The sequence below is a fragment of the Copadichromis virginalis genome, linkage group LG13 (genome assembly GCF_057382275.1).
Source record: "Copadichromis virginalis isolate Kocher_CV1m ecotype Utaka linkage group LG13, C_Virginalis_male_GT1.1, whole genome shotgun sequence".
NCBI lineage: Eukaryota > Metazoa > Chordata > Actinopteri > Cichliformes > Cichlidae > Copadichromis > Copadichromis virginalis.
Window position 1 is genome coordinate 31,412,752 of NC_140630.1, and position 72,089 is coordinate 31,484,840.

General features: G+C 41.8%; 1 protein-coding gene across 2 annotated transcripts; it reads right to left on the reverse strand.

Moving 5' to 3' along the window:
* Positions 1-8,780: 8,780 nt before the first annotated feature.
* LOC146695967 (uncharacterized) lies at positions 8,781-52,579 on the reverse strand. Of its 2 annotated transcripts, XM_085478468.1 has the most exons (4): positions 51,868-52,579; positions 50,040-51,105; positions 14,251-14,308; positions 8,781-10,291 (listed from the first exon to the last, which is right to left on the reverse strand). In XM_085478468.1, the coding sequence occupies exons 1-4, from the start codon at positions 52,090-52,092 to the stop codon at positions 10,270-10,272; spliced, it is 1,371 nt and encodes a 456-aa protein (XP_085334594.1). In that variant the 5' UTR covers positions 52,093-52,579; the 3' UTR covers positions 8,781-10,269. The 2 variants fall into 2 exon arrangements, with proteins under 2 accessions (XP_085334594.1, XP_085334595.1); XM_085478469.1 differs by lacking the exon at positions 8,781-10,291 and having other exon boundaries at positions 50,029-51,105.
* Between the last annotated feature and the right edge of the window lie 19,510 nt (positions 52,580-72,089).

Below are 72,089 nucleotides of genomic sequence, written 5' to 3' on the forward strand. Positions count from 1 at the left end.
ACACTTTAAAGCAAACTTTAGTTAACACGGTTCACTTACAGAAAATCTCAAGTAGAGACCCCGCAAATGGAAACACTTGTGGTTTTCCTCTTTATTTAGTGCTCCTATTTTGGGAATTCTTTATTTTGAATAGTTCAGGGAATCATTAATTCATGTGTTAATAAGATGCCTCTTATTGAAACCGCACAACTCCTTCAACAGCTACTGGAGACAAAAGAGGAAACCAAAATACAATGGGCCGCTACTACAGTCGTTAGCCAACCATTGGTTTCATGACTGAATGTCATTGACTTAAATGTGGGTGGGACTGCAAGAGGAGTCTTGAGTTCATATAAAAGGAGACTCATGTCCAGGTATCCCTCATGGATTTGGAAACACAGACAACACAGGATATTCCAAAAGAACTTCCGGACTCACTGGTAAGGAAGAGCATTCATTACAAGTCTGTATTATTGGTCCAACTCATGCAAGAACTTGTCTCTTGAATTCAGTAAGTGCATTTGCTTGGACCAGTTGTACGCAACAACTGCTACAAATTCTACCTGAGCCTGCATGTTACGTCTATCAAATTGAGTTCTATGTTTCATATCAAGATCACTTTGAATGGAGACACTGATGGTGGTTGTTTTCCTAAGTGCACCCACTCAAAGTGACCTTACATGTGAGTTTACAGCAATTAGACACTTTGAAGCAAACTTTAGTTAACACGGTTCACTTACAGAACATCTCAAGTAGAGACCCTTCAAATGGAAACACTTGTGGTTTTCCTCTTTACTTAGTGCTCCTATTTTGGGAATTCTTTCTTTTGAATAGTTCAGGGAATCATTAATTTAGGTGTTAATAAGATTCCTCTGATTGAAACTGCACAAATCCTTCCAACAGCTACTGGAGACAAAAGATGACAACAAAATACAGTGGGGTGCTACGACAGTCGTTAGCCAACCATTAGTCTCATGACTGAATCTCGTTGATTTAAATGTGGGACTGCAAGAGGACTCTTGAGTTCATATAAAAGGAGACTCATGTCCAGGTATCCCTCATGGATTTGGAAACACAGACAACACAGGATATTCCAAAAGAACTTCGGGACTCACTGGTAAGGAAGAGCATTCATTACAAGTCTGTATTATTGGTCCAACTCATGCAAGAACTTGTCTCTTGAATTCAGTAAGTGCATTTGCTTGGACCAGTTGTACACAACAACTGCTACAAATTCTACCTGATTGCATCTAAAAAATTGAGTTCTATGTTTCATATCAAGATCACTTTGAATGGAGACACTGATGGTGGTTGTTTTCCTAAGTGCACCCACTCAAAGTGACCTTGCATATGAGTTTACAGCAATTAGACACTTTAAAGCAAACTTTAGTTAACATGGTTCACTTACAGAACATCTCAAGTAGAGACCCCTCAAATGGAAACACTTGTGGTTTTCCTCTTTACTTAGTGCTCCTATTTGGGAATTCTTTATTTTGAATAGTTCAGGGAATCATTAATTTATGTCTTAATAAGATGCCTCTTATTGAAACCGCACAAATCCTTCAACAGCTACTGGAGACAAAAGAGGAAACCAAAATACAATGGGCCGCTACTACAGTCGTTAGCCAACCATTGGTTTCATGACTGAATGTCATTGACTTAAATGTGGATGGGACTGCAAGAGGAGTCTTGAGTTCATATAAAAGGAGACTCATGTCCAGGTAACCCTCATGGATTTGGAAACACAGACAACACAGGATATTCCAAAAGAACTTCCGGACTCACTGGTAAGGAAGAGCATTCATTACAAGTCTGTATTATTGGTCCAACTCATGCAAGAACTTGTCTCTTGAATTCAGTAAGTGCATCTGCTTGGACCAGTTGTACACAACAACTGCTACAAATTCTACCTGATTGCATCTAAAAAATTGAGTTCTATGTTTCATATCGAGATCACTTTGAATGGAGACACTGATGGTGGTTGTTTTCCTAAGTGCACCCACTCAAAGTGACCTTAAATGTGAGTTTACAGCAATTAGACACTTTGAAGGACACTTTAGATTAAATGTTTCACTTAAAGATCTCAAATAGACACACTCATCGACTGCTACAAATTCTACCTGACCCTCCATGTTATGTCTATCAAATTGAGTTCTATGTTTCATATCAAGATCACTTTGAATGGAGACACTGATGGTGGTTGTTTTCCTAAGTGCACCCACTCAAAGTGACCTTACATGTGAGTTTACAGCAATTAGACACTTTGAAGCAAACTTTAGATAACACGGTTCACTTACAGAACATCTCAAGTAGAGACCCTTCAAATGAAAACACTTGTGGTTTTCCTTTTTTCTTTGTGCTCCTATTTGGGGAATTCTTTTTTTTTTTTTTTTGAATAGTTCAGGGAATCGTTGATTTATGTGTTAATAAGATGCCTCTGATTGAAACCGCACAAATCCTTCCAACAGCTACTGGAGACAAAAGAGGAAACCAAAATACAATGGGCTGCTACGACAGTCGTTAGTCAACCATTAGTCTCATGATTGAATCTCGTTGATTTAAATGTGGATGGGACTGCAAGAGGAGTCTTGAGTTCATATAAAAGGAGACTCATGTCCAGGTATTCTTCATGGATTTGGAAACACAGACAACACAGGATATTCCAAAAGAACTTCCGGACTCACTGGTAAGGAAGAGCATTCATTACAAGTCTGTATTATTGGTCCAACTCATGCAAGAACTTGTCTCTTGAATTCAGTAAGTGCATTTGCTTGGACCAGTTGTACACAACAACTGCTACAAATTCTACCTGATTACATCTAAAAAATTGAGTTCTATGTTTCATATCGAGATCACTTTGAATGGAGACACTGATGGTGGTTGTTTTCCTAAGTGCACCCACTCAAAGTGACCTTACATGTGAGTTTACAACAATTAGACACTTTGAAGCACACTTTAGATTATATATTTCACTTAAAGAAGATCTCAAATAGACACACTCATCGACTGTTACAAATTCTACCTGAGCCTGCATGTTACGTCTATCAAATTGAGTTCTATGTTTCATATCAAGATCACTTTGAATGGAGACACTGATGGTGGTTGTTTTCCCAAGTGCACCCACTCAAAGTGACCTTGCATGTGAGTTTACAGCAATTAGACACTTTGAAGCAAACTTTAGATAACACGGTTCACTTACAGAACATCTCAAGTAGAGACCCCGCAAATGGAAACACTTGTGGTTTTCCTCTTTACTTAGTGCTCCTATTTTGGGAATTCTTTATTTTGAATAGTTCAGGGAATCATTAATTCATGTGTTAATAAGATGCCTCTTATTGAAACCGCACAACTCCTTCAACAGCTACTGGAGACAAAAGAGGAAACCAAAATACAATGGGCCGCTACTACAGTCGTTAGCCAACCATTGGTTTCATGACTGAATGTCATTGACTTAAATGTGGATGGGACTGCAAGAGGAGTCTTGAGTTCATATAAAAGGAGACTCATGTCCAGGTATCCCTCATGGATTTGGAAACACAGACAACACAGGATATTCCAAAAGAACTTCCGGACTCACTGGTAAGGAAGAGCATTCATTACAAGTCTGTATTATTGGGCCAACTCATGCAAGAACTTGTCTCTTGAATTCAGTAAGTGCATTTGCTTGGACCAGTTGTACGCAACAACTGCTACAAATTCTACCTGATTACATCTAAAAAATTGAGTTCTATGTTTCATATCAAGATCACTTTGAATGGAGACACTGATGGTGGCTGTATTCCTAAGTGCGCCCACTCAAAGTGACCTTGAATGTGAGTTTACAGCAATTAGACACTTTGAAGCAAACTTTAGATAACACGGTTCACTTACACAACATCTCAAGTAGAGACCCCTCAAATGAAAACACTTGTGGTTTTCCTTTTTTCTTTGTGCTCCTATTTGGGGAAGTCTTTATTTTGAATAGTTCAGGGAATCGTTGATTTATGTGTTAATAAGATCCCTCTGATACAAATTCTACCTGACCCTCCATGTTATGTCTATCAAATTGAGTTCTATGTTTCATATCAAGATCACTTTGAATGGAGACACTGATGGTGGTTGTATTCCCAAGTGCACCCACTCAAAGTGACCTTGCATACAAGTTTACAGTAATTAGACACTTTGAAGCAAACTTTAGATTATATGTTTCACTTAAAGAAGATCTCAAATATAGACTCATCGACTGCTATAAATTCTACGTCACCCTCCATGTTAGGTCTATCAAATTGAGTTCTATGTTTCATATCAAGATCACTTTGAATGGAGACACTGATGGTGGTTGTTTTCCTAAGTGCACCCACTCAAAGTGACCTTACATGTGAGTTTACAGCAATTAGACACTTTGAAGCAAACTTTAGATAACACGGTTCACTTACAGAACATTTCAAGTAGAGACCCCTCAAACGGAAACACTTGGAGGGATTTTCCCCACGGGGACCAATAAAGTACACTTTCTTCTTCTTTTCCTTTTTCCTTAATTCTCCTATTTGGCGAATTCTTTATTTTGAATAGTTCAGGGAATCGTTGATTTATGTGTTAATAAGATGCCTCTGATTGAAACCGCACAAATCCTTCAACAGCTACTGGAGACAAAAGATGACAACAAAATACAATGGTGGTTGTATTTCTTAGTGCACCCACTCAAAGTGACCTTGCATATGAGTTTATTCACGTTGAAGGGAACATTAGGTTATATTTTTCACTCAAAATGATTTGAAACTGAGACACTTTAAATGAAAACATTTGTGCTTCTCCTCTTTCTTTATTCTTTCTTTATCTTTGTTTTGGGAAATTCTTTATTTTGAATGGTTCATTGAATAGTTAATTTATGTGTTCAATATCTTTCAAATATTCAGAGAAGTCCAGTTGTCTTTCTTCAACGCTCCTGAGACCACCAAGAGGTAGATAACTGAGAATTTGATATGATATAATACATATCATACTTGACATGATACATATGCACTTTTCATTCCAAGCCAATAAGTAATTGGGAACCATTTTCACTGTCAGTCATTGAACTCAGTCTCTTCTCCTTGCATGCAAGAGCATGCACATGTACAAATACATGTACTGTATACTAATGTTCTAATTAAATGAGTAAATAAATAATGTCATACTGTACACACAGTGCAAGTTTTTAATGGGGTAGTAGCAAATTGTGCTCCTACAAAATTTGCTATATGTAGCATCTACTGAAACAAAGCAGCATGTTACTTTTGGACGCTTGGCTGGAAAAGGCTTTTCCTGCTCCAAGTTTGCATTTTGTCCTCAGAATGAATCAACGCAGTTGAGCTTACCACTCAGTGTCTGTAGCTTAGGAATGGCCTGTTCTAAATAGAATGAGATCTCATTTGTGGGTATTATTACTCAACCTTTACTCACCACCTGAAAAAGATGGTTGTCCATAAAATTGGCACTGATTACTCAACCATTAATCCAATAGTTGTTTACAACTCTATACTCTATACTTCAATTGGCTTTTAGTTGCTTCATCGTGTGTGTGTGTGTGTGTGTGTGTGTGTGTGTGTGAATCCACCAATTCTAACTCAACTGAGCCATTTTTACATAAAGTCACTTTATTAGCTTTTACATATGTCTCTGAATAGAATAAGTAGTTTTATAATACCAAGAAGTCAAAAATAATAACCTATATATTTATAAAACTAAGTAGATTTACTACTCTTGACTTTTTAAAAACAAACAAGGTCTTTGATAATATAGTAGTATTTTCTGCCTTGTTAACCTTTCAACAAATCTAGACACTCAGGGTGAAGAGGTTATACAGAAAAGAGTTTGGATAACTGTATGTGTGTGGATGTCTGTATGTCGATATTACTGTGAGTCATTAGGTATGCACCAAGTAAAATGTTTTCCACACATCTGAGCAGTAACAAGAAAACAGATAGTGAGAAGCAAACAGTAGAAAACAATGGTTCAGTTCTGCCCTAAAGTGAAATCAGAAGCATTTCTGGTACTCTGAAACCTTTGATTGTGTGCATTTTAGCTACCAATGGGCAAATTGAAAGTAGTGGTAAAAACTTCAAATAGTTTCAATTGCTTTCTATTTCATGTTGAGCAAAAACAGAGAGTTTATAAATAAAGTAAGGTATCATTGGGGGCGAGAGAGTCTGTACTTAAATCAGTACAGTCTGGAACATATGTGTTAAGTGCTAGGATCTACAAGATGCTACTATGAAATTGCTAACGGAACAGTGAACAGTTAAGAACAGTAAAGAATGGCTGCATTATTCTAAATTCTATAATCTGTTCTTTAGTGTGTCCTTCCAAAAAAGGACGTGTAATAAAATGGGGAAAGGGGACAAGGAGCAAGTGACATTGAAACCCCAACAACTTTAAAAATTGATATAATAAACAAAGCTTGGCTTTTATATTTACCAACCCATAGTAGTTAATCCCTTCACAATTTTGGGGGGGGAACTGATATCAGTATATCCTGTGGTTAACTGACATCTGAAAAGTCTAAAAGTCTTAAAATGTCTTTAAAGCTAAGAAAACATACCAGTTAAATTTTTAAGTTGACAAATTTTTCTAGTGTTTTAACTGAAAACAGTGTCTGATAGTAGTAATTTTCATGCCTGAGTTTCTTCCCATCCAATGAGAAAACGTTGCTCAAGCCTGTTATCCATAAAACCCAGAGGTGTGGAAAACGAAAAGCACACACAGCTACATATATGATTTGATGTTGACACAAGGTTTAGAGTACATGATGTTGTTGGTATATGAACACATCTTGACACAAAGCTGAATAAGGAGCAGAAACTAAACAAGAAAATATTTAAACATATATCCCCTCGATCCCTGACATCCTATTCTCACAGTAACCCTTTAAATAAATGTCTCATTATTAAGCAAGAACTTTATTTCACAAAAATTCAACAATACTTCCAAATATAGTAAGAGGAATCTGGAATTTGATGTGGATTTTTTTAATTAAAAATCTATTACAAGATGAATTTTGTAACAATTACTGTACTTGTATAACATTTTGCAGAGGTATAATTTTGTTTGCACCAGTGAATGACGTGAAAAAACAAGGGAAAGACAAAATTTAGGTTAACGTTTGTTGTAGGTCAGGATTAGGCTAGTAGTGGTTATGGTTGAAAGTGACCTATCATGCTAATCGCCAGCTCCATATTTTTTGAACAATTTTTTTGACAGTATAAAAGATGGATGTAGGTGCTGGGTCTGGAAGGTGAAGCCAGCATGCAAGTGCCTAAACCTGCATTTCTTTTTAATGTCCACCATAGAGCCAAACCTGTGGTTAAAAAAGACGTAGTCTCCTTCGAAAGTCTACAGCCCTCAGATTTTTAAAGGCTTTTCTGCTGTAAAGGCTTTTCCGCTCATTTTGGGGTCACACTAAAAATAAATAAAATAAGTAAATTTGGTAAATCTTAGTCATGCTGTGTTTTAGGGAAGAGAATTATTTGGGGTATGCTGAATGATTTATCCTGTTTTCCTTCTCTCTCCCCAACCAGTCGCGGCAGATGGCCCCGCCCCTCCCTGGGCCTGGTTCTGCCGGAGGTTTCTTCCTGTTCAAAGGGAGTTTTCCTTCCCACTGTCACAAAAGTCCTTGCTCATAGGGGGTCATTTGATTGTTGGGTTTTTCCCTGTAGGTATTATTGTAGGGTCTACCTTACAATATAAATTCTCTTGAGCACTTTTGTGATTTGGCGCTGTATAAATAAAATTGAATTGAATTGATATGGGGTTTCAAAATAAGACTTGTCTATCTTTTCAAATGTGGTTTCAGAATACTAAGATGGCAATCGCAAAACTCTTTACCTTGACGCTTCAAGATGGGACTTTAGAAACCAAGACCTACATCCATCTTTTATATTTGAAGATAAATGGTTTGTGTTTCCAGTTTGAGCTGCTTTTTTCACAGTTTCACTACAGATGAACAAGTAGTTGGTGAGTTTTTGCAGACAAGTCAGCAGCTTCCATGAAAACTATGGGTAATGGTTGCCACAAGGTCACTGGCCAGTCTCTAGGGCTAGCAACAATCAGCAACTTCCACAACCGCTCACCAACTGGTTAGGAAAGCACGTCTTTTCCTATCGACCGGTGATTGCCAGCGGCTTCCAAACGTTCTCTGGGCGTGTGTGAATGGGGCCTTAAACCCTTTTAAAGATTGTATTCCTTTAGAGAAATGAGTTTGAATGGCACCTGTGGTGGCCAGAAGTAGAGAAAAAGTGAAAGTTAAAAAAAAAAATTCATTCTGAACACTGAGCTTTTGAGATATTTCTCCAAAAGTTGATTCTGTTCATCTGGACGTAGCGTTTTGTGGCAGAAACATTTCGTCACTCATCCAAGTGACTTCTTCAGTCTCAGCTGACTGCAGGTTTCCCCAATCTTATAAACAGTACATTTGCATAATGACTGAAACCAGCCCACTGAAGGAACAATGGGCTGGGAGGTCAGCTCCTTAATCTTAATTATGCAAATTCTCATGACCATTGATCAACAACCACTGACCAAAAACCACTGACCAAAACCCACTGATCAAAGACCACTGATCAATGGCCATGAGTACCATTCACAGAGAGTTGGGGAATGGCTGCAATCATAGTATTGTAAGATGGCGAAAGCTCCTCAATTCAGAGATGGTCTTTCCCTTTTCACGTAAATGGCTTCCTTGACTCCGCGCTCTAACCAGCATTCCTGGGTTAAGATTGGGGAAACCTGCAGTCAGCTGAGACTGAAGAAGTCACCTGGATGAGTGACGAAACGTTTCTCCCACAAAACGCTACGTCCAGATGAACAGAATCAACTTTTGGAGATTTACTTACCTGGATGATTGCATCAAGACGTTTTGAGATATTTGTTCATTCACTGACCTCATTATCTAAAACATATATGTATTTAATATATGCATCCACAATTGTAACAAAAGGAAAGGAAAGGCAGAATGGGTACATTTAGAGCAAATCCACAGGAAATTAATGTAACTTACTGCAAGAGAACACATGACTGTGTGTGTGTGCGCGCGTGTGTATATATATATAATACTCATTGTGTAGGAACAAAAGCATGTTTACAATCACATTTTGGGGCCCCTACCAGAGACCATATTTGTTCCCCATCACCTGTGTGTTGATGTTATGATGATGTATGTTTTTAATCCATATTTGCTTTTATTACTTTTTTGTAGTGATATGAATTTTTTGTGTTTTATGTGTATTCTTCATTACATGTGTGTATATAATTATAGGTACATATGTTTTTCTATATATTTTGTAGTCAGGGCCTGTACATGGTTGGCTCTAATACTGCACACTGTGGTCATGCCTCAGTAGATGTATGTAGTAACAACTAGCTAAAACTCAAAATTGAAAGTGGCTTGTCCCATCCTTTGTGACTGCCAATTGTCAAATTAGTTTCTTGTCTTACATCTTGAGAAATTCTGTAGTGAATAGAAATATAATTTCTGACAATTATGGCCAAAACTATCAAATTTATCCACAAAAAATGTTAACCTCCTAACATCCACCAGGTGAACCAAATAAGGAAAAGGTTATAATTAAGTTTAAGCCACATGCTAAACAAGCATAGTTTCATAAACTAGAAAATGTTGCTTTTCAAATCAGTTCTTTTACATGCATGTTGGTCTAACAGTTTTAAGATTTTCAATTGGTTACAATTCAATATAAAAAGTAGACATAAACCTAATACTAACGCAAACTTGTCACTGGTAATCTAACAGATGTTGAGAGGTTAAAGTAAACTTTGTGCTTCAATTCCAGATCCACAATTACTTTGTAAAAGTAGTTACCATTACCTAAAACTGCGTTTTCACACATTTTAATTTTCAAATGCTTACAGGTGTGACAGCGAAGAGACAGTTAGCAGGAACAACTACTCTTGATATATAACTTAATTTATCCATAAGGGCTCTGTCTTTCCAAAGAGGTAGGGCTTTATAATTGGCAACCGCAGATTCTCAGTTGTTTTGTTTTCTTCTGTTCCTTTTGGCAATGCAGGGACAAATCTTCGCCCATCTGAACAATGACATTCGTTTTTTCTGGTGGTCCTCAGTAAATGCATAGCAGCATCAGTAGCAGCAACCGCAGAAAAGGCAGAGAGAGTATTTATGTCTGCTTGTAGTCGCTGTTCACTGCGAAGTTTTGATTGGCCTGATCATTTATGCGACCGGTTATGTATCGATCCTCTTGCCCCTTCTGCTCTCTCTGGGGTGCATGTTGTCACAGCAGCATCTCATCAAGAGGCATGTCATGGTAAGGAAGCATCGAAGCTGAAAGACAGGAAAGAAACAAAAAACGTGCTGTCATTTGTGTGTGTGTGTGTGTGTGTGTGTGTGTGTGTGTGTGTGTGTAGCTTCTGGGTTCAGAATGCAGAAATCTGTCAACTCCAGGTAAAGATGAAGGTTGATTTATTCATCCATTAGGAACTTCTTCAACATTAAATATTAACCAAGTCCCATCACTCAGTTGATGCATTAAAGCAGGGATTACACAAGGGTGACCTCTCACACACACACAATTTGCCTTTTCCAACACTATCCTATACCATGCACATTCACCCAATGTGTGTGTGTGTGTGTGTGTGTGTGTGTGTGTGTGTGTGTGTGTATGTATATATATATATATATATACAGTGGGGCAAAAAAGTATTTAGTCAGCCACCGATTGTGCAAGTTCCCCCACCTAAAATGATGACAGAGGTCAGTAATTTGCACCAGAGGTACACTTCAACTGTGAGAGACAGAATGTGAAAAAAAAATCCATGAATCCACATGGTAGGATTTGTAAAGAATTTATTCGTGAATCAGGGTGGAAAATAAGTATTTGGTCAATAACAAAAATACAACTCAATACTTTGTAACATAACCTTTGTTGGCAATAACAGAGGTCAAACGTTTACTATAGGTCTTTACCAGGTTTGCACACACAGTAGCTGGTATTTTGGCCCATTCCTCCATGCAGATCTTCTCGAGAGCAGTGATGTTTTGGGGCTGTCGCCGAGCAACACGGACTTTCAACTTCCGCCACAGATTTTCTATGGGGTTGAGGTCTGGAGACTGGCTAGGCCACTCCAGGACTTTCAAATGCTTCTTACGGAGCCACTCCTTTGTTGCCCGGGCGGTGTGTTTTAGATCATTGTCATGTTGGAAGACCCAGCCTCGTTTCATCTTCAAAGTTCTCACTGATGGAAGGAGGTTTTGGCTCAAAATCTCACGATACATGGCCCCATTCATTCTGTCCTTAACACGGATCAGTCGTCCTGTCCCCTTGGCAGAAAAACAGCCCCATAGCATGATGTTTCCACCCCCATGCTTCACAGTAGGTATGGTGTTCTTGGGATGCAACTCAGTATTCTTCGTCCTCCAAACACGACGAGTTGAGTTTATACCAAAAAGTTCTACTTTGGTTTCATCTGACCACATGACATTCTCCCAATCCTCTGCTGTATCATCCATGTGCTCTCTGGCAAACTTCAGACGGGCCTGGACATGCACTGGCTTCAGCAGCGGAACACGTCTGGCACTGCGGGATTTGATTCCCTGCCGTTGTAGTGTGTTACTGATGGTGACCTTTGTTACTTTGGTCCCAGCTCTCTGCAGGTCATTCACCAGGTCCCCCCGTGTGGTTCTGGGATCTTTGCTCACCGTTCTCATGATCATTTTGACCCCACGGGATGAGATCTTGCGTGGAGCCCCAGATCGAGGTAGATTATCAGTGGTCTTGTATGTCTTCCATTTTCTGATGATTGCTCCCACAGTTGATTTTTTTTCACACCAAGCTGCTTGCCTATTGTAGATTCACTCTTCCCAGTCTGGTGCAGGTCTACAATACTTTTCCTGGTGTCCTTCGAAAGCTCTTTGGTCTTGGCCATGGCGGAGTTTGGAGTCTGACTGTTTGAGGCTGTGGACAGGTGTCTTTTATACAGATGATGAGTTCAAACAGGTGCCATTCATACAGGTAACGAGTGGGGGACAGAAAAGCTTCTTACAGAAGACGTTACAGGTCTGTGAGAGCCAGAGATTTTCCTTGTTTGAGGTGACCAAATACTTATTTTCCACCCTAATTTACGAATAAATTCTTTACAAATCCTACCATGTGCATTCATGGATTTTTTTTTCACATTCTGTCTCTCACAGTTGAAGTGTACCTCTGGTGCAAATTACTGACCTCTGTCATCATTTTAAGTGGGGGAACTTGCACAATCGGTGGCTGACTAAATACTTTTTTGCCCCACTGTGTGTGTATGTATATATATATATATATATATATATATATATATATATATATATATATAAAATGTTCTTCCTCCACCCCCCCCCATTTTTTGCACATGTCGAGGAGCATGTCAGGCTACATTTCACTGTGTGTTATACTTGTATAACTATGCATGTGACAAATAAAGAACCTTGAACCTTGAACCTATCCATTGCCCAAGATGACTTCTTATGTCAGCACTTCAACTACCAAAGGTGTTACCTACTCCATGTTTTTCCAAATTTTCATAACCTGTAGATGATTTACATTCTCTGTTCTCTCTGAATTTATTGGGTTTTCACATATTACCGACTGAATAAATTAAAAAGCGTTGCCAAATTTGATCATTTCTGGATTTGATACTGGACTTTTTTTTCGTTTCATCTCAACTGAACTTCAGACTAATTCTGTCTTAATAGCAATGCTTTCCTGTGAAATCGTCTTGCTTGTTCTCACTCTTGTTATATTTGGTGTAACACTTGCATATCATTTCACTTAAGTAAAATAATATGTGTTAGGTTTTGTATTGTTGATTGTCATTTATGCTTAGAAATATTTAACCATATATGCTTAGAGGTGTATAATCAATTGTGTAGTGATAGGACTGTGATCTTTAGCAGGCTGCAAAGGCTTGGTGTGCATTCTAGAGTGGAATGCACACCCACATCCTAGGAGCATAAGAGAGGTCCTATCTTCTCTTTGTTGATATAGCAAACACACGTATATCTCTTTAAGTATAAGAGCCTTTTGTTCAGATGGACCCGCTAGACTCTGGCACCAGCTTTGGGGAGTCTTCACAGGGTCACATCTTGACCTCACACAAATCACACACACACACACACACACACACACACACACACACACACACACACACACACACACACACACACACACACACACACACACACAAAGGCAAGGTACTCTTTGTTTGTATGTAGACATATGTTAACCTATGCATATTCATGTAACCTCAATAAAAGAGCAGTGTTACGGGAGAACGGACGAGAGCAACTGGGGTCAAGCGAAGGAACGGCGTTTGTCCGGTTCTCTCCCGTGCACGAGAAACATGAAGAACTTTGCCTACTTCGTGTCTTGCTTGCGGTGTAATTATATTGCCTTCAACGTTCCAGCGAATAGGTTCAAGCTACAAACCTATCAATATGTTCTTATCAAATATAAATATTATCCTGGTATGTGTAAGTCATCATTTGTGATGACTTATTTCTACCCTTATTCCAACCCTAGGCTATTAGAATTATATCAGTAGTTTTATTTATTTTTATTTATTTATTTTTAATTTTTATTTATTTAAGAATTATTTATCCAAGCACAATCAAAGGACAAGAAAATCAGTCATTCACTCAGCCTGAGAGCAGGGGAAGGTGGAGCTAATTTGACTGTAAATGTTAACTGCCTCCATCAACTCGTAAACTGAGCTAAACTTTTTTTTCTTTAATCGTTTGATTTTATCCTTTGTTAGTTAATTACTAAACACCTGTTTACCAAATGTATATGTTCGGATTATATTTTATGTTACATTTTAAATGACAAAGTAAGGGAAGCAATGTTTACGTCAAGTCTGGTGTTGCCTTGCAAATGATCTGATAAATGATTATCAGAAATTGAACAGTGGTATTGGCACTGTAGTATTGAGAGAACTGTGCTGATCTGTGTTCCAACACACTGGAACTGGAAAACATCAGACTGGTACATAGTTACTCACAAACCTGTTCATTTGATATAATGACAGTTAAGATAACTGAAATAAATAAATAAAGATCACAAAACTTTTTCCGCATTAAGGTCACTTGTGATAAAGTCTTAGCACTCAAAAGTATTTTGCACACCGGACTTTTATGTTAAAAACAGCTCCACCACATAGTGATTTAACCATATCTTCTAAATATAAAATAATATAAAATAATATAAAAAGTTCAGATATAATATATAAAAGATAAGAATTCTGGGGACTCACCTGTCCCAAAGTTTAACACTCCTACATGAGTTGGTGCAGCAGCCAGCAGATATCAGAGCTGTAAAAATAAACCAGCAGAAATCATCAGAAACTGGATACTCTTAGTTAAGATTAGTAATTGTTGTACACACATGCACACACAGTGAAAAAATGTATCTTCCCACACTGAATTGCCTCAATGATGAGTGTTTTCCCTTGATGTCAATCCTCCTTCGTTCTCTTTTCAATTTTGAATACATACAAGTAAGAGTCACGCTATGCTTCCACAGTCAGCAATAAATTACTCAGTGATATAATGACTGCAAAAACTGGTTCTCACCCCTGTCTTGAGTTGTGACTAATTGTGTTTCTGTTACTCAAATACGTGCCAGTCAGTCAGGAACAGAGCCAGCCATGCCAAATATTGTCACTGTCTACCACACACATAATTACACTGAGGAGGAGGAAAAAGGAAAAACTATTAACCAAATCACTCGTGAATCTTATGTTGTTGTCATAGAGGGAAGTTGTCCGAGACAAAGAAGTCAGCTCTGTCTGAAGAGGTTAAAAGAAGACTTCCTAGACCTCAAACAAAACATTGCGCTCATTGATATATAAATGCCAGGGAATTTTCATTTACATTAGTTACTTGTAGCTTTAGTTACATACAAGGAAGGTTGCCGGTTTGAGCCCCGGCTCCGACAGTCTCGGTCGTTGTGTCCTTGGGCAAGACACTTCACCCGTTGCCTACTGGTGGTGGTCAGAGAGCTCGGTGGCGCCAGTGTCCGGCAGCCTCGCCTCTGTCAGTGCGCCCCAGGGTGGCTGTGGCTACACTGTAGCTTGCCATCACCAGTGTGTGAATGTGTGTGTGAATGGGTGGATGATTGTGTATAGTGTAAAGCGCTTTGGGGTCCTTAGGACCAAGTAAAACGCTATACAAATTGGAGATGGACCGATCCGATATTACGTATCGGTATCGGTCCGATACTGACCTAAATTACTGGATCGGATATCGGAGAAAAATAAAAAATGTAATCCGATCCATTAAATATCACGAAAGCACCTCACAAAACTTGCAACACACCGTAACTCACCTCAGGTTAGCACGTCGGAGCAGTATGCATCACGTGATAGAGCGGCTGTGGCATGCGGGACCTGTCAGTGGTCTGGATAGCATGTGGAGCTTCGCTAGCAACCTGGCATTTCATCTCCGACAAAGTTATCCCGAGAGAAGTAAAGCAAGTGTGTAAGTCCATCTCTGAATGTTTGTAAAGCATTCCTGCGTTAAGCTTAACAAGCGACTGCCTCTTCTTGCTGCTACTTCAATCATGAAACTGCTTAACGATCAGCTGATCGGCTTTTCTGTCGCGAGTCCGTGTCTCTAGTTTGCTTTTGGCCCACTTTGCACCAGAAAGAGGAAACCAGCGGCTGAACAACAGCAGCACGTTTAAGCTTGATCAGCTATTGTTAGAATGTATTTAATATTACTTTCTACTCGAGGATCTTTTTCTACGTAGCTGACGGCTGGTAACTGTGCAGGGGCGGATCTAGCAAAGTTTAGCCAGGGGGGCCGATAGGGCATGAACAGGGAAAAGGGGGCACAAAGACATACTTTTCTTTCTTATTCTCATTTAAAATGTCGAGCTTTTAATAAATAATTATCTGACACTCAAAGTTTTAATTTGATGCAAAATGAATAGAAGTCCATTACTGTATATAGTAACTATTAAGTCTAATATACCCCAGTAAGCTATACTACTTTTTCCTTTGGGAAGGTACCATCTGTGCAGTCTGCAATTTTGTTGAAGAAAGATGTTGAATCTATTTAATATTTCTTGAAAAATAATTGATTTCTGTGCATTTTTTTTTTCACACTGCATCAAATTAAGGTTGATTACGTTGATTAAGCATCATGAGGTGGAGCGTGAGGGGTGGTTCCCTATTTTTTATTTATTTATTTTTGTTGTTGCTGGGAGTTGGAACCCTATTAGTTAGGTTGCTTAATATTTATGCTAAGTACTCTTTAAAATACCAGAATAGGGAGGATGGTGTAGGTTTAAGTTTATTAGATTGATCAGTATTGCTGTACTATGAAATTTTTTTTTTTGCATACAGGTATAACAGAATAGCTTTAGTGTAGTTGTTGTTTTAAACTTGAGTATGAACTTATACAAAATGCAGCAAGATATTTAAAAAAAAACAGTTTTGTTGATTAAAAAACACCATATCGGATTCATATCGGTATCGGCAGATATCCAAATTTATGATATCGGTATCGGTATCGGACATAAAAAAGTGGTATCGTGCCATCTCTAATACAAATACAGACCATATACCATTTACCAAATGATGGACACTAAATGTAAACCTGCCTTTACATTTAAAAAGAGATATATTATCAGAAACTAGAAGATACTGTAGAAGATACTGTAGTTCAAATGACGTCTCTCTTCAAGTTTTACCATTAAATGCTTTTTCCAGAATTCCAAACTGTTATAAATTTGAAAACCCCACATCCAACCCAAACCTTAGATGGGTGACCAGTGTTCTCTTGGAGATTAAGGGCTTGATTTAGTAACACGCTGTGCCAGTACAAACTGGGTTTTGCTGTAAAAATTGTTTTTTTTTTTAAAGTACTGTATTTACAAGGAAAGTGCAGTGATAAGACTGCATGTTACAGAGTTTTGTGACTGGCCCAGCTTGATATTGAAATGAACCAGCTGTGCCTGTGTTCAGAAAACAGTTTCAACAACTTTCATAAATCACCCGTAAAACTAACCACATATACAGCTCACATGAGGTTAACAGTAATCGATGAGGTATGTGGGAGGATGTTCATATATTAAGTGGACTCGGGTTAAACAGCTGTTGAACCAAAACTCTTAGTGCTGCTACACTCATCAAAGCTGGACAGTGCAGGTGGAATACTGACAGAGAAGACGACCAAATGCAGATGTGTTTGTGCTGTGTAAACAGGAGATTTTGCCCAGACCACAGTGACAGTGAACACATGCTGTGATTATATAACCAGTGTTTCCGGCAGTTTACCATGCTTACACTGGAGGCCTGCTGCATGTGCTTCACCACTCCAAGTGAGCATGTGGCACAGCAGCTGTAGGGAGGAAGAAAGGCTGACCGCTGACTGTGGTCATCTATCAACTCTAACACAGATTAACCACTCACTTTGTGTGTACCCGTGTGTGTGAAGATGCTGAATATTCTAATTAAACAGCAAGCACAGACAGTTCTTTGAGTCAACGGTGCTACTCTCTGATTGTTTCTCGTGCACTGAGAGTGCCCTCATTCTCATGTTGACCTGTTTACACCTCTGGTTGTGTCCCAGTGGTCCAAGCTGTCAAGACACACAGACATACAGAGAAAGGGAGAAAGAGAGAGAGGACAAGCCCCTGGGCTGGTTCACAGCTGTGTGCTCTGCTTCACTTGAATGCACTTCGCTGCGTGCGCCATGAAGAGTGATGGACAAAAAGAGGGATAGTGTGTGTGCACGTGTTTGTGCCACTGTTCAGTATTTTACTCTGTAGTTTATTTTTCCATTTTTGTTAAGAAGAGATGGAAAAATGAGTTAGAAAAGAACAAGAGCAAAGAGAGAGAAGAAATGAGTGATCAAGGGAGAACTGGTCTTTTGTCCAGCATCAAAGGGCACAAAAACACACACACATCCGATAGGTGGTAGAGGGACAGAGCAGCAGCGTTTGTAATTTCTGCAATGCGCAATTATAAACACCCACGCTACCACACACACACGCACATGCAGGTGGTGAATATGTTGCATTTATTTGAATACATAATAGATAAACCAACCTTGGAACTAACACCTGGTCACTTGTGTTTCTCAGATGCTTGTATCTACAAAGGGATGTTAAATGTGTTTGTGTAAAAGTCCGGCAAGTAAAAATGATGATGGTCAGTGTACCAGAATACAAAAGAAAGCTCAATTAATATGTCAAATGTGCCTGGTTTGAAATAATAAGAGGAAAAAGCAGGCTTCAAAGCTGACTGGAGATGAATTGCCAGGGAAGCAGCTGTTGGCCTACTTAGCAGGCCTGTCCTTAACACAGGACCTCTGATCTCACACACATACGCACATGCGCACACAAGCACATTTGCAAACTTTTAATTACACAAGCTACACACATAAATTGAACTTGCACATGCAAAAGCAAGCTCCCAGCTTCTGTTGAACTTTGCCATCACTTTGCTGACCTGCCTGTGTGCCTCACCATTGTATGTGTGTAAAATTACACATTTTTGTGTGAACTCGTGATTTCACTGAATTGTGCCATCCCATCATCCAACAGACCTTCAGTTCAACCCTTAATGAAGTTTCCAGCTAAATGTTCCCGGGCCTTTTCACTTTCCTGACACACTTTCTAATAAAAGAGGTCCCAATATTCTGTGTAATATATAGTAAACCTGTACCGGCAAGGTTTTTATGTGAAAATAGGGGAGGTCTGTCAGCCTGCATCATAAAATGCATAAGGGAGATGCTGTAGATGAACAGCTAAATTCGTTCCAGTGTCAAGCATGTTTACATCTGGGAAATCAACTCCACCCATGCAAAACAACAAATCAAATTTTACATGCAAATAACAAAAGCAAATAACCCCCATGAGCTAAATCTAGATGACTGAATCTACATTTGTTATAATTTGAAGGTAATCAAGTAAGCTATTTAGCCTATAGTTGCTCAGCAACTATCAAAGATTAAGCTAATAGTTCAACAGTTTTAAACTGATGCATCCTCATTTGGTTTCCAAGACTAAGATGAGGAGATTGATACCACTCGCATGTTTGTGTGTTTGAAATAAAAGATATGATAACGAAATTGCAAAATTGTCCCATATCGGCACTAAGCACAGCTAAACACAACAAAACACAAAACAGTAAACTTTAAAGTGGATAAAAAGTGCAAAAAAGGTATGAATGATAAATTAAAGAATGAATGTTTATTCCACACGATTGCCCCCCAAAAAGTCCAGGGAAGTAGCCAATCAGGTCAGCTGTTAGCATTGATTGGGGTTATTGCCCTGTTCTAAAAGCTGTCCTTGAGTCTGCTTGTCCACGACCTCAGCAACCTAATTCTCCTGCTAGACGGCAGCAGCTTAAACACTCGGTGTCCTGGGTGTGTGCAGTAAGATGCCACGTGCCCCTTTGAGACAGCGAGTGCTGTACAGGTCCTTCGGGGAGAGAAGAGGTTGTCCGAGGATTTTTTTGGCCATATTAATGACCCTGAAGAAGAAGCATCTTCCCCCAGGCTATTCGGGCCCTGAACCAGGTGTAGGACTGAACTCTCCCACACACATCACATCTCCACACGCACTCTGGTTTTTCTTTTTGCATGCGTCTTATAATTTCTTTTTATTAATAAAATCTGTAAGTTTTTGTAGTGATCTGTAAATCTGTAAATATTACTGTCAATTCTTACTGTCATTTAATGGTTGGGCATTGCACAGCAATAAACATTTCACCTCATGTCATACTGTGTATGGTTGTGTGTGTGACAAATACAATTTGAATTTGAATGTAAAGTGCCTGTTTGTGTGCCACGGTGCAGCTGGAGAACCATACAGAGATGCAGTATGTATCAGTATGCAATATGTGCAAAACGTAAACGCTAAAAGCTACACCTCAGTCAAATATGCACTGTTGAATCTGAACTATGGAGTTCAATTATGGTTACTATGGTTATTCTTCTACTTGATGAAGTTGAAGAGTAACCAACATATTTACCACCCACAGATTTAACTTGGGTCAGCCGATATTTAACAAACTATATTTTCTTTCATTCATATAAGAAAAAAACACCTTCATTTACAAATGGACAAATCTCTCACTTTTCTGTTCAGCGTTCAGTTGCTGCTGATGAGTAACTCCTGTTTTCCTACCAGTGGGCTGATCAGGTTGCTGTTATGGAAATCCCAAACCATCAACTTTTTTCATTTCAGTTCAATCCAGTTTTATTCACATAGCAATAATTCAAAACAGTATCTGGATTGAGATGCTTGTATTGTAAGGAAAATGTCAGTGAGAGAATCCCAGTGATTCAAGTGCTTTTTCATAGTGTTTGCCCTATGAGAACTTGAGAATTGAGAAGAATTCAGTTTTAACAGGAAGCAATAGCCAGCAGAGCCAGGCTAACAACTACTGAGGAGAAAGAGAGAGGAAAAAGGAGAGCACAGGACAAAACACATACTATGGCATATTGAGATTTGAGTGCAATGGCAGTGAAAAGAGGTGAGCTGATAAGAAATGCTCAGTGCATCATAGAAAGAACCCCAACTGCAACCAAGTCAGAAGAAATACTATCACTAACTGCAGATCAGAGCTGCAGTGAAGCTAAAGCTCTTCCAGTACTAATTTGTATTCTATTGTATTTAAGACTTCACTGGTGTGCCTCCTGTCGTACACACATTCGCTACCACCACAAACACAGTCAAATTTACATACAGGTGAACAGGCCTCTTGCAGAGGATAGCTTTAGAAAAGTGTCATACTTGGACAATGTGTATAGTCTTAGGTTATCAAAAAGTCATATCATAACTCATAAACATTAAATCAACAAAAGTTAATAACAAACCGTTATACTACAGGGTGGGCCATTTATATGGATACACCGTAATAAAATGGGAATGGTTGGTTATATTAAAGTCCTGTTTGTGGCACATTAGTATATGTGAGGGGCAAACTCCTCAAGATGGGTGGTGACCATGGTGGCCATTTTGAAGTCGGCCATCTTGGATACAACTTTTGTTTTTTCAATAGGAAGAGGGCCATGTGACACATCAAACTTATTGGTAATGTCACAAGAAAAACAATGGTGTGCTTGGTTTCAACATAACTTTATTCTTTCATGAGTTATTTACAAGTTTCTCTTTGTTCACAGCCATTGACATGTCAAAGAGGTTAACATGTGAGGAGCGGATCGAAATTGTGTTGATATCTGGTGAATGGAATAACCGGATCATTGCAGCAGATTTCAATGCAAGACACCCTACGAGACCACCCATCTCCCATGCTACAGTTAGCAAACTGCTTGCTAAGTTTCGTGAAACTGGTTCAGTGTTGGATTTGCCAAAATGTGGACGCAAGAAAACTGTCACTAATGAAGAAACATCAGTGGCTGTCCTAGCTTCATTCAGCAAGAGCCCACAGCGTAGCACTCGCCGCATGTCACTGGAGAGTGGCATTAGTCGAACATCCCTTCGGAGAATATTAGCTACTCACAAATGGCAGCCTTACAAACTCCAGCTACTGCAGCATCTCAACGAGGTTGACCCAGATCGGCGCACAGAATTTGCAGAATGGGCAAAACAAAAATTGGAACAGGACCCTCAGTTCACGCAGAAGACTTTGTTCAGTGATGAGGCAAACTTTTATGTGAATGGTGAAGTTAACAAACAAAACCACCGCTATTGGTCTGACACTAACCCACATTGGATGGATGCCTCCAAGACTGTTGGAACAACAAAAGTGATGGTTTGGTGTGGTATATGGGGTACAACGATAGTGGGTCCAATCTTCATCAATGGAAACCTCAAGGCCACTGGATATTTGAAATTGCTACATGATGATGTGTTTCCCTCTTTATGCACTGAAGCTGGCACGTTCCCTGAGTTTTTCCAGCAAGATGGTGCACCACCACATTATGGGTGCCAGGTCTGAGCATTCCTAGATGAACAGTTTCCTGGAAAGTGGATTGGTCGTCGTGGGCCAGTTGAATGGCCCCCAAGGTCTCCCGATCTGACCCCCTTAGACTTTTATCTTTGGGGTCATCTGAAGGCAATTGTCTATGGTGTGAAGATACGAGATGTGCAGCACCTGAAACTACGGATACTGGATGCCTGTGCTGGCATTTCTCCTGCAGTGTTGCTATCAGTGTGTGAAGAGTGGGAGAAGAGGGTTGCATTGACAATCCAACACAATGGGCAGCACATTGAACACATTTTATAAGTGGTCAGAAACTTGTAAACAATTCGTGAAAGATCCACACAGAATGAGGGACGACACGACAATGACTCAGAGAAACACAGGGTTTAAATACACTGGGAAGTAACGAGGGGAATGAGACACAGAAGGAGAGCGCAGCTGGGGGAAATCAGAACTGACGAGACAAGGAAGCGTAAACTGAACACACTGAGATAAGACAGAGACCCTCAAAGTAAAACAGGAAACACATAACACAGACTGAACAAAAGACACAGACTCACATGCAGGCACTAAAACAGAGGGAACAGAGATGTGGGACCAGGGCAGACACAGGCACTGACTGGACACGGGGATATAGCGGACAGGGGAGACAGCAACTAAGGATTACACAGAGACAAACCATAAGACATAACTCTAACAAAGAAACCAAAGAATAGAAATGATAAATAATATATAAACTCAAAACCCTGGGTCAATGACCCAGCCATCCTAACATGTATCCATATAAATGGCCCACCCTGTATAACCATATTATTGGTTCCAAAAGGCATTCACACCACAAACACTGTCAAGAGGTCCAGTTAGCAAAGGTGAGGCTCAGCAGACACAAGTTGACCACACTTCCATGTGTCAGGGTATTATCAATCAAAGCAGGCCCAATGCCCATCTGCTCCATCTCGTTACCAATCACAGAAAACAGAAAAGTAATAAAAGGCTGAAAAAACATATAAGAGTTCAATCTTAAGTAGGCTGCGTGAAAAGTGCTGCTGTAACAGTAGCACATCACTGGTCTATAGATTCTTACAGAAAACTGCTTACATATGCATAATGTGGAAAATGTATCCTAGTGGATACTGAAATCCACACAGGACTGTACACCACTTCCTCTCTTTTTCTTATTACTTTGACTTCATAAGCCTTTCCTGAAAAATTGCTTCCTTATCAGTTTTTGTCTTTTGTGTAGTGAAAAACTGTAAACAGGCTTATTTGGATTGAGTCACATTAAGGCAAAAATGCATCAGTGGAACATAAACTATGATCGCACAGAGACAGCAGAAAATAAGAATGTCATCACAAGCTCAGCACTGGCTTACTTGCTTTCTCTGCATTGATGCTATAGGCATGCTAGTTGTCCCGAGCTAATGCAGCCTGCTAATACAGGCTGGTTGGAAAGTGCACAATAGGCAGGTAAAAAAAACATTACAACAAAAAACTAGTATTATAAATAACAAATAACCCTAACCACCTTGGGGTTTTTGCTTGGATAATGTTATTCAATTTAATTATATGTCAGTTTAAGTAGTGATTAAATTATTTTCTTACTTTAGACAGAGGTGGTACATACTTCAGTTGAATTTGTAGGTTCTTGTACTGTACTTAAACATTCTTTTTTTTTTTTTTTTTACTGAAAACAAGCCAAAAACAGTTATACTGAGGTAAAGCTATGTGATGTTGAGTTATGTTAACTCCACAACCGTTCCTGTAACTAAGCAGCCATATGAATGCAGGTTTGACAGCTAACTCCGCAGTTCCCTAGCAACAAAAAAGGACACTTGGGCTCTTTAGGGTTTATCACTGAGGGTTACGTGTTAATTTAACCTAATACTAGGGAAGTTCTTTTTAAGCTCAGCTTGTAGGATTCACATCAGTGGTTGCACCTGTTTGTGAAAGAAATAACAGTTGTTTTCAACAGGCTCTATTTGATTTGGAATGCAGCTTATTCATCTGTACTGAATGATACACAAGAGGAATTGACTGACAGCGAAAAAGAGAAGTGAAAAAGGTACGCTTGCCTCCACAGACCCACTGCTTTGACACTTCAGCCAGGCTCCAGTTCTAGTACTATCCAGACATCATGCACAAAGTCACACCTTTTCTATACATGCAGCATTTATTCGGTGGCTGAGAGTCACAGGGAAATACACTGTGCTTTTGCATGAATATCTGAGTGGACTAGAGGTGACAGCAAATTCTTTACCGCCAGAGTGTGTGGCGGAAAAGATGTTTATATCATGTTCCAGTACATCTATATTAAAAACATTAGAAGCATATATGTGTATGATTTGTTCACAATATGGACACAGCCAAAGTCCTTTCTCTTGATTTGTGAATTTTAAAACAATGAAAATATATGGAGAGATATTATTAAGACCCACAACTTGAATTAGCTTGATCTTGACTTTTTCCCCTTGATATTTAAAACATTCAGTTAAGTGCAGAAAAACATTTTACTTAACATAACACTTAGTAATGAGTAAAAGTGAAAAAAGCACAGAATTACCATCATATTCATGAAATATGCACACTTCCAATGTATTTCTTAGGACCTTGAATATCTTAGCAAAACAGAATTATTCTAAATCTGTTTCTTCCCTGTTTCTCAAACTTGAGACTCTGAAGCACTTGTTCTTTTGCTTAGCCGTAAACACAAGCATTGCAGATTTCTTCCAATCTCATTAGTCTGTTTGCACTGGTTTGTTTTATTTTGGCAGTTTTCCATGCGGAACAGTTTCTGTTTCCAAGAACGGATTATTATATAATATTATATAAGTTTCAAATGAAAGTCCTTCATTATTCAAGTTGAGACTGTAATATACACTCAACAAAAATATAAACGCAACACCTTTGTTACTGCTCCCATTCCCCATGGGATGGACGTAGAGACCTAAAATTCATTCCAGATACACAATATAACCATCCCTCCCAAACAGTGGTCACAAATCAGTCCAAATGTGTGGTAGTGGGCACATCTGCTATATTGAGATAATCCATCCCACCTCACAGGTGTGCCACATCAGGATGCTGATCTGACATCATGAGTAGTGCACAGGTGTACCTCAGACTGCCCACAACAAAAGGCCACCCTGGAATGTGCAGTTTTTTGCGCTATTGGGGGTCTGGGGACCCAGAACCGGTCAGTATCTGGTGTGACCACCATTTGCCTCATGCAGTGCAACACATCGTCGCATGGAGTCTATCAGATTGTCAATTGTGGCCTGTGGAATGTTGGTCCACTCCACTTCAATGGCTGTGCGAGGTTGTTGGATATTCGTGGGAACTGGTACACGCTGTCGTATACGCCGGTCAAGCACATCCCGAACATGCTCAATGGGTGACATGTCCGGTGAGTATGCTGGCCATGCAAGAACTGGGACATTCTCAGCTGCCATCTGCCCTGAACAATGTGAACCATGATTCATCCGTGAAGCGCACACCTCTCCAACGTGCCAGACGCCATCGAATGTGAGCATTTTCCCACACAAGTCTGTTACGGCGACGAGCTGGAGTCAGGTTCAAGGTTCAAGGTTCAAGGTTCTTTATTTGTCACATGCATAGTTATACAAGTATAACACACAGTGAAATGTAGCCTGACACGCTCCTCGGCATGTGCAAAAATTGGGGGGGGGGGGTGTAGAGGAAGAACATTATATATATATACATATAGTATATACACAGGGTGAATGTGCAGTAGTAGCAGCAAGCAGGTGAATTCTGTACATTAATATGAATAGACATCTGACTATTTTACAGGATAGACAATATAAACATATTTAAAATTAAAGGAATTGAAATGTACATTGTGCCTTGGTTTAGAGTGTCTGGAAGAGAGTCCTGTCTCAGTCAATTATAGATGATGTGAGAGGGCGGGTGTGTGTGTTTAGGGCACAGATGGCTTGGGGATAGAAGCTCCTCTTGAGTCTCTCTGTCCTTGCCCGGAAGATGCGGAACCTTCTACCAGATTGCAGAAGTTGGAACAGTTTGTTGCCTGGATGGGACGGGTCCTTCAGTATCTGCGCTGCTCTAGTCCGGCATCTCCTGGTGTAGGTGTCCTGAAGCGGGGGGAGAGCAATCCTGCAGCAGCGTTCTGCTGTACGGATCACTCTCTGGAGAGCTTTTTGGTCCTTCACACAGCTGTTCCCAAACCACGATGTCATGTTCTGTGTGAGGATGCTCTCCACAGCGCCTGTATAGAAAATCCTGAGGATCTTTGGAGAGACCCTGAACTTCCTCAGTTGTCGTAGGTGATACAGGTGCTGCCTAGCCTTTTTGGTCTGGACCTGAATGTGGGCAGCCCATGTCAGGTCTGAGGAGATGTGGACACCAAGATACTTGAAGGACTGCACCCTCTCCACTGGAGCTCCATTGATGATGATGGTCTTGTAGTCTCTGTGCTGACCCCTTCTGAAGTCCACCACCAGCTCCTTGGTCTTGCTGACGTTCAGCTGGAGGTGGTTGTCCTGGCACCACGATGCCAGATTCTTCACTTCATCCATGTAGGCCGCCTCATCGTTGTTGGAGATGGCACCCAACACCACTGTGTCGTCAGCAAACTTCACAATGGTGTTGGAGCCATGGGTGGCCACACAGTCTGAAGTGTAGAGGGAGTAGAGCAGTGGTGAGAGGACACATCCCTGAGGTGCTCCTGTGTTGATGGTGATGCTGTTGGAGAAGCACCTGCCCACCCTCACCACCTGAGTTCTGCCAGTGAGGAAGTCCAACACCCATGCACACAGACGGCTGTTAAGTCCCAGATCCCTCAGCTTTGTGAACAGTCTGCAGGGCACTATTGTGTTAAACGCTGAACTGTAATCAACAAACAGCATTCGCACATAGTTACCCTGTTTCTTGTCCACGTGGCTGAGAGTGGTGTGTAGGACGTGGGTGATGGCATCCTCTGTGGATCTGTTGGATCTGTAGGCGAACTGCAACGGATCTGTGGTGTCTGGGATGGAGGGGGAGATGATGTTCTTCAGCAGCCTCTCAAACACCTTCATTACTACCGAGGTCAGTGCAACTGGCCGGTAATCGTTCAGGGATGAGGGTTTGCTGTTCTTGGGCACAGGGATGATGGTGGATCTTTTGAAGCATGTGGGGACCACAGACTTCGCCAGGGACTCGTTGAAGATGTAAGTGAACACACCTGCTAGCTGGTCAGCACAGCAGCGCAGCAGACGGCCGGTGATGCCGTCTGGCCCCGCCGCTTTCCTTGTGTTCACTCTCCTCAGTGCCGCTCGGACATCATGCTCCGCGATGCTGGTCACCGGTCTCTCGCTGATGACGTCACTGTCCTCGGTAGTCAGGCAGTAGATAGCATTAGCCGCCTGGCTAACCTCGAAACGGGCGTAGAACCGATTCAGCTCGTTGGTGAATGCAGAGTCGGCGTTGATCGGCGCAGTGTCCCTGGCTTTGTAGTCCGTAATGGTGCGTAGTCCGTGCCACATACTCCGTGTGTCACCCTGGTGGAAGCGGGACTCCACACGTTCCCGGTACCGGCGTTTGGCATCTCTCACCGCGCGCCGCACGCCGTATGAGGCCGCTTTGTAGGCGCTCATATCGCCAGTGGCGAGACCCGCGTTGTAGGAGGCGGTCCTGGCGTTTACGGCAGTGCGGATCGATCTGTCCATCCACGGTTTCTGGTTTGGGAATGTGGTGACTCTCGCAGTGGGGATAATCTCCTCCGCTAGCATATTGACGAAGCATACTGCTACTTCCGTAAACTCGTTGATGTCGACTGCGCATGCTCTGAACATGTCCCAGTCGACGTCGTTGAGTGCGTCCTGTAGCGTAGCTTCTGATTGGGCAGTCCACCGTTTTACCTCCCTCTTGGTCACGTCTTCCCTCCGTATGCTTTGTTTATACTGGGGAATGAGGAAGATGGCGTTGTGGTCAGACTTCCCAAAAGCCGGGTGTGAGACAGCTTTGTAGCCCTGCTTGTATGGCGTGTAGCAGTGATCCAAAATCCGATCCCCTCTCGTTGGACACGAGACATGCTGGTAAAAGTTTGGCATGACTTGTCTGAGGTTCGCTTTGTTAAAGTCTCCTGCTACAATGAGGGCTGCGCCCGGGTCCTTGTTTTGAAGCGAGCTCAGCACATCATGTAATTCGGACAAAGCCATACCTGTGTCCGCTTGGGGTGGGATGTAGACCGCCGTGGCGATGACTGAGGTGAACTCACGGGGCAGATAGAAAGGGCGGCACTTAATGCTCAGGAACTCCAGATGTGGCGAGCAGCCGCTGGAGAGAGTTGAAATGCTCCTGGCATCACACCACTTTCTGTTTATCATGAAACACACTCCCCCACCTTTGGTTTTGTTCGACTCTGCCGTTCTGTCCGCGCGGAGCACAAAGAATGAATCCGACGGAGTTACGGCCTGGTCCAGCACGGTGGGGGTCAGCCATGTCTCCGTGAAGCACAGAATGTTGCAGTCCCTCATGTCACGTTGGAAGGTGACCCTTGCTCTTAGGTCATCGAGCTTGTTCTCCATGGATTGTACATTGGCCAGTAGGATACTGGGCAGTGGTGCGCGATGCGCCTGCTGTCTCAGTCTGTTCCTAATACCAGCGCGTTTTCCCCGGCGCTTCTTTGTTCTGCGCCTCGGATGAGCGGCCCGTCCTTTGTTGTTTTCCGCGCCGCGTAGAATCTCTGGCGGCCAGTTTACAAGTGATCCGCTGTCGTATACTATAAGACTAGAGGATTTTGGGATGTAAACCAGAGCAAAAAATAGGTAAAAAACAAGAAAAGTGGATAGTCGGAGCGGAGCGGTCAGGAAGGCGTCTGGACGTGGCCGCGCCATCTTGTGTCAAAATGTCAAGACCCCGATGAGGACGACGGGCATGCAGTTGAGCGTCCCTGAGACGGTTTCTGACAGTTTGTGCAGAAATTGTTTGGTTGTGCAAACCAATTGTTCCAGCAGCTGTCTGGGTGGCTGGTCTCAGACGATCTTGGAGGTGAACCTGCTGGATGTGGAGGTCCTGGGCTGGTGTGGTTACACGAGGTCTGCGGTTGTGAGGCCGGTTGGATGTGCTGCCATATTCTCTGAAACGCCTGTGGAGACGGCTTATGGTTGAGAAATGAACATTCAATGCACGGGCGACAGATTTGGTTGAAATTCCTGCTGTCAGCATGCCAATTGCACGCTCCCTCATTGCTTGTGGCATCTGTGGCATTTTGCTGTGAGACAAAACTGCACATTCCAGGGTGGCCTTTTGTTGTGGGCAGTCTGAGGTACACCTGTGCACTACTCATGATGTCAGATCAACATCCTGATGTGGCACACCTGTGAGGTGGGATGGATTATCTCAATATAGCAGATGTGCCCACTACCACACATTTGGACTGATTTGTGACCACTGTTTGGGAGGGATGGTTATATTGTGTATCTGGAATGAATTTTAGGTCTCTACGTCCATCCCATGGGGAATGGGAGCAGTAACAAAGGTGTTGCGTTTATATTTTTGTTGAGTGTAGTAGGGTTGTGTCAATGGACAATGGATGGCAATCACAGCATTCAAGCATATTTTACCAGTCTAGATAATTAATATTATTATTACTATATCATCACTAACCCCACTGTAGTTTCATGTTAGCATCTCTGCATTTAACATGCCCAGATGTGCATACAATTCCCTGCACTCGCTCCCTCCACAAAACAGTGCAAACAAACTAATGAGATTGGAAGAAATTTGCAATGCTTGTGCACTGATTCATCATCTCAAAACCAGAGACGAAGAAACAAAGAGTGGGTGTTTCTCTGTTAGCCTGGTTTTAAAATTGAATTTAAGGTAACAGTGCATTTTTAGAGATGGTCTGTCCTAGGGCTGGGCGATATGGCCTAAAATTCATATCGTGATATAATTTGAAGCATGTGCGGTAACGATATATATCACGATATATTCTTTTCTTCTGTATAACGTATTTTCCGCACTATAAGGCACACTGAAAATCCTTTAATTTTCTCAAAAATTGAGAGTGTTCCTTATGTTTGAATTCTGGTTGTACTTACTGACCTCGAACTGATTTTGGCGTGCAGAAATCTGTTAAAAAATGTTTTAGTACAACTTTGGTAAGCCGCACTGCTTGATGGATTGTCAGAGCATTACGGCTGCCATAGTGAGGAGCTTCGCGGAGTAATCTGGGTCCAAAACTCCGTCCATTTCAGGTCCCAAAGTCAAACGAACACTAAGAGTTAAAAACGGTCTAAATTCTCTCATCTTTAATTAAATCATCAACGTTGCTGCTTTATCGGGTGTAACAATTACGCTTTACAACCATGCATCCATGAAAACAGAATTTATTAAATTTAACGCAGTTAGAAGTTAACAGGAAGTTAGCTCGCTAGTTTATACCTAAACATTTCATACCATGTTCTGACTGAGAGATTTTTGAAACGAATTAAAACGTACAGCTCTGCTACCACTTCCAACATAAATGAAGACAGAAAACTAAACAGCAGTGGCGTTTGCAGGGTTACTGAAGTTGGACTACCTGGTATATAATGTTGTGCTACGTGATTGCTAGCTAACAGCTATGTTAGCATAACATTAGCACAGTGAAGCTGGAGGATGAACGGCAACTTTTTTTCCACTCCATAAAAGTTAACGTGAGGGATTCTGGTGGTCAGGGACAAATGCAATCGCATAGCAGGATGCTATACACGGGCCAAACTTCAGTCAGGAGAACAATTGAGATTATTCATCCACAATACGAGGTTAGTTATTAATATACTGCAACAACATGGGAATAGAACAGCTGCGAGAGAATTCAACATTAATGAATCAATGTTACGGAAGTGGAGGAAGCGTAGTTTTTGGCTTTCCCCATATTTCAAAAGTGCTTCATCTCTTTGCTGTGACTGTCGCCCGCCATAATTTGCAGATGATAATGGTTATAGCCGCTGCGATGCTTTCGACCAAAACAGGCGCAGCTTGATGACATAATCAACATGCGCTATCGCGATAGAGCGATATAGTCAAAATCTCTATAGCTGGCCAAATTTATATCGTTTCTATTGTATATGGTTTATATCGCCCACCCCTAGTCTGTCCCCTAATAAACTTTTTTCATTCTTTGTAGTTGAAAGACTTTGTTGTGCATCCGTAAGGCGAAGACTGGTGGAAGACAGGCAGAAGATAGAATGGGGTGGAACCTGGAATCCAGTTAATGAGCAATATGATAGTCAGATTAACACATAATACTAAGTGAAATAATTTTTCATGTACTGCAGCCTGGTATTGCTCCCAGCTGAAAGCATAAAGATACTTGGTCACCAGTATGAAAGCAATAAAGAATGTCAATAAAGTTGTAGTCAAGATCATAAATCTACATTAGCTGTATTTACCAGTAAGAAAAACATATTTGATGAAGTCAAATATTTTTGTTTCATAAATAAATAAACTTTAAAATGACTTCAAACTTTTGGCCAGTATATATATATATGTGTGAAACACTTAATGAAAGACTAGTGTAATTTCTACAAAGAATGAATAGGAAGTAATTGGAAGAAGGTATAGATGCATGTTTGTTTTACCCAGTTACTCACAGTGATCATGAACGGCACAGCGACCTTCAGCTTGGCACACAGCTCTTATGACACATCACCAAGGTAAATACTCACAGCCTGCGTCAGTCTATCAGCATGCGTCATGCACTAGTTAGTCGTCAGACAGTTTTTATTCAACGACAGATGACAGACTGCTCTTACACACACAAACACTAAATTGGGCAGATTGTAGAGGCTTAGCTTGCACTGACTGTCCATTCCAAACTTCCCATTCCCTTCCCTTTCCCCCCAAAGAAGGAATTCAGATTGAGGCAGTGAAATCTCCCTTCATTTTGGCTTGCTGAATCTTCATCCAAACATACCACTCATCTCCACCCTATGTGTTTTCTCTCTCTGTGGAGATGAAAGACAATCAGATGTAGGTTTCATCCTTGTAGTAACAAATGTTACGTCAAATTATGAAATCAAACATCTCAGGCTAGAATGGAATATTTACAAAATAATTAAAAGTACCATTAGCTCTAATATGAAATTAGTGCCATCCAATTCCGCAACTCCTTTTCAGTGCTCATTTTCCAACTCTTATAGTTGCCATAAAGTATTGCTTTACTCCTGGAACTACATTGCTGCAAACCAAATACTTATGTTCATAATCCCTAACACCAATAGCATAGCTAAGGGAGCAAAGTGAATTTTATTCCTTCATCTCTTTTGCCAAGTTCCTCAAGAGTAATTCTGGAAATAATTCAAGATAATGTCTCTGTTAGGCCATTTCTGCAGAAATAACCAGGCCTTTACATGTAGAAGTTATACACAGCAGGTTCTATTTTTCTCAGTTTCCCATAGAGCTGGGCGATATGAGATTTTTTCATATCACGATATGTTTTTTTCATTTCAGGCGATAACGATATCTATCACGATATAAGCCAAATAACTATATTTGTAAGATTTAAATGTGCCGTTGCTCACAAGTAAAATGTGAAATAATCAGCAGCTTGTTTTTATTTAAATATTTATTTCCCATAATAAGTTCAACAGGGTAGATGTACTTAAGGAACATGAGACTTTTTCAGATAAATAAAGGCAAATATTGCAAACTACACAAAAGGCAGCCACTAAAGCGTTTAAGTTTCAAAATAGAACAAACGAAACAGACTAAATTGTCAATTCCACTTAGAAACAAAATATTAATTCTAAAAATAAATCTTAGTTTGTTTTACAGAAGAACAGACAAAACTGACTAACTTTTGTCAATATCAAATAAACTGAGAACTAAAAGGAAATTCTCAATCTCTCCTTGTTGTATAGCTGAGCTTTTCAAACAGTTTTAACAGTTACTTTACTTTAGCCGAATGACGAATTAGCGCTTCCAGTCAGAGACTGAGGCTACGTCCACACGTACACGGGTATTTTTGAAAACGGAGATTTTCCGTTTTTGTTTTAAAAAATAATCCCGTCCACACATAAAGGCAGAAATGAAGGAAAACGCTGCTATGAACATGCCAAAGCAGCAGGTGGCGCTAGATTCCTAACCGTGCAGAAATGTTGGCCAATCAGAAGTCTAGAAGCCTCGGTGGGAAAAAGTAAACAAAGCTGCGGCATAGAAGCAGAACCGAGTCGTATGTGTGGAGGGACAGTAACTGTGTGTATATGTAAGCATTTAAACACTGCAGAGTGTAGAATTAACAGTATTGTAGAAATTCATTTCACCGAAACAATAACGTGGCGCACAGTGTGACGCATGCACCAGTTTATTGTATTTCCAGACTTGCTTTCGGCACAATTTACAGTGCACGCTACTCTGTTTTTTGTCAGACTTGAAATAGCCGAAATACCTTCACACTACGGAACTTCTATGGCTCTTCCGTTCGACAATCTCTCCGGCGTTGGAACCATCATCTGTTTTCTCTTCGGTCACGCTCGGTTGATTTTTCTAGTCGGCACACTCATTTCCTCCATTACCCGCTGGCTGCTTCCCAAACAAACACACGTGCGGCTTGGCACTTGTGCTGTACGTAACAAGTGACGCGACGTGACGCTGCGGCTGTGATTGGTTCGGCTCTGCGCTACTTAATTTGGATTGGCTGACCTTTTTTCTTTTTTTTTTTTTTTTTGAGGACAAGAGCGGCGAGGTCTATCGCGATAGCTTAATTTCTCTATCGAGTAAAAGTTATATCGCGATACGTATCGTTATCGTTCTATCGCCCAGCTCTAGTTTCCCAAGTATTTTCCTCTATCTTTTAGTTTTAATCTCTGTTGATGCTGCTATGTTGCTATGCTATGATGATGGTGCACAGCAGATGGCCGCCCCTCCCTGAGCCTGGTTCTGCCGGTTTCTTCCTGTTCAAAGGGAGTTTTTCCTTCCCACTGTCGCCAAAGTGCTTGCTCATAGGAGGTCATATGATTGTTGGGTTTTTATCTGTATGTATTATTGTAGGGTCCACCTTACAATATACAGCGCCTTGAAGTGACTGTTGTTTTGATTTGTATAAATAAAATTGAATTGAATTGAATTGTAAGGACTGTGTCCTCTAGAGTCAAATTAAAACAATACTTCATTTGTTTCCCAATCACTAACACAGGCCTCGTCAGCTCTTCGTGATATATTCCAACTCCAGATTTCAGAAGAACCAAGCACAGTAATGTCCTTGACATGAAAGCAATAATTGTGTTTCATGTGGAACAATCAGCCTCTTATCTTTAACTGGTTCTTAGTGTTTGTCCCATCATTTTAGAGAGCCAAAAGTCAATGTCATGCAATGCAACATGATTTAGAGCAATCATTGTTATGATGGCAGAGGGACCTGCTGTCTCAGAGGCACTTAAATTAAATCCCATTGCTGATGGATGGGAATTATTTGATTATTGAGGGATTTAGCATTGTGATCATCTTCTTCAGTGCACTAAAGCATTATTAATGGGGGCTCATAATGCAGCTAAACCCTGACCCAGAGGCATCACAGGAGAAAAATCCTTATATCAATCATAATTTCAGATTATTTATAGCATTCTTTGTGACCAACGGCAACTACAATATGGACTATACACATTTGTGCTTTCATTATTTCAAGAATCTACTACTCTGTTATAAATACACTAGCAGTGAAGATAAACCAGATCAAAGAAATACCAAAAATATAGAGCTGCTGTAGTATCTCTCAGCAAGAATGGACACTAATGAGGAAAAAAAGATGGAGCCTCTTGTTCCAGATATGTTTTTCTCAGCTTCACATAACAAAGCACAGCATATATATTATCATCACAGTATGCTACAAAAAAGTATACAGGCCAGAATGTAAGCATTTTGCTACTATAGCACACCTAAATCTTAGGCTAAATTCCTGACAGTCAAGTGGCATTGTCAATAACGTAGGTGCCAAATTTATTGGGGTACACAGTTTGCTATTAAAAGCAAACATCTGTAGTGCTCCTTCTTTGCATGAAGTCATACTGCTGCTCACTGATCATCACCTCTCTGCTTAACCTAGCTTCAACAACTTTCCGATATCTTCATGGTGTGTATAGCTCTGTACAGCACTGTTGCTCTTGAAAATCGGTACCAGTAGACTCTTCTCCATTTCTCAGAAATCCTTCCACTCACCAGAATAGGATTAAACAATCTAATTAAAAAGCACACATCTCCATACCTCAGCAGGTATGTAATCTGGACCTACTGCCTTTCCACTATTCATGATTAGGGATGGGTATTGTTTAGGTTTTATCCGATACCGGTGCCAAATCGGTACTTTTGAAACGGTGCCGGTGCTTAAACGGTGCTCGAACCGGTGCTTAAAGAATGGAGAACACAAAATTGGTCCAAAAACCTCTCATGTTCAGCTGGTTTTTTTTGTAAAAAGATAACAATGTTAGCCTTTTCTGCAGCTATGGGGCATATATGGCATCACTCTTGGCTGGAAGCAGTGCTTAAACAATGGAAAAAAACACAAACTTAAACCCTCTCATGTTTAACTGTTTCCCACTTTTTCTTTGGTCATTTTAGCCTTTTTGGCCAGGGTGAAGGGAGTATCTGCCATCAAACAAGAAGACAGCCGCATGTAGCTATGATCATGTTTGCTAGTTCACCTTACATGCATTAATGTAATAACGTGGTTAGCCTACTCAACGTAAATTGCACACGAACAACATGAAGCTACTCACGCAGAGAAGAACGGCTGCTGCTGCCATCATCATCTGTCATCATTTCTGCTACACTGGCAGGGCTAGGGGCCAGGACTCTATTCTTCGGGTTTTTGGGGGATGTTGCTCCGGGTCCGATAACTGGCAACCCACCCGACGTGCACGGTATGAGGTCTCGCAGCAAGCTATCAAATACGGCGCATTTCTCGGCTTTTAAAAAAAACGCTATGCGTCGCCAGGTGTTTCATCGGATTTGAGGTGTTACCTCCTTTGACAGTATCACAGTATCAGCTTAAAGCACTTGTTGCAGGCTGCTGAGTTTGCATATTTTGCTGTGAAATACAGCCAGACTTTTGACCGCTTCGCCTTGGACATTTTTAATCTGTAGCTCTGCTCTAACAGAACGTACGTACCTGGCCCCGCCTACTATCCTCGGAAACGTAAAATGATTGGCTAGAAGTGTATCACAGCTCAGGAAAAAAAAGCACTGAAATAAAGCACCGAAATGTGCGCTGCTTTTCGGTCTGGTTACTACCGTTTATGTCAGAACCGGTGCCATCATGGCACCGGACACCGGTAACCATCCCTATTCATGATCTTATATAGGTTCTTCCACGTCCTCCTACTTTGCACTTTGTGATTCACTAACTTTCCTCCAGCTGTCCACTTTTCTCTTTCTCTCTCGCTCTCATTTTCTTCACTCTGACACTCAACACACGCACTTCACTCACTTGTACATTTCCATCTCTATCTTCGATCACTCAAACCTGCTGCACATCCATTAACTATTACACATATAAATATTTTATATTTTACAGCCATTTAACATCTTTAATAACATTATTTGATAACATCTGATTTGATTTTAAATTACACTGAAATGCACTACATAGAGCCCTGTACACAGCAATGTCAGATTAACTTGTGGGGTCTGCTAACAGTTGGCGGGCTAGCAATAGCAGACCTTTCTTTGTAGATTAATGTCCATGTGTCTGTGCTGAATGTCAGTACTCACTGCTTTGAGTGGTTATATGTCAGTTTAGTCTATATAAAGGCATTAATTTTCTCCATGAATGATACTCACAAGCCAACAAGCTAGTCTGTAGTACTGGGATGCTACAGGCATCAGTCTATTTAATAGTAACCATAGTAGTAATTTTTAAACACCTATAATACCACAAAACTTGGCACTATGGAACTAGACTATAAGTTTAATGATTGAAAAAGTCAGCCCCCCTCCTCGCTTTAATATTACTGACAAATGGCCAACTAAACATTTTTGATCGTAACACTTATTTAATATGGAAGGTACTTCCGATGTTCAAATGTCACATGTGGCTTTTTACGTAACAGCGAGATATACTTAAGTAGTTCAGATGTTCAGACCATCTCTGAATGTGTTTATGCCCACATTTGTTTTAGTGACAGCTCAAACAGTGCAGGTATCCACAAGTACATAGCTTGTGTTTGTTACTAGCAGCAGCAGTAGGGTAATATATTATGTGCTCCCTTGGCACTAACTAGATGGTGATGTGTTTGTCTGTGTATACACTCTGAGCTTTCCGTGAAGATAGGCTATTTTCTGCCTATGCACAGTAATGTGAGCCCAGGTCAGCAGAGCCCAACAAAACTGCTGTGATTTCACTTGATGAAGCACACATACACACAAACAGAGAGAGAGAGAGAGAGAAAGACACACAGAGAGATTAGCAGAACTAGAAAAACTACAGTCCCTGATAAACAAGTGTAACCTGTGCAAAGTATGATAAACAGCCAACTTGAGCTACATCAGGGGAAAATGTCTAAATTTGTAGTGAAACTGATAAATTTATGGGATATCACACTCAATAGTAATGTTAATCAAGATGAGCCATTGTTGGGGATTGAGTCTGTTTAACTCTGGGACCATTAACAGATGAATAATGACAAAAAGAGGCCTTTCTCATTTCCTAAATCGCCTGCTGTGATGTAAAAGCAACAAATCCTTTTGCTGCAATTTCAGCCAGAAGGATGTAATGAAATATCCAGTAGGTGTACATAAATCACAACAGTTAAGTGATCTTACTCTACCTGCTCCTAGGCTAATAGCTTTGCCTATTTACAGGCAACAGAATTCGAAAAAGTGACAGTGGCAGGAAATAAATTACTGTACTACTTTAGAAAACTAGGCTTCATTGAAAACAACCTTTTGTAAAAATTTCTGAACAAATGATGGAAATCTGAGAAACCTATATTAATTTCAAGGAGATTGTAATGATGGCGACAAACAGAAACAGGAGACGTGTCTGGATAAGAAGAAACAGGGAGAAATTAAGTGGTAATGAGCTATTTTCTCTTTCTTAGTAATATAAAAAAAATGAAGTTGACAGCTTTCTTTGGGAAGAATGGTCCAGAGACAGCGGACTTCAACGAAGATAGTCTGAATCGTTAAAGTACACTACAAAAAGACATTGAAATTCACAAAACTGATTTTTACAATCTGGACCATAGTCAGTAATGTAATACCAGTGGTTGGGGTTTTTTTTGTTGCCACTATTATTAAATTAAATTACTAAATCCACCACATATAATTTTTGTAAAATGAAATTCTGTAACCACACATGTACAGCTTTTACAGTAAAGATTTATGTAAGTATGTCTTAAGTCAGGGCAGTAGTTCATGATGAAAAACCACCAGTTCCCAAACAGGAGAGGCCTGATTTAGAAATAGAAATGGACAGAAAAGGATGGGAGGAGAAAGGATGAGCAGATGTAGGATGGAAAAGAGATGCAGTCCCGGCTCCATCTCTCCCTCCTACAGTCAAGATCTCTGAGAGACACAAATTACATTCCAGTTTGACACCAAAACAGGCCAAGTCGACGTTATGCTCTGATGCCTTGCGTCAGAGTAAAAAACACACACACACAGTCACACAAACTGTCTGCAGCACAGTAATTCAATTAGACCAGCACTTGCTAAATAGGCTTATCTGAAGAGCGCAAGCTTGTTACATGACACCCTTAAGCCCCTGTCTCTGTGTGTGTGCGTGCATGCGTGTGTGCATGTGTGTTTGTTTGTGTGTGTAAGACAGAGAGAGACAGAAAAATATAAAAAAGGGCTGAGAAACCACAAAATGTGAACAGATATGAAGTCAAAATCTTCAAAAAATGTATTATTTTAATTATGTAGCAACGGATCACAATCATCTGAAGGTGTTTTACACTGTAAGCGAGATCTTGTAACAAAACCATGAAACGAAACCACACCTGATGTAGTTCTCCCTGTGTATGGCTCGATTCTCCAGCTTCTTCCTAGAGTCATGTTAACTTAATGAGTGAAAGGTGTGAATGTGACTGTGAATGATTGTCTTCTCTTTCAGGCCCGGAACAGACTAATCACCTTTCCAAGGTGCAGCCCGCCTCTCACCCTATGACAGCTCGGACAGGTTTCAGCCAGAAGGTGGCGGAGCACCATTCCAGATCATCTCAGCCCAGCGTTACCCTACTTCTCTTACTAATAATTGTAGTTCTACTACAATATTGAGTGACTATTTGGTTTTGGCATTATAGTTATATATGACTATATACAAGTGATTCAAAACTTTATTACTAATTGTAATTATCTGAATGTTTTTTAAAGGTATACTATGTAATATTTTGAGGCTAAGAGAAAAAAGAGAATGTTGCACTCCACTGTTTGTGGAAGCTGTCTTGTTTCCCTGGAATGGATATCACCATCACCATTCTGTCTCATTTCTGGATTTTTGATTGAACTTTAGTTCAATCAAAAATCCAGAAACACATTACATAAAAGTTATGAATTGATTTGCATATTAGTGAGGAAACTCAGTATTTAATCCCTGCCTCCCACAGATTACAATCAATAATTCTTTAGGAATTTTGTGTACAAAGCACACCTGTCCACAGAATCAGTTTCTTCCATTCCAACCTCTCCACCACCATGAGCAAGACCAAAGAGCTGTCAGAGTACATCAGACAGAAAGAAGACCAGGCTGGAAGAAGCTTTTTGAGAAGTCCATGCTACTCATCTGGTGTTGTCATTAAAGTAAAAAGTAAAGCAAACATATTCTAAGATATTCTAACAGTCTCTGAGTTTCTGTTGTCAGAAACTTGAATTTTTAACTGAAGAATCAATACTGATGCAAAACAGAATAATCGCCAGTAGTGATCTGAGACCTATAGACCTCACTCTATCTACCAGGAGAACAGTACCTTCAGGACTGTTCAGTATGTGTTAGTTCTAGTACATGATTCAGCTCATGGTTTGTTAGAATGCCAGTATTTTTTCTGCACACTGACATTAGGGTTGGCTGTAACTCAGGAGGTAGAGCAGGTCATCTACTGATCGGAAGGTTGGCAGTTCGATTCCTGGCTCCTCCAGTCTGCATGTCAAGTATCCTTGGGCAAGATACTAACCCCAAGTTGCTCTCCAATGCATCCATCAGCGTATGAATGTGTGTGAATGTATTTAGAAAGCATTATCTATAATGAAAGTGCTTGTGAGATTGGGTGAATGTGGCATGTTGTATAGAGCACTTTGAGTACTCCGGGAGAGTAGAAAAGCGCTCTATAAGAATCAGTCCATTTACATTCTTGGAGAAGCCAGTTTAGAAAGTGATATCTCTATTCTTCCCCCAAAATTTGGAAATCTTCAGATGCTCCTATTACTTAATTCATAATTTTTCTCTTTAATTAGAGAGCTTTTTATGCTTGTACAAATAATTGTGTGTTTATGAAATGGGGATGCATTTAAGGGTTAGTGTTTAATGTTTGCATTGCGTGCACCTGTGGCTTGTGTCTGTGCATGTAGCTACAAGATATATATAGATATAGATAGAGAGAGATAGAGAGAGAGAGATATATAGATATATACTTATTTACACACACATCCAAAGTTGTGTGTGTAAATAAGCTTGTGTGTGATTATGTGATATGCAGCTGTGAATGTACCTGTGTGTATTGGTATAGCTGTTTCCATGATTGGGTCTCTGCCACGCATGCTTCATTCAAGATAATAGTTTTTTTTTTAAAAAGCACAGAAAATCTTCTGATCCCCTTCTGTGCAAGAACAAAGACTTTGTAACTAACCAACCGCCATTAGACCGTACTTTGGGTTCTGGCTATTTACAGAGCCTAATGAGTTTGGCACACTCATTTTTCCCATCTGATTCAGCACAAATATAACCTGAGTTGACAGCCAGACCAGCTGGGCTCAATATAACAGCTCAAACCACTAAACAAAAGGACTAACAGAGACATCCTACGTGTGTCTATCTCAAACCAAGCAGATCCTTCAACTTCTTTTCATTTCTTTGGGGAGCAGAAGAGGGAGATAAATCTTGTGACTAGGGCATGTGATGAGTGAAGATTATGTAATGTATATAGTATTGAAAACCCTGTGTTTTAAACATGCTCTGGGCCAGCATGTGATAGCATGATAGAAACATGCATAACACTGCCCCCTGGGTTTTACTGTGCACAACACCGTGAATACTGGATAAGCATGCTCTTATTCTTGCTCATCCTCAAAGTGAGGTACTGCCTTCAGGTTTGGAAAAGTGAGACTCTTGGGCCATTTGGGTCAGCTGGAAAGAGAATTTGGTGTTTGCTCCCTGCAAAAGTTTGCTGACCATGTCAAAGCTGTGGAGGGCACAGTGTAAGGGATCAAAATGGGACCAGGGAGCAATCTGAAAAAGCTGTTACTTGTACAGCTGTCTGGACAAGCCTGGGAAGAATGGGAACAGGATATTGGCCAAATAAAATCAGGTAAGATTTTTTCTAGGTAATTCTTAGAGCTTTTTGATCATGCCTCATACTCCAGAAAAAACAATTGTATGGTCCCACTAGCTCCAGAAGAGCTTTGTCAGAACTGAGAAAAATAGCACTATTGGATTTCACAATAATAACAAGCTCGCTCAGGAGATAGCAGAAGGAGATAACAGATTTAAATCCTGTGCAATAAACCAGGGGCCAAAATAGAGCTGTGGATGCTGGATGTACATTTTATCATTTCCTAGACAAAAATACTAATACTAATAATTGGTGATTGCAATTTTACTAACATATATTTTCCCCCTTTAGAAGAACTGTAACAGCCCTTTATATCTAGGACTAATCAATGAAATGATAAAGCTAGTTATGCTAAAATAACTTTTCTGTTGTCATTGTAAAGTCGATAGAACTCATTCCATCCACGTTTTGACTGATAAGACAAAAAACCACTGACAATGAGAATTGTGTCACGCTAAATCAATCATGTGGTTGGAACAACACATGTTTGGGCTGCTGCATCTGTGCCATTGAGCTTGCTAGGAGCATGGGCAAGATAAAAGACAAAATAACAACAAAAAACCTTAATGAAAATTTAACAACCCAATGGATGCAGCCCAAGGCTCATAAGACAAGGATCCTTATTTGCTGAAAAGATGGGTCTAAGGAAGTCGGTAGTGTGGAGATATTTTACTACTTAAGGTCTGCCAAGAAATCAAAGCACCATACAAACTGTGTCAAAAACATGTTCCTAGAAAGGCAGGTAATACCAAAATATATTTTTTTCTATCTGAAGCATTGCCAACATGCTTTTTTTCTCATTTTCTGTTTTCTTTTTGGTGCGGCCATGAATAAATTTGAACATTGCACAGTTGATTGTTTAGCTGCAGAATGCAATCCGTGCATAATTCCCAGAAATTTCCTCCCGTACCGTATGACATAAAAAAAACCACAGCGATATCACAAATGCAACAGATTTTTTTTTCATGATTTATGTCATGAATAAAATATTGTGATGTAAACATGACTAAATGTGGAACATGCCAAGCACTGTCAATACTTTCTAGATGCACTGTATATCCCTCAGAATAACAATGAATATTTACTGAAGCACAGCTCTTTTTTCCCCCTTTGAAATAGTGTAATAGGTGCTAAAAGCTCACTGTCCTACCTTAATAAAGATGCCATAACTGCTACAGCCCACATCTGATTTTATATGATTAAATTTAAAATTGTATCATGGCATCTTCTACCCATGCAGTATGAACGAAAATAAAATCACTATCAGTGAATAGTTGCAAATAACATATCTTTAAATGGCATTAAAATATATGACGAACTTTAAACTTGAGTATATTTATACCCAGTTATGGTTGATTGGTTGATTGAATCTTTATTTTGAACATGTTGAAAAAGTACAACAAAATAGAATTAAAAGAGACAAATGAACAAAGAAAAACAAAAGGAAAACGAGCAACCACAACTCCAAATAACGTTCATGTTCTAAAAGGAGCAGGAAGAAGCATAAGCTTATTTAATCCCACCCCTTTTCCACTATCTAGTATCAATAGACTACAGAAATACCTCATTGCAATTACATTATATGTTATGTGTAATTTTTTTTTTTTTACAGTTCATTCAGTGTCATTTGTCATGATAAAGTACTGTATCTAATATCATTTAATGTGTATATCTCTACAATTGACATACCTCAATTACAGTCCCAGTAGACAGCCTGAGGGTCACATTACATAGACACCATATACTGATACCAGCATAGCAGTGCTACTATAAAGGGTGAAAATTACATAGCGCCTAGTCAATTATTTAGTGCACCAAGACTGGAGAGCAGAGAGCATATTGATGTTAATGACCTCAATTTGTAAAGGTGCTGGCCCTTGATGGAACCTGCTTAATGAAGATTTAGACTGGCTGTGTGTAAGTTTGCAACAAGAAGTGAAGAGCTTCAGTTAAGAATTTGTATTATCCAACTGCTATAGTCCAAAGGCATGAAGTAGACAGAAAGGAGACAGCACAAAGGAAGCAGAAGCAGAATGAATGAGCAGTAGAAGAGATAGATGATCTTAAAGAATAAGAGGATAAGAACGTTGCAGTGATCATTTCATGAACCAATCAAAGAAAAAAAAGTAGAATGAATAATAATTCTTTTATAAAATAACCAATGAATTATTTCTACTAATACTAAATAAGTCCAAACATATCCAATTTGTAGTGCAGCAACAACACTTGGATGTCACAAGGAGCTAAAACTCTGGATGTTCTTCTATCATACCACTTGAGGTAGAATGGGCAGCAAGTGCAGGTGCAGCCAACAGTCTGTAGTGACTGAAATATTTGTAAAGAATTATTTAGTTAGCATAGCATCGGTTATTAATTTATATATATATATATATATAGCTGTCCTTCAATGCACATATTAAACAAATATGTAAGACTGCGTTCTTCCATTTGCGCAACATCTCTAAAATTAGAAATATCCTGTCTCAGAGTGACGCTGAAAAACTACTTCATGCATTTATTACTTCCAGGCTGGACGACTGTAATTCATTATTATCAGGATGTCCAAAAAACTCACTGAAAAGCCTTCAGCTAATCCAAAATGCTGCAGCAAGAGTCCTGACAGGGACTAGAAAGAGAGAGCATATTTCTCCTGTTTTGGCTTCCCTTCATTGGCTTCCTGTTAAATCCAGAATTGAATTCAAAATCCTGCTCCTCACATACAAGGTCTTAAATAATCAGGCCCCATCTTATCTTAATGACCTTGTAGTACCATATCACCCTATTAGAGCACTTCGCTCTCGCTCTGCAGGCCTACTTGTTGTTCCTAGAGTATTTAAAAGTAGAATGGGAGGCAGAGCCTTCAGTTTTCAGGCCCCTCTTCTGTGGAACCAGCTTCCAGTTTGGATTCAGGAGACAGACACTATCTCTACTTTTAAGATTAGGCTTCAAACTTTCCTTTTTGCTAAAGCATATAGTTAGGGCTGGACCAGGTGACCCTGAATCCTCCATTAGTTATGCTGCAATAGACGTAGGCTGCCGGGGGATTCCCATGATGCATTGAGTTTTTCCTTTCCAGTCACCTTTCTCGCTCACTGTGTTAACAGACCTCTCTGCATTGAATCATATCTGTTATTAACCTCTGTCTCTCTTCCACAGCATGTCTTTATCCTGTCTTCCTTCTCTCACCCCAACCGGTCGCAGCAGATGGCCCCGCCCCTCCCTGAGCCTGGTTCTGCCGGAGGTTTCTTCCTGTTAAAAGGGAGTTTTTCCTTCCCACTGTCGCCAAAGTGCTTGCTCATAGGGGGTCATATGATTGTTGGGTTTTTCTCTGTATCTATGAAGCGCCTTGAGGCGACTTATGTTGTGATTTGGCGCTATATAAATAAAATTGAATTGAATTGAATTATGTATATATCAATGTATGTAGGTAACCAAAGTGAGGGTAATTAAAAAAACTATTTATATGCTTTTAGAGATAAACACCTGAGCACTGATAGTTTGAAGGCCCTGTTGTATCTTATTATTTACACAAATAAATATCTTATTTAGGGCCTAAACATATTTAAAAGCTCATAAAAACTTACACACATCACAGGTGTGCTGAAAGCTTGTGTCTCTTAAATGGGTAGAACAAGATGCCTCTGCCCCACCGCTGTGTTTCATGTATATGTATGAAAATGCTGGACTCGAAAGGCAACAGAAAGTCATTTTGGCACCATTTTTGTGACTTTTTTGGGATGAGGCCAGCTGCATATTTGGTCAGATAATACTTTGTTTGGCTTATTGAAGAGTGTGTTGTTGATTTCTTCACCATAGTGTGTATAATCCAGATTCATTCACTTTAAGCTTCAGCTTCCCTGCAACTCTTCCTGCAACAGCATTTCCCTCTGAATATCTACAAAGAGCATTTAACTTCATTTTAATGCCAAAAAACTCATTAAGTCTCAATTTGGAGCAAATTAAATCTTAATAAACTAAATCAGCATTTCTGTTCCTGCCTCCTGAATTTAGTCTCCTGCAGCTAAAATTTCAGCTATGGTGACATCCGTGTTCTTAGTTAAACCATTTATAACCAGACTGGGTTTCATAGCATCCGACTCATTTTTCAGATCGATTTATTTTTTTAGGTCTATGCATCTTTTTGTTACTTGCTATTCTCTCTGAGAGCTAATAGACAGAAAACTTCTGAGGAGCTTGTGATTTTCTATACTGTAAATTCTACCAAAAGCATATGCTTTGTTCTCTTTCATAGTAGGATGTGTGAAAAGTTGTGCAGCATCTCAGTTTACAGTACAGTACATCCAGCCACTATTGTTTCCTAGTAATAGCTGAGTCAGGCATCCTGTGTCCACCTAAGGTACAAAGCTATTTCCCATGGTCTCAGCTGTAATATAGAGCACTTCCACTCAGCACAGTAGAAATCATTACTGATGCTAGACTACCACAACACAGTATTTATACAGTCATGTTTCAGTAGGAAGGGTCATGTGCACTTTGTAATGTAGTGCTAAATACAAAGACCTAACTGCAACCTTTAATGTTGTCTTACAATGGCAAAGTGATAGTGTGCATCATACTTTTTAACTATTGTTTAAAATAACAGATTGAAAATACACAAATTAAATCAAGAACACTTCATTTTGTTCTACTTATATTAGTGCTGAACTAGTATGTCCTACAGCAGCCATGAGCTTCATTACTGAAGGCTAGAAACAAGGATCTCCCGGGAATATGAGGATTTTTAAGACAGCATTTGCCATTTTTTATGTAAACGAGCCACTGCACAAGCAGACAGACATAGAGCATGATAAGATTTGTCACTCCCCACTGTGTCACGTGTACGTTTGACAAATCACACTTTCCTTATTTATATAGCCCTCATGCATATTTTCAAATTAGTTATGTTCCCTCTTATTTTGAAAGGTCAGTCGCTGCTAAGCCCTGTCCATCACAACTTTTAATCCTGGCAGTGAGAACTGTGTATAAAAATAGATGTCTGTTTGAAACAGTTGTTTAGTTCAACCTTGAGAAATAAAGCTGAAAGACTGTACTTAAGTCACATCTTGATTGTTTGATTTAAATTCTACTACGGTGATGTACAAAATTATAAAAACATGTGCCATTGTATTTCATATACTTGGTGGTATCTGAACTGTCTACCCTGATTTAAAATGTGGCCAATTTCTGGTGTAAGATCGCCGTCTTCTGAACCTATTTTAAGACTGAGCCACTTCAGTATGGTTCTAACCACTTCCTCACTTGCCTCTGCAGTTCCCTCTGGTTCTCCTACTGTGTGTCAAAACCTAATTTCATTTTGGATGTAGGGAGGCAGGTTTGGGCAGGAGATAAACAAAGATTGTGTTATGGCCTAAAAATACATGATTTATTCATGAACTCTATGTTTTTTACAGCACAAGTGATATGCTGTAATATGAGGCAATATTCTTCTTCAGATGTTTTAGAATAAAACAGTCATAGTTTGTGTTGACAGTCTAGCCCAAGAATTCACAACATACAATCCTGTGAAATTAGAAAAATCATGAAAATGGCCTGGGTTGTACAGACATGTAAAAAAGTAATTTAGAGATTAGATAGAGCCAGTTGCTGCAGATCAAATGCATTTGATTAGTTGATCAACAAGTGTGACACCCCTCTGTCAAATCGTTTTGGCAGTTTGATCATCTGGAGTATTCAGGTGTGTGTTAATACTTTCCAGAAGAAGGTCAGACTGTAGTAGACTCCTTGAAATTCCAAAAATCCAGAGACTTGCATCTCAGACCCTAAAATCCTCAGATAGTATGTAAATCTTAAAGTTCGTGACAGTGCAATTAGAAAAAGACTGAGGAGAAAGCCTTTTCTCTCTAAAGAGAACATGGCAGCATCACAAAGGTTTGCAAAGTTGCATCTGAAGAAACCACAAGAGTATTCCTTTGGACAGACAACACTAGAGCATTGTGATTTGCTGGTGTGTCCTTGGGATCATTGTTCTGTTGCATGTCCCAGCTTTGGCAAAGCTGTCAGACAGATGGCCTCATATGTGACTCTAGAATACAAAGCTGCTACTACAGAGGAGATCATGCTCCACTCATTGACTGCAGAAGAGCATTATGGAAAAGTTAAAGCTCACTGTGAAAGATTAAACTAGTCACTTCCTGCATTTTAAAACAAAATAAGAAACATTTGAATAAATTATTGTGAAAGTAAAAAAAGTTCATCATCTTGTCTGCATCTGCCTGTAGCCTCTCTCATATCTACCATTTACGCTTTTTCGTCTCAGTCTGCAGCTCTCAACATCCTCAGCTTTGCTCTTCAGACCTTAAACCATCTGATTGTGGTGCTCTGCTCGAGTTTATTCTGCTTGCTCGGATTAGTCGTCCACTCTCTGGATACTCTGCTCAGTTCAGCAACAGTTCCCCCACTGCTCTGCACAGCCAACAACCATGGCTCAATATTCCATTTGCAACCCAAGTCCACGAGCCGCTACGTAATTATAACAGGTGGCTAATGCGGCTAATGAGTAACTGCTAATAGTTAAGGAGCTAAATGTGCATGTGCACCAGCCAGGTTAACATTTTTTATAACTATTTATAAATGAATGTTTTGAAAACATTTATTGACCACTAAAAATCATCCCAAAGTGTAGTTCAATATCATGAATGTTAAATACTTCAACTGTTAGTGAGGGGAGGAGCTGAACGCCCGTCTGTCTGCAGCGGTGCAGCTAGAAGATATCGATCGTTGCAAGTGAACACTGTAATATTGTATGAATTGAGTGATTTAATTTAGTATCAATTAATATGTGAGTATCGATTTTTTGGACCACCCTAGTTGATGTGAACTTGTTGTGCCGATGCTGTTTTTCACATGCAAAGCCGACACTCAAAAACACAGAGAAACAACTAAACCAAAGAGTCACAAGGGAGGACTTTGGAATATTTAATGGAAGCCAAAATTAAGTCAAGCTTAAAAGCCAAGCCAATGCATTTCAAATCCGCTCAGCTGTTTCAAAGAATGTCATGAGTCCTTTTGCTGTCAAAAATTGAAGGGGCCTGTGCAGTGTGCATGTGGAAAAATTCCACGTGAGCGTTTCAGAAGAGCTGAGCAGCTGTCAGATGTGAGCTAATAAAAATGAATGGGTACAAAGTCACACTTGTCCCTGCATGCATACTACACAATATATACATGCATGTTAAACTCTCTTTATTTGTTTCCATGCCTAAATACTGTCTACTCATCCTTCAGCTGTCACTGTGTGCGCATGTGCATCCAAACATGTATGTGCGACTATAATTGTAGGTCTAGCTCATAGGCCACGTCTAAACCTAGCTAAGTCCTCAGCAGTTTCTATGAGTTAACTCAGTCTTGTGTTTCCTTGAACCAAGGTCATCCATTACTGTGACTTTACACTTAAGAGTTTGGGAGTACCACAGCATAGAAAGTCCATGAGCAGTCCATTAGTTTGTATAATCTTTTATACTGAAAGATTATAAAATAATGAGAATTTATCTCTACAAATTCTCACTTCCATTCTCCACTTCCTGAACTGTTTTGATATTGCATCAGTTTTTGGTCAACTGAGTTATTGTTAATAAAAGTATTACATGTGCTTCTTTCTGTTTTTTAATTATATTAGCAACTAAAAGCTTGTTGTTATAAATACAAACTTCCCAGAGAACACTGGCAAATAAGCCGTAAGTTAATATTTTTTCATTTAACTTACATTGGAAGGCTCAACTTTTTAATATATGTAAAGATATACAAAAATGAATCTGAATCACAAATAATATAAATGAAAGGTGGAATATGGGAGTAGAAGCCTGGTTGAAAATTATTAAAATGGTCAAGTAAAAAAAAGCATTAGATCAAATAGACTAAGGTGTATTTACATAACAAATCTTCTATATGCCTATTAGGTTTTAACAATCTGAAGGAATACGTTAAAAAATAATATACTGAGATGATGGCAAACAAATACTAAAGCATTGATATCAGCTATGTAGTTCCTTTACATATCTATATTATTGCTAATATATATTGTAATATATCTATATCACTGAAGAACTTCTGCATGGATGCAAACTGCATTTCGTTGCCCTGTACCTGTGCATGTGCAATGACAATAAAGTTTAATTCTATTCTATTCTATTCTATTCTTTATCTTGTTGCTTTAATAGGCACACCGCTAACATGGACTCCAAACAGTAAACAGTTTAATAATAATAATGGATTGCATTTTTATATAGTGCTTTTCGGGACCCCTCAAAGCGCTTTACAATGCCACTATTCTTTCACTCTCACATTCACACACTGGTGGAGGCAGCTACAGTTGTAGCCACAGCTGCCCTGGGGCAGACTGACAGAGGCGAGGCTGCCATATCGCGCCATCGCCCCCTTTATCCTCATTAAGTAAAGAAATGCAATAAATGTATATTGTTGAAAACATTCAAATGTTTGTATGCTTGTTGTGAATGTACGGCTCATGTAATTGATAAAAATATCTCTATTTGGTCATTATTAGTACTTGCTTCCACCATTTTCTAGTTAGATAAAACAATATGTTAGTGCATCTCTCTATAAATGTATAAGTGTTCATTTATGTGTCATAAAATGGTTTATGAATGAAAAAATACAAGATAAGAGTTACCATGTGCCTACCGTTGTACAGACTCTGGTGGTGGGGGGCAATCTCTTCACCCGCTGGTCTCCTGTGACTTCCATCCCTGCCAGGGGAGCCACTACTATACTTCCCCTTGCTGTGCTCCACCCCTGGGCTCTGATGATAGTGATAGTGGTGCCGTATAGACTCTGGACTTCCCACAATCACCCGCCCTTTTCTCAGGTGCTCAGGTGTGCCCATTGCTACCTGCTTGGCTTCAGGACTCCCAGCCCCTGCTGAGTTTACCTGCCGGTGTCGCTGACTCAGATCTGGGCTGGACTTAGCTGAGCCCTTGTCACTGCCTGGAGATGCCTGTCCTGACATCAGTAGCTGTTTCTGTGCTAGTAGGTCAGAGCTGCAGGGTTTGGAGTGGGAGCCACAAGGTAGCCTGGTAGGAGACTTGCTGTGTTTCTCTGGGCTGTGTCCTCGAAAGCTGTGAAGCTCTAGGTTGGTGAGGGAACCTCCACGGGGCCGGCAGGACTGGGGAAAGGTGTGGTACTCCGTGGTGGAGCTGCGCCTCCTCCCGCTGAATTCACAAACATCTCTCTTTTGTCCTGAAGAGCTGCATCTTGAGCCAGATCCAGGGCTTGAATTGGAGCCAAGAGGGGAGGGTTTATGGTGAGGGTTATCTGGGCTGTCTGTGCTCCCTGCGCTGGAGGTGCTGCTTCCATCGCCAACATCCCGCAACAGGCCTGGTGTAGGCATGCCACCGCCCAGCTGAGACAGGCTACTTTGACTGTCAATGGAGCTCCTGCAGCCAGGCCCTCCCTGACCACCACCACTTCCCCCTGTGCTTGCAGCCACAACTGTGGCCCTCTCCTCTTCTAACATGAGGCACACCTCCTTAAGCTCCAGGTTCTCCCGGATCACCTCCATCTGCCGCTGCTCCAGCTCCTTAAGCTTCTGCAAATAGATAGCCACTTCCTTCCTCATCAGGCCAGCGCTGTAGCGACCCAATCGCTGCCATTCCCGCGACACCCGCTTCCCTTTCTGCCGGTCGTCATCCAGGAAGCAGCACAGGTCCCTCAGCTCCTGGTTGTCCTCCTGCAGTTTCTGGTTCACGTCCTGGTTTACACAGAGCACGCGCGCACACACACACACACACACACGCGCACACACACACACACACACACACACACACAGAAGCACATAGAGAGATTACATAGTCATTCCTGCTATGAATGAAGCTTTGATGAAGAAGATTACGTGTGTGTGTGTGTGTCTCTGTGTGTCTCTCTGTGTCTCTGTGTGTGTGTCTGTGTGTGTGTGTCTTTAGCTTCTGGACTATTAGGGAGGCAGGGCAGAATGATGGACAATTTTATCTATTCTTCAACATTTTATTGGTTAAAGGATAAAATGGTTTGTCAAGGACGCAACCAATAAGTAACCACTAATGAAACTGGAGCTTCAGTCAATGATAATTGGCAGTATTAGTCTACCAGCTCCACTAACTGATTTTTTAGTGCAGAAAATTAAAATAAAAAAATGCATTACAAAATAGTTTCTCAGAAAACCTGTTCTAAGTTAATATGTTGTTTAGCACATAATAATAAACCATAAAACAGAGGTACAAGGTACAATTTTCCTTTTATTGATGTTTCCAAATTCCTGCATGGAGAAGCAACAGGTTTAATCTGCTTATTTAAAGCTAAATTTGACCTTAAATCTACCCCTGTAACCTGGCCGTATTTCTTCTCATGCAGAGCCCACACTTGTTTCAGTCAGTAGGCTGTCTACACATAGTCTACACATTGGAAGAAACCCCACACGGGCCCTGGCACAGCCTGGCTCCCCGGGATCCCCTTCATCAGCACCACCCGACCTCACCTTCAAACTCCGTATCTCGTTCAGGTGTTGTTGGAGTCTCCGGTTCACCTCCCGCATCAGATTGCCGTGCTCCACGATGACGCCCCTTTTTTCTGCTTCTGCCCTCCGCAGCCGCCTCACCAGCTCCTCTTTACCCCACTTCAGCAGCTCCTCATCGGGTATTTTGGAGATGTCCTCTGCTGGTCTCTCTGCGCTTTTGGACTGCTGCTGTGCGCTTTTCTCCATCCCTTTAAACTCCGGTGAAGGTAGACCGGGAGGTAAAACAAAGTGTTGTGTCTGATGAATTTTAGAGCAACCAAATCGAAGCTTTCAAATGCACAACTCTGGTCCAAACGTAACTCGGGTTCCCCCCACCCACCCTTCTTATATCTGTGGAATCACATCGCTGTCATTGCGCCTCTTTCCCACGCCCATGCTGCAGCTCTGATATCCACCCGGTGCTCTGCTGCTATATCACTGTCGTTAGAGCATCGTTCCGCATCCTGCTGCGTCTCTGGTTAAGCCCTTGGCCGGCTTGGCGGGGCGGTTTCTCTCCAGGTGCATGCCGACCGCTTTGCGCACTCCCGCTGCTGAGCGCGCACTACCTCAGTCCGACCGCCGGGCGGAGGGCGGAAAAAAGAGGAGGATGATAAGAAGGGGGGCTCCAAGGAGAGGTTGCAGGTGCATAACCGAAGAGCCAGGATGATAAGGTGTGATAGTGTGGAGAGCCTCTCTCGTTCTACCATCACTCGCTTACTCGCTCTCTCCTTGTGCCTCTTGGTTTGTTACGCCATCTGCTGGAGTTAGATGTGAACAGTGCTGCACTCTGATTGTTCAAAGTGACGGGCTGCTTCTATTTTTAGGTTCGTTTATAATCAGGGCAGATAGCACTGATCATGGTTTGCTCTGATATTTATGGAAGCGTGACCTCTCTTCTTAAGGATAGCAATCACTAAAAGGGGAAGAGTCAATCCTTATTTCCAAAAAGTGTCACTGCCAGATTGTAAGCTAAAAATACAACTCCCAGGAGCATTTCCAGGATTTTTATAAATGAGATGATACCAAAACCGGTCAGGAGAGGGCCGAGGAAAATAGAAAAAATCTAATATAATCTAATATAAATAAATACAGTAAAAAGAACGCACACCCTCTTTCATTTCCAATGTATTACATATCAGGAGATAATAAAACATAGTGTCATGTGTATTAATTAATCTAACCTCAGATGAATAACAAAACACGATATTTTACACAATGTCATTATTTATTTGACAAAAATTAAACTAAAATGCAGAAGCAGCATGTATTTACACATGATTACTGTGACACTATATCTATGAAGAAATACACTCATGTAGAGAGGTCTGGTATGTTTTAGGTGTTTTGTTTTTGCTTGAGGCCTCCCAGCTGAGACAGGTGAAAGTCTGACGTGGAACAGAAATAAAGATTAGCTGTTTGATAGTGACAGATTGATGCTGTTTTGATTTATTATTATTAAGAAGAATAAGAAGAATGAAAGGCACTCATGGACAGGCATTTAAAAATCACAGTATGGATAAAATAAAAGTTGGAAACACTATAGATATCACGTGACTATGGCTTTTTGAGGTTTTGGTGTATTTCACCCCAGTTTCAACAGATGGCTTACCGCTGCTTCTAGGTTTGATTGAGAGAGTGTAGAAAAAACCTGATGACACTGCAAACTCTGACAGAGCTTAAGAGTCAGCAGCATCACTACGAGTTTAAGTGGCAACAACAACAATGCACTCAGACAATTTGTGGGAACTTTTTGACAGTGTAAACCACAAGACCCACAGTGCAACTGCTGATGGTGCTGTAGTGGACAAAAAATATCTCACTAATACATTTGTTCCAAGGGCACATGAGCCAATCATGTGTTGCCTTTACATTTTTGCAAATAATACCTATGGATAACCATAAGGGTCACACTATGATTAGATATTTTTTGCATGTGGAGTAGTTATTCATTAAGAAAGGAAGCACTCTCCACCCAAAACAGTTGAAAAAAATATTATTTTCATATAAAAATCTTTATATCCATTGCTACTCAATTTCCCCATATTCTTTTTCCATGAGCATGGTGTTCATTTACTACTTTCTATTGTTGACTAAACATCTTTCATAAAGATTATAGCTCTATACTTAGCCTATCCACAAAGCAGGTGACATTTATCCATCCATTGATCCATTTGCTACCACTTATCCTTTTCAGGGTCGCGGGAGCCAATCCCAGCTGTCATAGGGCGAGAGGCGGGGTACACCCTGGACAGGTCGCCAGTCTGTCGCAGGGCTAACACACAAGGACAGACAACCATTCACACTCACATTCACACCTAGTGGCAATTTGGATTATCCAATTAACCTATCCCCACAAGTTGCATGTCTTTGGACGGTGGGAGGAAGCCGGAGTACCCGGAGAGAACCCACGCAAACACAGGGAGAACATGCAAACTCCACACAGAAAGTCCCCGGCCTGATGGTGGAATTGAACTCAGGACCTTCTTGCTGTGCAGCAACAGTGCTAACCACCGTGCCACCGTGCTGCCCTTTTCAGTGAAAGATTATTTCTTAATTTTAGTTTCTGGACAAAAGAGTGCCCAGGCATCCCGAATGACTTTTAAAAGGTTCAAAGAACATGGCAACATGGCTTAGATTTGCAAAACTGCATCTGAAATTAAACAAAACACAACCAAAGACTTACTGAACAATCTCTTTTGGGCCCACCAAAGTAGAGATGCTTGGTCATAATGCATAGCATCACATATAGTTAAAACCAAACATAGCGTATCAGCACAAACAGCTCATACTAACTGTCAAACATGATGATGAAAAGATGATGATGGTTTGACTTATATTACAACCTCAGAACCTGGCCACCTTCCACTCATTGACCACAATGTGGACCGAAGTGTTCTAGAGTCACATGTGAGGCCATCTGTCTGACAGCTAGAGGTTAGGTCAAAGGTGGGCCAGTGATCCCAAGCACAGCAGCAAATCAGCAGCAGAACAGCTGAAAAAGAAAAGAATCAAATTGTTATAATGGCCCAGTCAAAGTTCAGAGCATAGGGTTAGGGTTAGGCTGACCTGCCACAGCATTTCATTCGAATGAAATGCTGTGGCAGGTCCTAAAGAGAGTTGTACATAAACAAACCCTGGCGGACCTCAATGAACTGAAGCAATGAGAAGAGGAGGCCACAATTCCTCCATAATAATGTGAAAGATATGTATGAGAAGTCATACTGAAAAGCTCACTTCAAGTTATTGTCGCTCAAAATAGTGCTGCAAGCTATTGAATCTGTGTAGGTAGTTTGATTGATTCTGCATTTTGTCTTAGTTTCTGTTAACATGGCGTAATTTTAACGCCTGTTAAACAATAGATTATTAGGACTTGATGTGTGACGTGAAACGTAAAAGAGGGCAGGCATTCTTTCTAAACCAGTGGAAAATTAACTAAAAATTTAGTGAATCCTAATGACTGTAACCAATGTTCCCTCTAAGCTGCGGGTGTGCGCAATTGCACACTGCGTTGCGTACAAAAAAAAAATCTAACCTGAATTGAAATTAACATTAACACTTTAACAATTCTGTTTTGCAGTGTTAGTCAGTAAGTGACTGGCTGCTGTATGGGATTAGAACGATGTTGCCTTATCCCATAGTCCAGCCAATAATGCGATTCATCAGCGCAAAGCACAGGGCTCGCGTGCGGAGTGAAGCGGAAAAAAAGTGCGAGAGAGAGGGTGAGAGAAAGAAAGAAACCCAGGGCTCGCGTCGTTCACTTCAAAGAGTCGGCTCAGTTTCATTCGCGACCGACACATCACTACTATGAAGAACACCTCAGGCTGTCAGGTTAAAACAGTCGGTCGTGTTTTCGTAACGTAAACGCTAGCCCTCCTCTCACAGCCTACGCTCCATCCATGCTATTCCCGAACAGAGATACGCAAGTTTCTCCGTGACTCCAGTCAAAGCTGCTATGATGACGTTACACCCCAATTTAACATCACCGTGGTAGAAATTAGAATCAAACTTATGGGAAACGAGACCCCTTGGACATAAATCAGCGTGATGAGAACTATTGATAACAAAGGAAGAATCTTTGGAAAAACATGATCTGAGGAGAATTAATTTATTTTAGTCTGACCCTTGTCCCATCCGCTAACATGTAGGAGGCGGGGTTTATGACCTGTACTACAGCCAGACACCAGGGGGCGATAGAGACGTTTTGGCTTCATTTTTGGGGAGCTGTCGCGTCGTCCATATTTTCTACAGTCGCTGGGGGTCACACATTGAAACAGACTGACGTGCAGAGGTACAAGGCAGCCCAGACAGAGAATGTTGCTTTTAGACTTTGCGACTCATTTTATTTCTCTATCTGATAAGAAAACTATTCAATCAGATAGTTATTTGTAGTGAATGAAATACGGTTACAGTTTCAAGAGGTTTTAAGCACCAAATCTGAAATCCAATACTACAATATTATAATCCAAGATTTTTCAAGCATTTCAAGCACCCGTACGAAACCTGGATATGAAGTTGATGATTGCTAAAATAAAATAGAACATTTTAATCAATTTCTTGTTTGCTCCAAAATCTACGACATGACTATATACATGACTATATATATATATATATATATATATATATATATACATATAATTCCTAATTCATGTGCTTTACACCACTCAGGTCTGATTTTCCTCTGCAGAAATACACATTTCCAAAATCAAAAACTGAAAAGAACTGAAAACATATTTTGATTGAGGAAGCACTTGTTTTTACTAAACCATTTAACCCATGTATTTTCTCAGATGGTTGCGATATTATGTCATATCCATATCACAACAGACAACATATGCTCAAGTGATGAGTTTTCTTAGTTATATTTTGTAGGGTCTTAAACCTACACTGTGAAGTGCTTTGGCATTCATTTTGTTGGCACCATACAAATAAACTGAATTGAAACTAGAAAAATTTGCATTTCCTGCGAAAATGCAGTGTGGATGCTTTAAGCTGAAGCTGTCTGCAAAAACTAGCTGAAAAAGCTGAAAAGTTGCAGAAATTGTAAAAACTTTGCAGAAGCAAAAGAAGTTTGCTAAAATGTAATAACTTAGCAGAACTGCAATATCTTAGAGGAAACATAATACTTGGCAGAAATACAATAGCATAGCAGAACTTAGCAGAAATATTGTGATTTACCAGAGACACTGTGATGAACTATGAATATTGTAATTTTAAATTAATACTATGTTTTAGCACAAATACTATAATTTGACAGAAATACTATCATTTGGCAGAAATACTATGTTTCAGCACAAATACTCTGGTTTAGCACAAATATTATAACATAGCATAAATACAATTATATAGCAGAAATGCTATATTTAGAAAGAAAAATATAATATAGTAGAAATAGTATGATTTAGCAGAAATACTGTATTTAGCACAAGTACCAAAAAGTAGCAGAAATACTATGATTTAGCAGAAATACTATGATTGAGCAGAAGTACTAAGATGTAGTAAAAGTACTTTGATTTAACAGAAATACAATTATAGAGGAGTAATACTTTAAAATGGGAGAAATATTGATACACACACACATACACAGAGCCTAAAGGGAAGAGTATTTGTGCCATGGAGTGTTAAGAATGTGAGGTCCATATTAGAAAAGCTGGTAAAATCATAACAGTTTGCAGAATTGTAATAAATGATGAATATGAATTACTGGTCTGTGACAGTGTATTAATTTGTAGGGAAAAAAACATGTTGACCAAGGTGGAATCGAACCCACGATCTTTGGCTTGCAGACCCGTGTCATTACCAACTGCGCCACTGGGAAAGAGAGGAGCCGTCTTGAAAAACAGGGTGATGAGGAGTCAGAATTAGATCGCTGTCAGGGTCCCTGTGCCTACCCGGTCGGCTCAGTACGGCTACATATGTTTTGTATTCCTTTTTTTATTTTTTCCTGCTCTCTCCTTTCCCCTCTTTCCCTCCTCCCTCTGCCTGGGCGGAGCTTACCTGCGGGCTCCTGCCCTTGGCCCACGCACCTGTGGCTCATCACGAGTGATCCAGCTCTTTTATAAGACGGCAGCCCTGTGTTTCTCGTCGCTGGACCGTTGCCGACCCTCGTCAGTGTAACCCCAGCTCAATGACTTCAGAAGTGTTTCATAGCGATTTACCTAACTACCCATTCGTGTCTCTGTGTACAGATTCCCTGGACCTACCCCTGTGTTACCCGAGTGAGTGGAGTGTGAGGAGGAGTGGACGGAGAGTGTGCGTGTCTTTCCCGTTCGTGTGTGGACCCCCGGAGCCCGGCTTTCCCCTCACTTTTGTAAATAATCACCTGGTGCATCATAATAAAGACTCTTGTGCTTTCAAGACCTAGAGCCTGCGCGTGAGTCCGTTCAGTCCCGTTGTGACAGAACGGTCCAGCCACAATGGACTCAGCAGGCTCGGCGTCACCCGCCCCAGCCCCGGTCTCGTTGGATGAGCTGTTGCAGCGACACGAGCATATGTTGATGCGGCTCAGTGGAGACGTTGCCGCTTTGTCTCTGGCTATCGCCCAGCGGACCCCGTTGACTGACTCTCCGCCCCCGCCAGCCTCTCCGGCAGACGAACCCATCCCGGGCGCGAGCGCGTCTCAGCCCGCAAGCGCGGCCCAAACTACACCTGTGGTCGTCGGGCATCAGCCTCCCTCTCCTGAACTGTTTCATGGTGAGTTGGATAAGTGTGCAGGATTTCTCACACAACTCACTTATTTTTTTCGTCAGCAAATTCACTGGTACCCTGGCGATGGAGATAAGATTTCCTTCTTTGTGCAACTGTTACGTGATCGCGCTCTACAGTGGGCCCAGGCAGTGCTACGATCCCACCCCGACATCTCCTACCCCGAGTTTTTGTCTAAGTTTAAGAGCGTTTTTGACAAAGGATCCGAGGCTGCCGCCGCCGCTCAACGCCTGTTAAATCTTAAACAAGGTAGACGCAGGATGTCGGATTATTCTGTCAATTTCTGGGTTTTGGCTGAGCAAACGGGGTGGGGGCAGGAGGCGCTAAAGAGTGCCTTGCTTAATAACATCTGTGATGAATTAAAAGGCGAACTGATAATGCATGACCTGCCTGCCTCTCTTGACTCTCTAATGACTCTGTGCATTAAGTTAGATGATCGCCTTCAGGCTCGCAGAGACCTCCGGGGGCGGGCCTTTCAGGAGCCACGGGCGCTCTTGGGCCCACCAGCGGGGGAATGGAGGGCTAAACCCAGTGCTGCCCACAGTGGCGAGCTAAGCGAGGAAGGCGAGCAGCCCATGCAGCTGGGTCGCTCACGGCTAACACCCGTGGAACGTCAGCAACGCATGGTCTCTGGTGAGTGCCTGTACTGCGGCCGTAAGGGCCACTTCATTGCCACCTGTCCATCTCGACCAAAAGGGGGCGCCCGCCCGTAGTTAAGGGAGTACTGGTGGGCGACCTGTCTAGTAAAAGCTCCCTTCCACGCTTAATGTTACCGGCCAAGTTAACAGTTCACACAAAAACCCATTCTGTGATGGCGTTAATTGACTCTGGCGCGGAACAGAGCTTTATCGATTCAGCCCTCGCGGAAAAATTAGGGGTTGGGTCTGACCCTCTACCTCATCGTTTACATGTCACCGCCTTATCTGGGCAGCGGCTGCCTGATATAACCCATGTCTCAGAGCCCGTGTCACTCACACTCTCCGGCAACCACACCGAGGTTCTAAGCCTATTCGTGTTTAAAGCTCCTCAAACACCGCTTGTCTTAGGTCACCCCTGGTTGCGACAGCATAACCCTCATATCGACTGGAAATCTGAATGCGTGGTAGGCTGGGGAGTGGATTGTCACATGAACTGCCTCCGGGCTGCAACTCCGCCCTCCGCGTCTCCTCCAAATAACCTGTCTGAGCCTCCGGATCTCACCTCTGTTCCACCTGTGTATCACGACTTGGCTGAAGTTTTTCGTAAAGATCTTGCACAATCGTTACCACCTCATCGGCCGTATGACTGCGCCATTGATCTTCTCCCAGGCACCACACTCCCCACCTGTCGCCTTTATAGTCTCTCCCAACCTGAGAGAGCGTCTATGGAGAAATACATCACGGACTCACTGGCAGCAGGCATAATCCGGCCGTCCTCTTCCCCTGTGGCAGCCGGCTTCTTCTTTGTAGAAAAGAAGGACAAATCTCTCCGGCCTTGCATTGATTACCGCGGCCTTAATAACATTACGGTTAAGAACAAATACCCCCTACCGCTCCTTTCCTCGGCTTTTGAACTTCTGCACGAGACAACGATCTTCAGTAAATTAGACCTCCGCAATGCCTACCATCTAGTTCGGATCAGGGAAGGCGACGAATGGAAAACAGCTTTTAACACCCATCTGGGGCATTTTGAGTACCTGGTGATGCCCTTTGGGCTGACTAACGCCCCAGCAGTTTTCCAGGCCCTCGTGAATGACGTCCTCCGGGACTTTATCAATCGGTGCGCATTTGTCTACTTGGATGATATCCTTATCTTCTCTAAGACAGTGGCGGAGCACGTGACACACGTCAGACAGATTCTGCAGCGTTTGCTGGAAAACAGACTGTTTGTGAAAAGCGAAAAGTGTGACTTTCACGTGGACTCCGTGGCCTTTCTCGGATACATAATAGAGCGGGGTGATCTGAAACCCGACCCGGCGAAGGTCCAAACAGTGCTTACCTGGCCCGAACCCCCAAACCGTCGACAGCTCCAGCGCTTTTTAGGCTTTGCCAACTTCTACCGCCGCTTCATCCGAGATTTCAGTAAACTCGCTCTGCCTTTAACCAGACTCACTTCTCCTAAAGTGTCTTTTCAGTGGGACCAATCCGCGCAGGAGGCCTTCCTACGTCTCAAAGAACGGTTCGCTACAGCACCTATCCTCTGCCAACCCGACCTCCAGCAACAGTTCGTCGTTGAAGTGGACGCATCGGATTCCGGGGTCGGGGCGGTGTTGTCCCAACGGAGGGAGGGTAAGCTCCACCCATGTGCCTTTTTCTCTCACCGTCTCTCCCCAGCAGAGCGCAATTATGATGTTGGAGACCGGGAACTTCTGGCTATCAAGTTAGCACTGGAGGAATGGAGACATTGGCTAGAGGGAGCCACTCAACCATTCATCGTGTGGACAGACCACAGAAACCTTGAGTATCTCCGAGCCACAAAGCGACTCAATCCCCGGCAAGCGAGGTGGGCTCTCTTTTTCACGAGATTCAACTTTTCAATTACGTACAGGCCCGGGAGCCGCAATGTGAAGCCAGACACCCTCTCCCGACTGTATGACTCCTCTGAAGCGGAACCCGAGCCAGGTCCGATTCTTCCTGCCTCCTGCTCCATCGGCACGGTGACCTGGGAAATCGAATCTCAGATTAAAGAAGCTCAGAAAACAGAACCAGATCCCGGGACCGGGCCCCCAGGTCAGTTGTTTGTGCCCTCCTCTGTTCGTTCTCAGGTACTGCAATGGGCACACGCCGCCCGGTTCACCTGTCACCCGGGAGTACACCCCACCATACGATTCCTCCAGCGATACTTCTGGTGGCCCACTTTGGCTCGGGATGCACGGGAATACGTCGCCGCCTGCACGACCTGCGCCCGTAACAAGTCGTCCAACCAACCTCCCTCCGGTTTGCTACAACCACTGCCCACTCCGGGACGGCCTTGGTCCCACATAGCCTTGGATTTCGTCACCGGATTACCGGCTTCAAAAGGTAACACAGTCATTCTAACCGTTGTGGACAGGTTTTCTAAAGCTGTCCATTTCGTTGCCTTGCCCAAGCTGCCTACGGCCCTGGAAACCGCTCACCTCCTGACCACGCATGTATTCCGCCTCCATGGAATTCCGGAGGACATTGTGTCAGACCGTGGCCCCCAGTTCACTTCACGGGTCTGGAGGGAGTTTTGCTCCGCCCTCGGCGCTAAGGTTAGTCTGTCCTCTGGCTTCCACCCTCAGACCAACGGGCAGGCTGAGCGGGCGAACCAAGACCTGGAGGCTGCTCTGCGGTGTGTGGTGTCCACAAATCAAACGACCTGGAGTGACCAGCTGCCATGGATTGAGTACGCCCACAATTGCCTGACTTCCTCAGCCACTGGAGTTTCACCTTTTGAGGCGTCATTAGGATTTCAGCCTCCGCTCTTTCCGGCCGTTGAGGGTGACCTCTCTGTGCCATCCGTCCAACACCACCTGCGTAGATGTCGCCGGGTGTGGAGAGCCACCCGAGCTGCCCTCCTCCGGACGACGGCACGTAACAAACAGCTCGCAGACCGCCATCGGACACCGGCTCCTGAGTATGCGGTCGGACAAAAGGTATGGCTGTCCACCCGCTATGTGCCCCTCCGGGCGGAGTCCAAGAAACTGTCTCCTACTTTTATTGGGCCATTCGAAATCGGTGCGCTTGTGAACCCTGTGTCTGTTCGGTTGAACCTTCCGCGCAACATGCGTGTCCACGACGTTTTCCATGTCTCCCAGATTAAGCCCGTGCTCTCCAGTCCTTTGTGCCCTCCTTCCGGGCCCCCGCCTCCTGCCCGGATCGTTGATGGGCTGCCGGCGTATGGGGTCTCCCGCATTATGGACTCTCGGCACCGGGGGCGGGGGGTCCAGTATTTGGTCGATTGGGAGGGCTACGGGCCGGAGGAGCGCTCCTGGGTGCCTCGCTCGGCTGTTTTGTGTCGGCGCCTGCTCCGTGACTTCCATCGCCGGCACCCTGGTAAGCCCGGTGGGTCGCCGGGTGGCTCCCGTTGAGGGGGGGGTACTGTCAGGGTCCCTGTGCCTACCCGGTCGGCTCAGTACGGCTACATATGTTTTGTATTCCTTTTTTTATTTTTTTCCTGCTCTCTCCTTTCCCCTCTTTCCCTCCTCCCTCTGCCTGGGCGGAGCTTACCTGCGGGCTCCTGCCCTTGGCCCACGCACCTGTGGCTCATCACGAGTGATCCAGCTCTTTTATAAGACGGCAGCCCTGTGTTTCTCGTCGCTGGACCGTTGCCGACCCTCGTCAGTGTAACCCCAGCTCAATGACTTCAGAAGTGTTTCATAGCGATTTACCTAACTACCCATTCGCGTCTCTGTGTACAGATTCCCTGGACCTACCCCTGTGTTACCCGAGTGAGTGGAGTGTGAGGAGGAGTGGACGGAGAGTGTGCGTGTCTTTCCCGTTCGTGTGTGGACCCCCGGAGCCCGGCTTTCCCCTCACTTTTGTAAATAATCACCTGGTGCATCATAATAAAGACTCTTGTGCTTTCAAGACCTAGAGCCTGCGCGTGAGTCCGTTCAGTCCCGTTGTGACAATCGCGGTGAGAGGCGAAAAACGCCGTTTTTTGGAGTTACAAAACGTTGTGTAACTCAAAAACTAGGTGGACTAGAGGCATATTTCTTGTGCTGGGTGAATCAGCGGACTTTGGTGTACTTTGACTGCGATTTTCATTGCTCTTTGTACAACCGTCGCTGAGATATGACGAGAGAGGAAACGGAAGACCTCAGACATGATTGGCTGGCTGGGAAGCCGTGCAGGCCCTGATATGTGATATGTGTCTGAGTTCGCACAGAGGATTGGCTGCCTGGCAGAAATATATAGAAATAGTATGATTAAGCATAAATACTACATTTAGCAGAAATACTATATTAAGCACAAATCCTATAAAAAGCAGAAATAGTATATTAAGCACAAATCCTATAAAAAGCAGAAATACTATGTTAAGCACAAATCCTATTAAAAGCAGAAATAGTATATTAAGCACAAATCTTATAAAATAGCAGAAATAGTTTGATTTAGCACAATAGTAATAAGTTAAACAGAAAAATTGGAAAAGCAAAATGGACAGCTGAAAAAATGCTGAACATGCTGAGAGTCCCTCAAATATACTTGTTAAATGAAAAAAATCAGCAAAAAAAAAATATAACAGCCACACAATCAGAAATATGTACACAGAAGGAAACACACATGCACAGAGAGACACACACACAAGATCCAATTCAGTCAACCAGTCTAAATATATTGAATTTGAATCTTAGAATGAGATCATCCCATTAAAAGCCTTTCTCTCTCTCTCTCTCTCTCACACACACACACACACACACACACACACACACACACACACACACACACACACACACACACACACAGGGAGAGAGAAGTAAGTTTCTAGGTCAGCCTGGGAGCTGCTGAATTTGAATCCACCAATCAGAGTGGCTGTTTACGTTTTCCCGCCAAAACAGGTGCATCTGTTTACACAGGCAGCACAGAGAGGCACAGGATTATTGCAGTCTATTTCTCATAGTGACGACTCCCCTCAAACAAATGACCATAATTTCCTAACCGTAGGGGCTAGAGCGGTCATTCTTACACCGTTTTGTTCAGAAGAGATGGGGGAATCTTCCAGTGTTAACAATTTATCATTAAAATATGAATTATTAAAGATATTTGACTTGTAATGCACCATAACTGAGTAGAGTGAAGCAAAAACTGCCTTGACTTGCCCTCAAACAACGCTTTGTAACTCGAAATCTATTTGGAGCATTGATATCATTCTTTCACCGTAAGAGACAGCAGGCTTTGGTGAACAGTCATGGAAATTTTCAGGTCTCTGTGGAAATCCAACAAAAAGTTATGACGAGAGAAAAAAGTGGTTCATTTCCAGAGTTTGAAATCTGAAGAAATCTGTGCGACGGACGAATTTCCTACCCTCAAACAAGTCCAACTCATTTCAGAACGGTAATAGGTGAGAAAGAAATTCTTGAATTGTGAGCGTCAGGAGTGTCTGAAGATATACCGGGACAAGCCTCATGTCTTAAAGTTGCTTCGTTAAGGAGATATGACGATTCAAATATGCCTCTCATTACAGAAATCCAGCGATGATTTTGAACAAGCTCTCCATTGACTTTCTATGCAGAGTTTTGAGAGTTTGTGTTGGTCTGAGGAGATTTGCCAAAATTCTATAAATCCCACAACAATGATAGTGACATTTCCTGAAAGCCAGCAAAAATACCTACGTTTTGATGTATAATTTGTGGAAGTTGAGTGAAAATTGAGCAAGTAGCAAACAGTTGTTCGGACATGAAGAGAAGACTGCAAAAGCTTCAGTGGCACACTGGAAGCCAAGAGCATAGCAACCATAACAACGCATGTATTTTGTGAAAAATCACAATTGTGCAACTCAAAACTTTAAGAGGCATAAAAGTAAAACGGTAAAAGATTTGAAAAAGCTGAATCACACATGAATAGCCCAATAATTTGTGAACATTTTAAAGTTTGAATGCTTGTTCTACGTGAAAATATGAGGAAGTAGTTAAGTTTCAGAAACAAGCAAATTTTAGCAGAATTGCAGAAGTTTCCCATTCATTTCAATGGGACAAATTAAGCTTAATATTTTAAAAAGTATAATAGTGAAAAATACCAAAAGACATAGCACACATTAGCAGAAATAGCAGAATAGTTTAAAATTTGAACGGTGAAAATCGGCTGAAAATTGTGGAAGTAGTTAAGTGCCAAAAAGTGTACGGAAGTCCCAAGAGGAACTCAATAGTGTGGATGCTTAAAGCATCCACACAAGGAATAGAACATCAAGCCCCACACTTCTGCCTCTATATACACTTATCCAAAATACTGGCTCACACCACCAAATCAATGTACAAAGCAGGGTCTACAAGGACATGGAGGAGCAGGACCTGCACTGAACCCTGATCTTGCTTTGTGGACCGAGTTCATTGATTTGTAGGGTGAGCTAATGCATGTGACAATAAAAGTGTAAGTACCTGAAATAAATTTTAAGAAACAGGTAAAAGAAGGGGGAAAAAATCAAAACTGTTGCACTCATAAAACCTATTGGACAGAGACAGCTTCTTGCAAGGTGGCAAAAGAGCTTGTCTTCATTGTTGTTCGCCTCGTGTAAATGTCCAGAAAGCATGGGCCATGGATCATCTGTGGAGACACAGGTAACAATACATTGTTCACTTAAATTATGCAAGAAATTTACTATAAATGGCAACAACAGTTACCTAATTTGAAGTTTTCCACTCAAATTCAGTAAGCCGCTGGAGGAAAGTTGTGACATGAGGGTTAATGTGAACAACCTTTCGCTTCACAGTGGTCCCAGTCTTTCTGCCAGCCCACTGAAGGAACATTGTTCCTTCAGTGGGCTGGTTTCAGTCATTATGCAAATGTACTGTTTATAAGATTGGGGAAACCTGCAGTCAGCTGAGACTGAAGAAGTCACTTGGATGAGTGACGAAACGTTTCTCCCACAAAATGCTACGTCCAGATGAACAGAATCAACTTTTTGGAGACATGAGGGTTAATGTGAACAACCTTTCGCTTCACAGTGGTCCCAGTCTTTCTGCTTGTCCCAACCTTGGAGGTACATTTGGTTCCCTCTTCAGGGTTTATCCTTACAAAAACCCTTAAAGCATGCCACAATAAATAGTAACATACAGTAACATTGAGTTGTGATGTGAAAAAAATGACCTACTTAGGGATAATTTATTCATCATCTGTCACAATTAGCTAACTGTTAAAACATACCTCTGAATTAGTTCCAATGTTGCACATGCTGACTCCTGGTATTCCAGGTTCAATACATAGAATGAACCAAAGAAGACTGACATTGCATCAGCAAAGGTGTTCTCTTTGTCCAGCTCAACAATTACACGCCCCTCTGCACTCACCATCCAGCAGGTGGCGGTCATTAAACTTTGTCTTTAAATGTACAGGGGCAACATTGTCATTATGTAACACAAAATAATTTCAATACTTCACTTCTTCACACTGTCTAGATAATCATAAAGGAAATAGCTACGTACAGTTAATTATTAATGGCCTTATGTAGTCCGTGTTAACATATTATTATTGTACATAATTGGGAATTATTCTGCACATTAAACACACCTAACAAAGAGTCAGCCCAGTTAAATTACTGGAGTTCCATCAACTGTATGGTTATTTTGGAGTTTATAGTTTGTGGTGCTGTTAAACTTTACAGTATTGACTTCAGTATTTCTGCTGTTAGTGTAGCTAGACTACCATGTTGATCAGTAATATGTAATGTGAAATTTGATATTGTTACTTTGCTGGATTCACCGAAACACATATCCAACAACCTTGGTTTATAAAGGAAATTACAGAAATGTGAGCTAAATAAACAGAGACTGGATACCTGTCTCCATGAAAAACTCCTGTGCCAAACAGAAGTTGTAATATGGTCTAATCAGCTCTATTTCATAAATGATTTCTTACCAAGCATAATCAGCCTTGGGTTGATTGCCAGGTTGCTCTTGGCTTCAAGGGACATCCTGGTTTCCTGCCAGATAAAGGACCAAGACATTTTATGTAATGAAAAAAAAAAACAGGACAGCAAGCAACAGCATTAAACCTAGAGCTGTATTAAAGAAGCTTACATCTGCTAAGACAAAGAGAGAGTCTTCATTTTCCTTGTAATACTTCATCATGAGAAGTATGGCTGCTGTGCCAACCTTGTTGTTGGTCAAAACTTCCTCACTTTCTATCTGCTGGAGAAGTGTCCTTATACCAAGGTTTCATTTGAGCTTCTGGCTGGAGAAATAGTTAACAATCCTTCTGCCTTTGGTTATGAGGGCCCGACTTAAGCGCTCACTGATATCAATACCTGTGAGTTTCTGAAAGTGGTTTGAAAGACCTTTCCGAGTAAACAAGAATGGCCACTGCTCCTGAATTTCAGCTACTGAAAGTGAGGGACAACTGTTAATAAGCTGCCGCTGAGAAATATATGTGAGGCACATGAAGTCATCCACATCAGGTCTCTCCACAGCTCCAGGTCCTTGTGAATTAAAAATTGTTAACAGGATGTCTTTCTTTTGCAACCCAGTCTTTCTCCCTTTTCAGTAAAATCTGCAAATGTTTGAGGGTATCTGTTTAGTTTTTAATGATCTTAGCAACCTCTTCACAAGATGCACGTTTAGGGTTTCTGCAGAGGACTTGCATGGCCTCCACAACAATTCTAACCATACTTCTCCTGTCCTCTGGATGAGCTGGCAGCTGTGGTTGCCAGAATTTCACCGTGAAAAATAAACTGTAAATGTAGAACACAAAACGGTTTCCTATTTTGGTAACCATAAATTTCACAGTAAATAATAATTTATTTATTTTTTACCGTAAATGACTATGAATTTAAAAATAAATTGTAAAATTGTTTATGGGTAATTCATGTGAAAACAACAGACATTCCGTTAACCTGATTACAGTCTTACTTCGTTAAATATAGTGAAACTGTATAAAATAATATAGGGCTTTGGAGCGTGATGTCCCGGGAGGGGGCGTGGCCAAGATTTCTGGTCGAGCCGCCATCTTAGTGGGCCAAACAAAGCACACGGGAGCGAAAGCACACGGAAACATTAGCTATGGTTCGTACTTGCTGTGTTGTTGGTTGCAACGTTAGATCACACGATCGGGAAGGCAAGAAGCTGGAAAATGGGCTTTCTTTTTATTGTTTCCCCTCCTGGAAGCAATGTGAGGGATCTCATGTATCCGATATTACTAAACGAATGGTAAATGGCCTGTATTTGTACAGCGGTTTACTAGTCACTAAGGACCCCAAAGCGCTTTACACATCCAGTCATCCACCCATTCACACACACATTCACACACTGGTGATGGCAGCTACATTGTAGCCACAGCCACCCAGGGGCGCACTGACAGAGATGAGGCTGCCGGACACTGGCGCCACCGGGCACTCTGACCACCACCAGTAGGCTACGGGTGAAGTGTCTTGCCCAAGGACACAACGACAGAGACTGTCCAAGCCAGGGCTCGAACTGGCAACCTTCCGATTACAAGGCGAACTCTCAACTCTTGAGCCACAATAAGATAAGATAAGATAAGATAAGATAACCTTTATTAGTCCCACACGTGGGAAATTTGTTATTGCCACCACGAAGACGTCAGGCTTGGATAGCAGCGGTGAGACGAGCTGATATCGAGTTCTCTGCAATCCCCAGTTTTGTGTTGGTTTGCTCGCGACATTTTCTTTCCGGTAAGTTCTAAATAAATTCATGTCACTCTTAATAGGCTTTTAGTGTTATTTTAAATGTGCTGAGGTCATAGATAATTAGATCAAACATCCTAATGAGTGATGCTGCAGAACCAGATCATGTTGACGGAGTAGCTTATTATTTGGCATTATTGCAGGCAAACCAGCATATGAAATGGATATAACAAATCCAGACTGGGCTCCAACGCTGCACATGGGGCATGACGACATACCTGTGTCAAACTCGGACCGGTGTTCTGCCTGAAAAAACGTCCTACCCAATGTTTCTGCGCAGACGCGACGCATGCGCACAACACCAACGCCGAATTAACTTCTTTTTCTGTCACCCATCCGGAATACTTCTTAAGGTTAAGGTTATGGTTAGGGTTAGGTTTAGTCGCAAGTCACCATCAAATTAGAATACGGGTAGCACGTTTTGTCAGAGTAGGATGGTTTCTCAGAACACCAGCATGCAAGGCAAGGCACACTTTTTGGAAGAAGTCTTGTGCTTGCTTTAAACGTGGTTCCCAAAAATCTACATCAGGGAAGATGCGTATCACAGCACAGTCTCTTTGTGTCCATACGACGAGGTCACAGTGGCTGGCGCCGGTAACAAAGATTTGTGTTTGTACCTGAGAGTAGTATGGGTGCGCCCGCTTCAACTGAAGACCATTAACAGCTACCTCCGAGCAAAAGGCTTTGTCCTGTGCCAATGCCTGCTTAAAAGGACACTTTATCTCCAGACACCCCTTCCCACAACATTCACACATTGTGAGTCAGTCTGGAGATGTTCCGACTTCAGGAAAATTGGTGTTCACACAGAAACCACATAAACGAACCTGCAGTTTGTGGTGATGTGCTGCCATTATCTCGGTGTAGGCCTTTCGTGCGTCCTCTTCATGCTTGATGCCCCATCTTGTTTGCACAGTAGAGGTCCTTTCGGGGGTAACACACACGATTCACAACACTTTGGGCTGGAGTGTCCAAACTTGTAGCAAAAACAGCATGCATCACCGAAGCTCTGATTCTCCCTGCACGCCAGCGAAACCATGCAGGGGTCATGTGCTGTGATCTAGTCTGTGCTTCAATTTCTTCTGCCTGTGCCTCAGTAAGAGTTGCTGCCGTAAGAAACTTTACACAGTGCACCTGAAGATCTGGAAGGCCAAGGGACTCAGCGTCTCTGTTGTGTAATGTGGGTGACTGGGTAGTGTAATTGGTGTAATAGTTTTATAGATTTCAATTCCAGACAAACCCACAGTGTTACTGTGTTCCTGCAGTGTATCCAGTAACGGTGACAAATCCTCCAGCGTAGCAGTTGGAATTTGCCTTTTTTGCGGACGCCTCCTTTTGTCTTTCACTGCAGAAGGTGTGTTTATGTTTTCATCAAGAGCAAGTTTTTGGGCAGCAGCTGAGGAGAAGACAATGTTATGTGCAACCTCGGGCTGTATCTTGGTCATATTTCCGGGCAACACCCAATATGCAGGCTCATCTGTTACAGTTCTGGTGCCTCTGATACACACTGTAGCCTCGACTTTAAACAAAAGAGCAGTGACATGGATGGAGGTCTCTGCGACTCCGGCCATGCATGTGCAGTGGGCAGCCTCAACCCTCCCATTGGTGCTCACAATCACCCATGGCTGTATGGCTTTTAAATACACGTAGACATTGAGGGCTAGCAGAAGGGGCTATGCGCTAACCTGCTGCTCTCTAGCAGGTAGCTCCATGCCCTCCTGGGTTTTAAAGGCACCTTAGAACACACATGCATCAACACTACAGGAGGGAGGTTTGGAGTCTTCACATTCCCCCCCCCCCCCCCCCGTTCTCTGCGGCCTGCTGGAGCGGGGGGGCTAGGAGGAGGAGTTGGCCGTCCGACTGGGGTCTGGAATGTGGGGCCTCCCTGCTGCTGCGGAGTCGGGGCGGTCTGCTTCTCCCCACCCCAAGGAAAAGGGTAACACCACCGGGGTCTGGGTGCAGTTCCCCCCTCCAGGGGCAAGGGTACCTAGACCCGGGGCTTAGAGTACGCTTGGGGAGTGTGATTGTGTGTACAGTGTCTCTCTATGTCTGTCTCCACGTTGGTTGAGTGTTGAGTAATTGCATATGAGAGCATGAGGGTGGGAATGGATGTTTGTATCTGTGTGTGCCTGTATGTCTGTGTCTATATGTCAGGTTGGGTATCAGACGCCACCTCCCTGGGGACATTCCAGGTCCTCCAAGGTATGGAGGCCTATCTCCCCCACCACTTCCCCTGCCAGCGGCAGATGGCCTCAGACATCGTGCGTTGGTGGTTCTTTGTGTCTGGGGATGGGCGTCCAGGTACACACCGGCTTACTCCTTGGTGGCTGCTTATCGGGGCCTGGAGCCTCGGGCTCGCTCGGGCCACTTCGGGGGTGGGGTGCCCTCGGCCTCTCGGCCTGGGGCTCGATCACTCTGGCACAGCTGGCTGCCGGCGGAGCTCACGGGCATGTCACTGCAACCCCCCCGGCTTCTGCTCCGCGGCTGCTGAGTGACCCCTCATCTGGGACTCTCCTCAGCTCTTTCTGGGACAGTGGCGCGGCTGCCCCTCTGTTGGTCTTCCTTGGTCTCTTGTGTTCTGAGGGCCTCTGGATGTCTGGAGTTTTGATCTCCTCCATACCTGCTTCATGCCCTGGTGGACGGGGCTGTGGCCCCCCCACACCCTCTAGCAGATCATTACATGAAGGAACCTTTTAAAACAAACGCATTCATCCTCACAGGTGTACACACGGGTGATCGCACCCACAAACTACACCCTTTTTGGCTCCTACCTCAAAGCACACTGTCTTCTGTTGATCTTATGTGCTGCACAATAATGTTTAACATTTAGTATTTACAGTTATATTCCCATATATCATCGTGATGTTGTTTATTCTATTGCTCTCGTTTTCTTCTGCTTGTTTTCTTTTTTCATTCTCAACAGGTGAAATTAAAAAAGTATCTACTGTTATCTATTGTTAGCTAGTTTATTGTGATGGTGTTGTTTTTATTATGTTGCTCTTTGGTGATCGTGGTGATCCAGGTGTTTTGTTTGTTTTTCTTTTTTGTTCTTCCCCCCTTTCTCACCATCTCTTCCCCCCTCTATTTTTCTTTCTCTCCCTCTCTTTCTTTCATTCTTTCTCCCTGTCCTATCGCCCAGTCATGTCTGTCCCGTCTTTTTTTAAAAATGAAAATAAAATAAATACATAATTATAATAAAGGTCAATCAA

Coding starts and splice junctions, on each gene's coding strand:
- LOC146695967 (XM_085478468.1), bottom strand. CDS start 52,092: ATGGAGAAAAGCGCACAGCAGCAGTCCAAAAGCGCAGAGAGACCAGCA. Junction 51,106..51,867: donor ACGAGATACGGAGTTTGAAG/GTGAGGTCGGGT, acceptor TGTGTAAACCAG/GACGTGAACCAGAAACTGCA. Junction 14,309..50,039: donor CCACCAGAGTCTGTACAACG/GTAGGCACATGG, acceptor TTATTTTTACAG/CTCTGATATCTGCTGGCTGC.